Source organism: Wolffia australiana, chromosome 3 (assembly GCF_029677425.1).
Source record: "Wolffia australiana isolate 7733 chromosome 3, ASM2967742v1".
Taxonomy (NCBI): domain Eukaryota; kingdom Viridiplantae; phylum Streptophyta; class Magnoliopsida; order Alismatales; family Araceae; genus Wolffia; species Wolffia australiana.
This window is the reverse complement of record NC_135837.1, coordinates 22,750,194-22,822,282: the sequence shown is the minus strand read 5'-3', so window position 1 is coordinate 22,822,282 and position 72,089 is coordinate 22,750,194. Positions and strand designations below refer to the sequence as shown.

At 41.1% G+C, this 72,089-nt stretch overlaps 2 protein-coding genes across 2 annotated transcripts; one reads left to right on the top strand and one right to left on the bottom strand.

Moving 5' to 3' along the window:
- Window positions 1–26,600: 26,600 nt before the first annotated feature.
- On the bottom strand, window positions 26,601–29,303 carry LOC144701345 (TCP-1/cpn60 chaperonin family protein). The gene is made up of 2 exons (XM_078573138.1): window positions 28,005–29,303; window positions 26,601–27,079 (listed from the first exon to the last, which is right to left on the bottom strand). The coding sequence occupies exons 1-2, from the start codon at window positions 29,237–29,239 to the stop codon at window positions 26,698–26,700; spliced, it is 1,617 nt and encodes a 538-aa protein (XP_078429264.1). The 5' UTR covers window positions 29,240–29,303; the 3' UTR covers window positions 26,601–26,697.
- Window positions 29,304–32,411: 3,108 nt separating this feature from the next.
- On the top strand, window positions 32,412–35,019 carry LOC144701346 (alpha-1,3-arabinosyltransferase XAT3-like). The gene is made up of 4 exons (XM_078573139.1): window positions 32,412–32,671; window positions 32,762–33,010; window positions 33,588–34,438; window positions 34,516–35,019. The coding sequence occupies exons 1-4, from the start codon at window positions 32,539–32,541 to the stop codon at window positions 34,795–34,797; spliced, it is 1,515 nt and encodes a 504-aa protein (XP_078429265.1). The 5' UTR covers window positions 32,412–32,538; the 3' UTR covers window positions 34,798–35,019.
- The last annotated feature ends 37,070 nt before the right edge of the window (window positions 35,020–72,089 follow it).

Sequence of the window (72,089 nt, the reverse complement as noted above, 5' to 3'; positions counted from 1 at the left end):
TGAAACTTAAGCATATTCAAATAATCTATTTAATCACATGAAAAATTCAGTATTTTGATGCTTAAAAATCATATTAAATTCATGGATTTATGGGCTTAGTTATCATGTTATCAACATACAACACTAAGTAATAACTTAATAAAAGGAGACAAATTGCTGACGAAGAAATAACCAAACTATTAAATAGGGTATATGTCATGGAAATAAAATAGGGTAGGACAAACGAGAATTTAGGAGATATAATCGTAATAGAAATATCTCTTCCTTTTAATATCTTTTAAAATCTCATATGTTTCTAAATGTCTCTAAGTTCATGGGAAATTTTCTAAATGTTTCTCTTGGAATATCATAGACACATGTCATTCACATGGAAGATATATTGAATATTTCTTGATTTCTTGGATTCTCCTTGTTGCAAAAAAATGCTTGGTATGGAAATTATATACGCAAATACATTTTTTCTTGAATATGGAGCTTAAAATTTATAATATTATTAATAGGTTCTCAATTTTCTTTGTAACCTATTGTCATCACCCAAATTCAAGTCCGAAACTAAGTTTTTGTTATTATGGAAGTTATATATGTATTTATTTTTTCATTTTAAATTATTATTTTCAGAGAGTTCACAAAATCATAATTTTAATATTTTCTTAAATTTCTTGAAATTTTGGTTTTTTTTATTTCTCTAGATATATCCATCTGGGGAATAATTAAATTATGTTTGTAAATCCAAATTTCTTCATTAATATTCAAATAATATTTCTCCTCTTTATTTTTATATACCGGATCATGACATCATAACTGAATAACTAAATATTTGATCACTGTCCTGTCTTGTGATTCCGTATTCAACATACAAAGATGTCTATTTTTTTCAAGGTGAATAATACCCTAATTTCAGTTGATCACTTTTGGGTTTTGTGGGCGTGATTGAAGATCCAAAAATATTTTTCACTGCAAAAATCAATGTAATCCAATCAAATTAAGCTATGAAACTTAAGGTTAAATTATCCCATTCGGCCGTTCATGTGTCTGGTCTCCATACATATTTATGAAATCACATGAATGGTGGATCCCATCTTGGGTTTCTTTATTCCTCCATGAAGATCTAGTTAATGTTCTCTCTAGAAGTGGGATAAATCTTAGAAGGGAAGAAGTCCAGGAATGCTGTCCATGTCAAGCTGGCATGGGCATCTAAAATGGGCACCCTCTGTCTATACTTAAATTGGAACATTTCACAAGAGCCCTTCTAATTTAAGTATATACACCAACATCCATGGATCTTGTGTGTGGCTTTTGAAGCCCTTATAATTTAACTCTATCAATAACTTTAATGGCCATCGAAATTTATTTGCCAACCTTATTTATAAATACACTAATTACTATATTAATATCATGAAATTTGCATTTTTCATTAAAATGATCATCAAACTTAAAATGGTTAAATCTATTTTTGTGATGATATTCTGATTTTGACTATTTTTTATGGAATATTCTCACATCATATTGATAAAACTATATTTTTATGGAATATTCTCACATCAAAATTAGCTAAGTCCAGAGATATATTATTGGCATTCATTTCCTACAGAATAATTTTTGAAGTCAAAATAAAATTTTCTGACATTAAATTCATGTAGACAAACTTTTCTATGTTAGAATATATATATTTAAAAATATATTATATTATATTCAAATACATACTATTCATGAAGTAAAAATTATTTTCATAACATCTTAAAGAATTGTAATATATTTTATGAAAGAATTTAATGGGTTTTATGAATATTTCTGGGTTTTCAAAAATTTTGTGCCACCTAAGAAATCTGCCACATGACTCACGGAGGAGAGAGAAAATTAGATGGATGAGAAATATTCAACTTCAAATCATGAAATCTGACAATCCAAGAGTTTAGGGTTGAAATTTTGAGTATAGATATATCTCTCTGTCCTGTATCCTTCCATATGGTTGGATCTATAAATAGACCCCGGGACTAATGCAAATATAATCATGAGATTCTTCATACTTGACTAGGCCAAGTGAAAGAAAGTAATTTGGGGATCCATCAAGTGTTCTAGGTGTTCTTCATCGAATGAAGTGAAAAAGTGAAAGAAAAGGGGAGAGTCCCCTTGTTGCAAATCACCTTGATCATACCAGACTAATTTGTGTATTATTTTATATTTAATAATCTATATGTATTATTTTATATGTATTATAAGGATCTGTAGTGAGTTTTTATATTATGTATTATTTTACAGGGAATTTAGCACCCTGCAGGCTAGAACTTTCAAAGTTTGGCAGATACATGCCAAACTTTGAATTTGACATCCTACAGTCCAGATATTTTTAATCTGCCAGATCTAGGACGCGCCCGCTTACGTGGACACCGCCTGCCTGCCAGGTGGAATCCGGAGAGTCAACGTAAGATGGGATTCCACCTGGAAGCCAGGCGGTGTCCACGTCAGATACCCGATTTCTTACGGGGATCGAAGGGAGAAGGGAGAAGGGAAAGGGGAAGGGGAAAGGGGAAAGGGGAAGGGGAAAGGGGAAGGGGAAAGGCCTCCGGCGGGGAAGATTTCTGAGGCTGCCGGAGGCCTTCCCGGAGATGTCCCACACCAGGCCTCCGGAAAGGCCTCCGCGACCTGGGAGGGCCTCCGGCACCAGGCCTCCGGGGGCCCGTCTTGGGTTTAAAAGGCCGCTTGGGTTTAAAAGTTTGCAAGAAGAGGAGAACGACGAAGGCCAGTACGCACTTCTTGACCCCACTTCGTTTTACCCCACTCCTCTTAGCGCCTTTATGGCGGGTATGCACTTCTTCTCTCACCCGAGATCGTAGAAGAACACAGAAGATGAAAGATGAAGACGAGAAGAGAATAGGAAAAAGATTGAGGAGTGGAGATGAGGGAAGAAGATGAGAAGGGGAGAGAAGAAGTAAGAAGAAAAGAGAAGAAGCAAAAGAGGAGAAAAAGTCAGAAGAGAAGAGACGAAGAAATAGGAAGACGGGAAAGAGAATAGGAAGAAAGATTGAGAAATGAAGAGAGGGAAGAAGATTAGAGGAGAGCAGAAATTTAGAAGAAAAGAGAAGAAGACGAAGCGAGAAGAAAAAGAGGAGAAAAATTGAAAACAGAAGAGAAGAAGAAATGGGAAGACGAGAAGAGAATAAGAAGAAAGGTTGAGGATTGGAGAGGAGAGGATTGAGCTTTAACCGTAGGAGGCCACGCAGGCTGCCGACGGCCACCGGAGGCCTCCTTGCATGGCCTCCGGCAGCAGGCCTCCGGAGGCCATCGGAGGCCATGCTGCCGGGAGATCACCCAGAGGTGGTCTCCGGTGGCCGCCGGAGGTCTCCCGGTGTCCTGCGTGGCCTTCGACGGCCCCCCGGACAGCCTACCTCAAAATCTGAAGAAAAAAACCTAAAAATCAAGAAAAAAACCAACCTTCGGCTCCCCATCGACCCCTCTTCCGGTTAAAGCTCTTGAATCCTCGCCCGAAATCTTCGCCCGAATCCGACAGCCTCAGAAATCTTCCCCGCCGGAGGCCTTTCCCCTTCCCCTTTCCCTTCTCCCTTCTCCCTTCTCCCTTCGATCCCCGTAAGAAATCGGGTATCTGACGTGGACACCGCCTGGCTTCCAGGTGGAATCCCGTCTTACGTGGACTCTCCGGATTCCACCTGGCAGGCAGGCGGTGTCCACGTAAGCGGGCGCGTCCTAGATCTGGAAGTTTAAAAATATCTGGACTGTAGGATGTCAAATTCAAAGTTTGGCATGTATCTTCGAAACTTTGAAAGTTCTAGCCTGCAGGGTGCTAAATTCCCTATTTTATATGTAATAATCTATTATTATGCATAATATAAAAAATAACTGAAACATTATGCATTGGCTTATGGCCCTTTATGGAGTAAAACCTTAATGTGTAGCTTTTAAATTTTAGTGGGATGAGATCTTCAGTCCTAATTTTATCTTTCCTTTAGATTCAAATATTTTTCTGAATGGCATATAGAATTTAAATTCATTTATGTATAAAACATACTCTGGTGGATGATGAGAAAGATAAAAAGATCCTTACTGAACTTTGTTGATGCCCCTTTTAAGATTTATGGTGTTGAGACAGAGACATATGAGTAAAACAGGTAGAATTATTTTTATTTCAATACATAGGGTTAATTTTTATTTTAATATTTTTTAATAATTATGCTGTATTTTAATGAGAAGGTTCATGCTTCATACATCATACATTGATATTCAGTTCAACAACCAGAAGAAACTAAAAGAAATATATGAGAAGGAATTATAAATTATAAGACACCATTAGGATTTGCATCGAAGTTATATGGCTCTATTAATTTATTTTGTTTTATTTTATGCTTGGTCTTCAGAAGAATCGTTTTCAGCTTGCAAAACCAAGATAATAAATCAGTATGGAAATAGAGAATAAATGAATTGGGAGAAAGAATACGATACATGATTGAACTGGTTTATTTTGGTCAGAAAATTAGTAGAGCTCCTATAGAGAAACTCCTATAGAGAAAAACAAGTAAATTTATTATTTGAAATGAATCCTTCACCACACTTTTCAAGAAATAATTATTGATTTAATCAGGATCACAACAAAAACTCGTGCTAAAGATAAATATTTGGATGAATTAACACTTCCAAAATTAGATACGTTTTTTATGAGATTATCTCAAGAGGAACTTAGAGAAAATACATATTTTTGATAATATTTGACTTGAGAGAAACAAAATGAAAACAAATATAGTTGTAAAAGGAAAAAATAGAGTTGCTTACATGATTGATATTGACTAATGTGTATAGATTTGAGAAATATGAAGTTAAACTGAGTTACAATTGCGGGAGAACGTGAAATCAGGATCAATTTATATTGAATGATAAATGGTTTTCATTGAGGAATTGTGATAATATCTAATGTTGGAGGGGATTAGGTGAAATATATTGATCTTACTTATGTGTAGTTTTAGAACAATTCATTTAAAATCAGGAGTTGATTTGAGAGGCATAATAAACAGAGTTAGACTTCTATAATAATTTTAGGGAATGGATATAAGGTAGAAACACATCAAGGTAAATGGTACAGGATAAATTCAATTAATAGAGGTAAATATGGAAAAAATATTCTAAATGAATGAGTTGAAATAAAATCCAATTTCATTTGGTTGTCAGAGATATAATTGAGATATTGAAGGTACATGTTTATGTTGATGATATAACTTAAGGCTAAGTAAAATGTTTGGTCGAGATTAAGTGATATTTTATGGAATTACAGTGCATGAAAGCAATCACACTTCAGTTTCTCGTTTAAGTTCATTGAAATAAATTATGTTCATTATAATTCATGTGCAATGACTACAATGGAGTATATGAGTAAGCGCCACGATTACTGAATTACGATGATATCATAATGCAGTGATTTGTTATCCAGATATTTATGCCTAACTCACTCATTGCAGTGATCCGATCTATGAATGAGTGACACCTAGAAGTGATTGTACATCATTAGTTATCATGAAGTATAATCCTTTATTAATTGGCAGTCCATTGATGATTTGGGGTGTGATGAAATGTCAAACCCTAATATATCAACCTAGTTAGGACTAATGCATTAGAAAATCATTCGAGAACTCTTTTTCTTTAGTTTCTACAAGCTATGCTAATGATTTTATTGCATCCTCTTCCTTGAGTCTTCCGCCTCTTATATCGATGGTGAGCAAACCTATCTTGACCACTCAATAGTCTTGATAGACATTGATGCATCTAAGCTAAGATCCTTTATACAATGCTAATAATAGAAAAGCCACCATAAATATATTATTGATTCTAAAAATAATTAATAGAAGGATGAGCATGGGTCATCTCCATAGGGAACCCAGTGATAAGCCTAAAAATGTACGTAAAATATGTCGTTGTTTGGGCTTTTAGACTTATGCAATAAAATTTATAATTTCCCTTAATCACTAAATATAGAATACAGAGCAAGTAAGGGGTCGAACCACAAGGAGGCAACAAATAAGAATTTTTATCCAATTTCAATGAATTAATTCAAAGACGATTTAATTTTGCAATTAATAAATCTTAATTATCCTTAATAATAATCTTTAATTAATCAAAATTAAGTAAAACTTAAATTTGATTTTTAATATTTCGGTCAGAAATTTCAAGATAGGAATATTATAATTTTACGCTCAGATTAATTCAGATTATTAATTTCCCAATTATTATAAATTTTAAAACAATTTTATGAATTAAAATTGGCAATTAAATAATCAAGAAAGGGATTTTTAAATTGGAGTTCAAGATAGAAGAATTTTCGATTCAAATTTTATTTTTAGGTTTTTTATATATTAAATTAAATTCTTAAACAATAAAAATCGAAATCTAGAGAGATAAACTAAACAAATTAACCTTGAGAGAGAAAGTGAAGAAATTGGGGAAAAGATGAAATCCGACCCTAAATCAAAAATCTAATGAAGCAGAAATGTTTTAAATTGATGTAGAATTAAGGATAAAAAACCAGATCTTGAATCAGAATCAAAACAAAGTTGCTAATTTTATTCAAAACAGACTTCTAGGGCGTGTACATTTCGCCTATGCCTCGGCGTTTTAGAATCGTTCAAGAATATGATTGAATTACAAATCATAAACTTACAGTTTTGAGTGCAGAAGAAAGATCAGTCGACTTCAAGAACCCCCTCCTGTGTCCTTCCTGGCCAATTGCTTGGGGGAGAGCATCCAAAAGTGATTTTTTCCCTTTTCCGGACCTTCATTTAAAGATCCAACCGTCTGGATTGTAGAGGGGGAAAAGAAGAACCTACCCTCAAAATTTCAGCCCAATCCGAAATCTAGATCTCAAGATATCAAGGTTTTAGTGAGGATAAATCTGGACCATTGGATCGTTTTATTTTCTAAAAAAAATGATTTTTCCTGATTGGTTGAGCTTATTTCTCGTTTTCCGCCTTATGGGATCACGTGTCGGCCTCCGTTGTCCGCGTAGGCCGCCCACAATGATTGGAGAACAATCATTGTCCACGTCGCCCTGAAATAATAATAAAAAAACAAAAGTCTCTCTGTCTCTCTCTTTTATATATTTTAAATCATAAGCGGCTTATTTTGACTATTCTTCTCTCTCTTCTCTCTTTTATATATTTTAAATCATAAGCGGCTTATTTTGACTATTCTTCTCTCTCTCTTCTCTCTTTTATATGTTTTAAATCATAAGCGGCTTATTTTGACTATTCTTCTCTCTCTCTTCTCTCTTTTATATATTTTACATCATAAGCCGCTTATTTTGACTATTCTTCTCTCTCTCTCTTCTCTCTTTTATATATTTTACATCATAAGCCGCTTATTTTGACTATTCTTCTCTCTCTCTCTTCTCTCTTTTATATTTATATAATAATTATCCACTCATTCGCCCGAATTTCGGGCGAATGACGTGGATGCCCCTTAATATATAAATAAATATATTATAAAATGCTAAATAAATTAAATATATTTTATTTAAATATGTAAAAAATCATTTCTTGGATATATAACGGTCAAAAAAATATGGAAAAATTCCAGAAAAATCATGAGAACACTTACCAACCTTAAACCAAGTATTTAAAGCCCTGAAAAAAATATTTCTTCACTAAAATGAGGTTAAATTCCATGTAAAAAATAATAAAAAATCAGAAATAATAGTAAAATGAGAGTGTAACTGATTTATCTTTATTTTAATATGATAACATGCAAATATAGTCATTAAAATACATAAATATAATGTAAAACTCATTAATTAATCATGTTAATTTGCAAGTTATCACCCAGATTCTTCTTTTTAAATTGTGCTGAAGAGATGAGAATGTATATTTATAAGTTAACACTTTTTTTATAAGTTAACACATATATGTATGAGAAATGGGGAAATTGGTGAGATTTGAAGATGATAAGTTATAGACTTACATTTGTATGAAATGTGGCAGCATAGAAATATATGGATAGAAAAATTTATGGAATGAGAGGGATGAAAATGCAAGTGTAAGAATGATTAAGGGATGATAACGTGAATTAACTATACATTAATATATGCATACAAATATATCTATTAGATTCATGGATTCGAACACCATGGAATAATGATTAATAGTGTGATGTCATTGTTTAGACTGTGAATCATGCGGTTGAATGGTTTGTGATATGATGATAGTGTGATCTAGATTGGAGTATTGAGAAAATGATGATGTAGATGCAAATAACTCTCCTTAGATCCTTATCTCCCACCTGGATTGTGTGATTTACTACGCCAAGTAGTGTTCGCTCGTTCCGATGCTGGTATCGGATACCGGTATCGGGACAGATGCTGAACCGGATACCAGAAATGAAATTCCGGTATCTGTTTTTTCCGATATCCGGATACCGGATATCGGTATAGGATATCGGTTGCTACAGTGCCAATATCCGATACCGGTATCCGTCCGATACTGGCATCCGTCTCCCGTCTCAGGGGGACAGATGACAGTACCGGATATCGATGCGTATATCGGTTTTCGATATCCGCATCGAATTTCTTTAGTCATAAAATCTCCCTCATTTTTTTTTGAAGCTTTGAATTGTAAGGGAGCAGGCAACGGCGGGCAACGGCGAGCGGCCGGCAGAGTAGGCGGACGCCGGGGAGTGGACGGCGGTGTCGGCGGACGGCAGAGTCCGAGGTACGTTTTTGTAATTTTTGTAATTTTGGTCTCCATTTTCCACTCTCCAATTCTCCTTCGCCCCTCTCTTCTATCTTGACCGTAGTCTCCAATTCTTCTCTTCTCTGTCGTCTCAATCATCATGCTCATCTCAATCATCATGTATTCAATTCAATTCATTCTTATGGGTTCCTCGTCTCGATCATCATGCTAGTTGGTCCCATCTTCTACTGTTGTCGTCTGCATCATCAATGGTCATCATCCTCGCATTAGAAACTTTTCTTACCTTGTCGTGGGATGATTTTCAGCATTGTTGAGAATCCCCATCCTCATCCCCAGTCTGTCACTCATCTGTCTTTCTATGGGTGAAGCAGGCCTTATTGCCGTAGAGCTCACACCAGGTGGTCAATTTGGTCACTATCTCTGCTTTGGGAATGATATCAAGCACAGAACCAAAGCTACGTCTGAAAACATATTGTTTCAGTTCCAAGCAGCGACAATTTCCACTCTAATTCTTAAGACATACACTGATGTGGAGGGTTCACTATGCCTTCGATAATCTCCATAAAACCTGGAACAATCACAATCTTTCCATCATGATCGGCTGATTTCAAGAAGAAATTTATAAGGTTCTTGAAAAATTGAGCTTCATCGATTCCAATCACGTCAACCTGAAAAAATTGCAATAATTTTGTGTCTCAGTGAACGAATTATGGTATTTGTTTAACCATTCCGTCAGAAAATATTATAAAATCAGTACTGATCATTGCCTACATACTATCTCACGAAATTCCTGTTGAGCAAGAAATCATTTGAAAATGGCCACAAAAACTGTAAAATCAATTTATTCCAAGAATACTTAGACCAAAGATATCTGTAAGAAACATATATGTCACGTCCAAATAATATCCCCATCCTCATCCCAAGCATTGTTGTGTATGATCGTTGTCCCATTTGATGATATTGTTCCTAGGGGAGATTTATGTTTTTTTTTGTTCATCTTGTTTGCAAATGGTATGCGTTACAAAACATGTTTGCCTTTTCTCTAAAGGAACTTTAAGTTGCTCTCTATTGGAGAAGAGGCCGAGGAAGAAGAGAAAGAGTTGGCATCTGTAAACAAAAGGAACCAGAGCATACGTGACGTATTAAACGATCCCAGGTTCATTAAAGCTGAAGGAGAGGAAACTGAACACGTACTTCATTATTCTCTATCTTCATTAGCCTTAATTGGTCATTTAATCACTTAATTCATCATTTATCCCTGAACTTATGATATTGCCACGTATTTTCAATAAAGTACTGTAAAAACTATCGTGCTCACCCTCCCTCTCTCTTCTCTCCCTCTCATTATCCCTTAATGTATAATGCTCACCCTACCTCTCTCATTTTCACCTAAAATATGTGGCTATCTCTCTCCCTTGCTCCCTTATTCTTCTTCTTCTTTTTCTTCCCTTCTTCTCCATATTCTCCTTCTTCTGTTGTTTTTCTCTAATCATCTTCTTCGTTTTCCTATTCTCCAGTTTAATTCCCTACTTTCTCCTCTCATTCTTTCTTCCCTTCTTTTTTTTTAAGAATTCTTCCTCCTCTACCCATCTTTTCCCCTCTTCTTCTTTAATTTCCTACTCTGCCATTTTATTCTCTCCCTCTTTCTCTTCCTCGTTTTTCTCTTATCTGCTTTTTTACTTCTTTTCTGTTGTTTTCTCTTCGTCTTCTTCTTTAATCTCTTCATCTACCCTTTTCTTCCCTTCTTCTCTATATTCTCCTTCTTCTTTTTTTTCTCTAATCATCTTCTTCATTTTCCTACTCTCCAGTTTAATACCCTACTTTTTCCTCTCATTCTTTCTTCCCTTTTTTGTTTTTCTAGCCTTCTTCCTCTTCTTCCCCTTTTTTTCTCCCTTCCCCTCTTCTTTTCTATTCTACTTTTTTTTTTTCGTCCTTTTTCTCTTCCTCGTTTTTATTCTCTGTTTTTACTTCTTCTCTGTTGTTTTCTCTTCTTCTTCTTCTACTTTAATCTCTTCATCTACCCTTTTCTTCCCTTCTTCTCCATATTCTCCTTCTTCTGTTGTTTTCTCTAATCATCTTCTTCGTTTTCCTATTCTCCAGTTTAATTCCCTACTTTTTCCTCTCATTCTTTCTTCCCTTCTTTTTTTAGAATTCTTCCTCCTCTACCCATCTTTTCCCCTCTTCTTCTTTAATTTCCTACTCTGCCATTTTATTCTCTCCTCTTTCTCTTCCTCGTTTTTCTCTTTTCTTCTTTTTTTCTTCTTTTCTCTTGTTTTCTCTTCGTCTTCTTCTTTACTCTCTTCATCTACCCTTTTCTTCCCTTCTTCTCTATATTCTCCTTCTTCTTTTTTTTCTCTAATCATCTTCTTCATTTTCCTACTCTCCAGTTTAATACCCTACTTTTCCTCTCATTCTTTCTTCCCTTTTTGTTTTTCTAGCCTTCTTCCTCTTCTACCCATTTTTCCCCCTTCTACTTTAATTTCCTATTCTACTGTTTTATTCTCGTCCTTTTTCTCTTCCTCGTTTTTATTCTCTGTTTTTTTACTTCTTCTCTGTTGGTTTCTCTTCTTCTTCTTCTACTTTAATCTCTTCGTCTACCCTTTTCTTCCCTTCTTCTCCATATTTTCCTTCTTCTGTTGTTTTTTTCTAATCATCTTCTTCGTTGTCCTTTTCTCCAGTTTAATTCCTACTTTTCCTCTCATTCTTTCTTCCTTCTTTTTTTAAGAATTCTTCCTCCTCTACCCATCTTTTCCCCTCTTCTTCTTTAATTTCCTACTCTGCCATTTTATTCTCTCCTCTTTCTCTTCCTCGTTTTTTTCTTTTTTGCTTTTTTTCTTCTCTTCTGTTGTTTTCTCTTCGTCTTCTTCTTTAATCTCTTCATCTACCCTTTTCTTCCCTTCTTCTCTATATTCTCCTTCTTCTTTTTTTTTTCTCTTCTTCTTTTTTTTTTTCTTCTTCTCTTGTTTTTTATTCTCCTTTTTTTTCTCTTTCTTTTTTCTCTTTTTTGTTTTTCTAGCCTTCTTCCTCTTCTACCCATTTTTTCCCCCTTCTACTTTAATTTCCTATTCTACTGTTTTATTCGTCCTTTTTCTCTTCCTCGTTTTTTTATTCTCTGTTTTTTTACTTCTTCTCTGTTGTTTTCTCTTCTTCTTCTTCTACTTTAATCTCTTCATCTACCCTTTTCTTCCCTTCTTCTCCATATTCTCCTTCTTCTGTTGTTTTTCTCTAATCATCTTCTTCGTTTTCCTATTCTCCAGTTTAATTCCCTACTTTTTCCTCTCATTCTTTCATCTCTTCTGTTTTTAAAATTCTTCCTCCTCTACCCATCTTTTCCCCTCTTCTTCTTTAATTTCCTACTCTGCCATTTTATTCTCTCCTCTTTCTCTTCCTCGTTTTTCTCTTATCTGCTTTTTTACTTCCCTTCTCTTGTTTTCTCTTCTTCTTCTTCTTTAATCTCTTCATCTACCCTTTTCTTCCCTTCTTCTCTATATTCTCCTTCTTCTTTTTTTTCTCTAATCATCTTCTTCATTTTCCTACTCTCCAGTTTAATACCCTACTTTTTCCTCTCATTCTTTCTTCCCTTTTTTGTTTTTCTAGCCTTTTTCCTCTTCTACCCATTTTTTCCCCCCTTCTTCTTTAATTTCCTATTCTACTGTTTTTTTTTCGTCCTTTTTTTCTTCCTCGTTTTTTTTCTCTGTTTTTACTTCTTCTCTGTTGTTTTCTCTTTTTCTTCTTCTACTTTAATCTCTTCATTTACTCTTTTTTTCCCTTCTTCTCCATATTCTCCTTCTTCTGTTGTTTTCTCTAATCATCTTCTTCGTTTTCCTATTCTCCAGTTTAATTCCCTACTTTTCCTCTCATTCTTTCTTCCCTTCTTTTTTTTTAAGAATTCTTCCTCCTCTACCCATCTTTTCCCCTCTTCTTCTTTAATTTCCTACTCTGCCATTTTATTCTCTCCCTCTTTCTCTTCCTCGTTTTTCTCTTATCTGCTTTTTTACTTCTTTTCTGTTGTTTTCTCTTCGTCTTCTTCTTTAATCTCTTCATCTACCCTTTTCTTCCCTTCTTCTCCATATTCTCCTTCTTCTGTTGTTTCTCTAATCATCTTCTTCATTTTCCTACTCTCAGTTTAATACCCTACTTTTCCTCTCATTCTTTCTTCCCTTTTTGTTTTTCTAGCCTTCTTCCTCTTCTACCCATTTTTTCCCCCTTCTACTTTAATTTCCTATTCTACTGTTTTATTCGTCCTTTTTCTCTTCCTCTTTTTTCTTCTCTGTTTTTTTACTTCTTCTCTGTTGTTTCTCTTCTTCTTCTTCTACTTTAATCTCTTCATCTACCCTTTTCTTCCTTCTTCTCCATATTCTCCTTCTTCTGTTGTTTTTCTCTAATCATCTTCTTCGTTTTCCTATTCTCCAGTTTAATTCCCTACTTTTCCTCTCATTCTTTCTTCCCTTCTTTTTTTTTAAGAATTCTTCCTCCTCTACCCATCTTTTCCCCTCTTCTTCTTTAATTTCCTACTCTGCCATTTTATTCTCTCCCTCTTTCTCTTCCTCGTTTTTCTCTTATCTGCTTTTTTACTTCTTTTCTGTTGTTTTCTCTTCGTCTTCTTCTTTAATCTCTTCATCTACCCTTTTCTTCCCTTCTTCTCTATATTCTCCTTCTTCTTTTTTCTCTAATCATCTTCTTCATTTTCCTACTCTCAGTTTAATACCCTACTTTTCCTCTCATTCTTTCTTCCCTTTTTGTTTTCTAGCCTTCTTCCTCTTCTACCCATTTTTTCCCCCTTCTCCTTTCATTTCCTATTCTACTGTTTTATTCTCTTCCTTTTTCTCTTCCTCGTTTTTCTTCTCTGTTTTTTTACTTCTTCTCTGTTGTTTTCTCTTCTTCTTCTTCTACTTTAATCTCTTCATCTACCCTTTTCTTCCCTTCTTCTCCATATTCTCCTTCTTCTGTTGTTTTTCTCTAATCATCTTCTTCGTTTTCCTATTCTCCAGTTTAATTCCCTACTTTTTCCTCTCATTCTTTCTTCCCTTCTTTTTTTTTAAGAATTCTTCCTCCTCTACCCATCTTTTCCCCTCTTCTTCTTTAATTTCCTACTCTGCCATTTTATTCTCTCCTCTTTCTCTTCCTCGTTTTTCTCTTACCTTCTTTTTTTCTTCTCTTCTGTTTTTTTCTCTTCGTCTTCTTCTTTAATCTCTTCATCTACCCTTTTCTTCCCTTCTTCTCTATATTCTCCTTCTTCTTTTTTTTCTCTAATCATCTTCTTCATTTTCCTACTCTCCAGTTTAATACCCTACTTTTCCTCTCATTCTTTCTTCCCTTTTTGTTTTTCTAGCCTTCTTCCTCTTCTACCCATTTTTTCCCCTTCTACTTTAATTTCCTATTCTACTGTTTTATTCTCGTCCTTTTTCTCTTCCTCGTTTTTATTCTCTGTTTTTTTACTTCTTCTCTGTTGTTTTCTCTTCTTCTTCTTCTACTTTAATCTCTTCATCTACCCTTTTCTTCCCTTCTTCTCCATATTCTCCTTCTTCTGTTGTTTTTCTCTAATCATCTTCTTCGTTTTCCTATTCTCCAGTTTAATTCCCTACTTTTTCCTCTCATTCTTTCTTCCCTTCTTTTTTTTTAAGAATTCTTCCTCCTCTACCCATCTTTTCCCCTCTTCTTCTTTAATTTCCTACTCTGCCATTTTATTCTCTCCCTCTTTCTCTTCCTCGTTTTTCTCTTATCTGCTTTTTTACTTCTTTTCTGTTGTTTTCTCTTCGTCTTCTTCTTTAATCTCTTCATCTACCCTTTTCTTCCCTTCTTCTCTATATTCTCCTTCTTCTTTTTTTTCTCTAATCATCTTCTTCATTTTCCTACTCTCCAGTTTAATACCCTACTTTTTCCTCTCATTCTTTCTTCCCTTTTTTGTTTTTCTAGCCTTCTTCCTCTTCTACCCATTTTTTCCCCCCTTCTACTTTAATTTCCTATTCTACTGTTTTATTCTCGTCCTTTTTCTCTTCCTCGTTTTTTTATTCTCTGTTTTTTTACTTCTTCTCTGTTGTTTTCTCTTCTTCTTCTTCTACTTTAATCTCTTCATCTACCCTTTTCTTCCCTTCTTCTCCATATTCTCCTTCTTCTGTTGTTTTTCTCTAATCATCTTCTTCGTTTTCCTATTCTCCAGTTTAATTCCCTACTTTTTCCTCTCATTCTTTCTTCCCTTCTTTTTTTTTAAGAATTCTTCCTCCTCTACCCATCTTTTCCCCTCTTCTTCTTTAATTTCCTACTCTGCCATTTTATTCTCTCCCTCTTTCTCTTCCTCGTTTTTCTCTTATCTGCTTTTTTACTTCTTTTCTGTTGTTTTCTCTTCGTCTTCTTCTTTAATCTCTTCATCTACCCTTTTCTTCCCTTCTTCTCTATATTCTCCTTCTTCTTTTTTTTCTCTAATCATCTTCTTCATTTTCCTACTCTCCAGTTTAATACCCTACTTTTTCCTCTCATTCTTTCTTCCCTTTTTTGTTTTTCTAGCCTTCTTCCTCTTCTACCCATTTTTTCCCCCCTTCTACTTTAATTTCCTATTCTACTGTTTTATTCTCGTCCTTTCTCTCTTCCTCGTTTTTATTCTCTGTTTTTACTTCTTCTCTGTTGTTTTCTCTTCTTCTTCTTCTACTTTAATCTCTTCATCTACCCTTTTCTTCCCTTCTTCTCCATATTCTCCTTCTTCTGTTGTTTTTCTCTAATCATCTTCTTCGTTTCCTATTCTCCAGTTTAATTCCCTACTTTTTCCTCTCATTCTTTCTTCCCTTCTTTTTTTTCTAGCATTCTTCCTCTTCTACCCATCTTTTCCCCTCTTCTTCTTTAATTTCCTACTCTGCCATTTTATTCTCTCCTCTTTCTCTTCCTCGTTTTCTCTTATCTGCTTTTTACTTCTTTTCTGTTGTTTTCTCTTCGTCTTCTTCTTTAATCTCTTCATCTACCCTTTTCTTCCCTTCTTCTCCATATTCTCCTTCTTCTTTTTTCTCTAATCATCTTCTTCATTTTCCTACTCTCAGTTTAATACCCTACTTTTTCCTCTCATTCTTTCTTCCCTTTTTGTTTTCTAGCCTTCTTCCTCTTCTACCCATTTTCCCCCTTCTACTTTAATTTCCTATTCTACTGTTTTATTCTCGTCCTTTTTCTCTTCCTCGTTTTTATTCTCTGTTTTTACTTCTTCTCTGTTGTTTTCTCTTCTTCTTCTTCTACTTTACTCTCTTCATCTACCCTTTTCTTCCCTTCTTCTCCATATTCTCCTTCTTCTGTTGTTTTTCTCTAATCATCTTCTTCGTTTTCCTATTCTCCAGTTTAATTCCCTACTTTTTCCTCTCATTCTTTCTTCCCTTCTTTTTTTTTAAGAATTCTTCCTCCTCTACCCATCTTTTCCCCTCTTCTTCTTTAATTTCCTACTCTGCCATTTTATTCTCTCCCTCTTTCTCTTCCTCGTTTTTCTCTTATCTGCTTTTTTACTTCTTTTCTGTTGTTTTCTCTTCGTCTTCTTCTTTAATCTCTTCATCTACCCTTTTCTTCCCTTCTTCTCTATATTCTCCTTCTTCTTTTTTTTTTCTCTTCTTCTTTTTCTTTTTCCTCTTCTCCCGTTTTATCCCCTCCTTTTTCCTCTCTTTCTTTTTTCCCTTCTTTTTTTTCTAGCCTTCTTCCTCTTCTACCCATTTTTTCCCCCCTTCTACTTTAATTTCCTATTCTACTGTTTTATTCTCGTCCTTTTTCTCTTCCTCGTTTTTTTATTCTCTGTTTTTTTACTTCTTCTCTGTTGTTTTCTCTTCTTCTTCTTCTACTTTAATCTCTTCATCTACCCTTTTCTTCCCTTCTTCTCCATATTCTCCTTCTTCTGTTGTTTTTCTCTAATCATCTTCTTCGTTTTCCTATTCTCCAGTTTAATTCCCTACTTTTTCCTCTCATTCTTTCTTCCCTTCTTTTTTTTTAAGAATTCTTCCTCCTCTACCCATCTTTTCCCCTCTTCTTCTTTAATTTCCTACTCTGCCATTTTATTCTCTCCCTCTTTCTCTTCCTCGTTTTTCTCTTATCTGCTTTTTTACTTCTTTTCTGTTGTTTTCTCTTCGTCTTCTTCTTTAATCTCTTCATCTACCCTTTTCTTCCCTTCTTCTCTATATTCTCCTTCTTCTTTTTTTTCTCTAATCATCTTCTTCATTTTCCTACTCTCCAGTTTAATACCCTACTTTTCCTCTCATTCTTTCTTCCCTTTTTGTTTTTCTAGCCTTCTTCCTCTTCTACCCATTTTCCCCCTTCTACTTTAATTTCCTATTCTACTGTTTTATTCTCGTCCTTTTCTCTTCCTCGTTTTTATTCTCTGTTTTTACTTCTTCTCTGTTGTTTTCTCTTCTTCTTCTTCTACTTTAATCTCTTCATCTACCCTTTTCTTCCCTTCTTCTCCATATTCTCCTTCTTCTGTTGTTTTCTCTAATCATCTTCTTCGTTTTCCTATTCTCCAGTTTAATTCCCTACTTTTTCCTCTCATTCTTTCTTCCCTTCTTTTTTTTTAAGAATTCTTCCTCCTCTACCCATCTTTTCCCCTCTTCTTCTTTAATTTCCTACTCTGCCATTTTATTCTCTCCCTCTTTCTCTTCCTCGTTTTTCTCTTATCTGCTTTTTTACTTCTTTTCTGTTGTTTTCTCTTCGTCTTCTTCTTTAATCTCTTCATCTACCCTTTTCTTCCCTTCTTCTCTATATTCTCCTTCTTCTTTTTTTTTTCTATTCGTTTTCTTCATTTTCCTTCTCTCCAGTTTAATACCCTACTTTTTCCTCTCATTCTTTCTTCCCTTTTTGTTTTTCTAGCCTTCTTCCTCTTCTACCCATTTTTCCCCCTTCTACTTTAATTTCCTATTCTACTGTTTTATTCTCGTCCTTTTCTCTTCCTCGTTTTTATTCTCTGTTTTTACTTCTTCTCTTCTGTTGTCTTCTCTTCTTCTTCTTCTTTAATCTCTTCATCTACCCTTTTCTTCCCTTCTTCTCCATATTCTCCTTCTTCTGTTGTTTTTCTCTAATCATCTTCTTCGTTTTCCTATTCTCCAGTTTAATTCCCTACTTTTTCCTCTCATTCTTTCTTCCCTTCTTTTTTTAAGAATTCTTCCTCCTCTACCCATCTTTTCCCCTCTTCTTCTTTAATTTCCTACTCTGCCATTTTATTCTCTCCCTCTTTCTCTTCCTCGTTTTCTCTTATCTGCTTTTTACTTCTTTTCTGTTGTTTTCTCTTCGTCTTCTTCTTTAATCTCTTCATCTACCCTTTTCTTCCCTTCTTCTCTATATTCTCCTTCTTCTTTTTTTCTCTAATCATCTTCTTCATTTTCCTACTCTCAGTTTAATACCCTACTTTTTCCTCTCATTCTTTCTTCCCTTTTTGTTTTTCTAGCCTTCTTCCTCTTCTACCCATTTTTCCCCCTTCTACTTTAATTTCCTATTCTACTGTTTTATTCTCGTCCTTTTCTCTTCCTCGTTTTTATTCTCTGTTTTTTTACTTCTTCTCTGTTGTTTTCTCTTCTTCTTCTTCTACTTTAATCTCTTCATCTACCCTTTTCTTTCCTTCTTCTCTATTTTCTCCTTCTTCTTTTTTTTTTCTCTAATCATCTTCTTCGTTTTCCTATTCTCCAGTTTATTTCCCTACTTTTCCTCTCATTCTTTCTTCCTTCTTTTTTTTAAGAATTGTTCCTCCTCTACCCATCTTTTCCCCTCTTCTTCTTTTATTTCCTCCTCTGCCATTTTTTTTTTTCTCTCTTTCTCTTCCTCGTTTTCTCTTATCTGCTTTTTACTTCTTTTCTGTTGTTTTCTCTTCGTCTTCTTCTTTAATCTCTTCATCTACCCTTTTCTTCCCTTCTTCTCTATATTCTCCTTCTTCTTTTTCTCTAATCATCTTCTTCATTTTCCTACTCTCAGTTTAATACCCTACTTTTCCTCTCATTCTTTCTTCCCTTTTTGTTTTTCTAGCCTTCTTCCTCTTCTACCCATTTTTTCCCCCTTCTACTTTAATTTCCTATTCTACTGTTTTATTCTCGTCCTTTTTCTCTTCCTCGTTTTTATTCTCTGTTTTTACTTCTTCTCTGTTGTTTTCTCTTCTTCTTCTTCTACTTTAATCTCTTCATCTACCCTTTTCTTCCCTTCTTCTCCATATTCTCCTTCTTCTGTTGTTTTTCTCTAATCATCTTCTTCGTTTTCCTATTCTCCAGTTTAATTCCTACTTTTCCTCTCATTCTTTCTTCCCTTCTTTTTTTAAGAATTCTTCCTCCTCTACCCATCTTTTCCCTCTTCTTCTTTAATTTCCTACTCTGCCATTTTATTCTCTCCTCTTTCTCTTCCTCGTTTTCTCTTATCTGCTTTTTACTTCTTTTCTGTTGTTTTCTCTTCGTCTTCTTCTTTAATCTCTTCATCTACCCTTTTCTTCCCTTCTTCTCTATATTCTCCTTCTTCTTTTTTTCTCTAATCATCTTCTTCATTTTCCTACTCTCAGTTTAATACCCTACTTTTTCTCTCATTCTTTCTTCCCTTTTTGTTTTCTAGCCTTCTTCCTCTTCTACCCATTTTCCCCCTTCTACTTTAATTTCCTATTCTACTGTTTTATTCGTCCTTTTTCTCTTCCTCGTTTTTTTATTCTCTGTTTTTACTTCTTCTCTGTTGTTTTCTCTTCTTCTTCTTCTACTTTAATCTCTTCATCTACCCTTTTCTTCCCTTCTTCTCCATATTCTCCTTCTTCTGTTGTTTTCTCTAATCATCTTCTTCGTTTTCCTATTCTCCAGTTTAATTCCCTACTTTTCCTCTCATTCTTTCTTCCCTTCTTTTTTTAAGAATTCTTCCTCCTCTACCCATCTTTTCCCTCTTCTTCTTTAATTTCCTACTCTGCCATTTTATTCTCTCCCTCTTTCTCTTCCTCGTTTTTCTCTTATCTGCTTTTTACTTCTTTTCTGTTGTTTTCTCTCGTCTTCTTCTTTAATCTCTTCATCTACCCTTTTCTTCCCTTCTTCTCTATATTCTCCTTCTTCTTTTTTTCTCTAATCATCTTCTTCATTTTCCTACTCTCCAGTTTAATACCCTACTTTTCCTCTCATTCTTTCTTCCCTTTTTGTTTTTCTAGCCTTCTTCCTCTTCTACCCATTTTTTCCCTTCTACTTTAATTTCCTATTCTACTGTTTTATTCTCGTCCTTTTCTCTTCCTCGTTTTTATTCTCTGTTTTTACTTCTTCTCTGTTGTTTTCTCTTCTTCTTCTTCTACTTTAATCTCTTCATCTACCCTTTTCTTCCCTTCTTCTCCATATTCTCCTTCTTCTGTTGTTTTTCTCTAATCATCTTCTTCGTTTTCCTATTCTCCAGTTTAATTCCCTACTTTTTCCTCTCATTCTTTCTTCCCTTCTTTTTTTTTAAGAATTCTTCCTCCTCTACCCATCTTTTCCCCTCTTCTTCTTTAATTTCCTACTCTGCCATTTTATTCTCTCCCTCTTTCTCTTCCTCGTTTTTCTCTTATCTGCTTTTTTACTTCTTTTCTGTTGTTTTCTCTTCGTCTTCTTCTTTAATCTCTTCATCTACCCTTTTCTTCCCTTCTTCTCTATATTCTCCTTCTTCTTTTTTTTCTCTAATCATCTTCTTCTCTTCTCTGTTTTTTTACTTATTTTCTGTTATTACAAGCTCGACGAGGACTTTTAGATAAATCTCTCTCCTTTGCGCTTGTTTCTTTTCGCTTCTCTTTGGAGACCCTTTTTTTATTTTCCTTCTTCAGGTTTTTCTAAATGCTTTACCGGCTTTTCGTCTCCCTTCTTCTACAGTGGAATTGTTGTTATTAGTGCTCGCTTGTACACGAAATAGATGCTTGTAAAGCCGTTTTATTGAACTTGGTCTGCGCAATGAACTTTCATTGGCTGAGTCAATTTTAGTATTATTTTCTATGTTTTTTTTCTGTGTTAATGTTCATGCTCACTTGTGCACAATTAGATGCTTTACACCCATATTCTTAAATTTGTTCTTCTCTATGGACTCCTGCTGTTGGGTGTGTGTTTCTTTATTTTATTAAAATGTCATACTCATTGCATCCGTTACGTGACTCATAGTATATATTGCACTTTGGCATCATGTGATGCCGGTCTGTTGAATTTAGCTCACGAAAATTATGTCATCAGAAACATGAATCCAAACGGAGGCAATAACCCGGCCCAGGAAAGAGCTGGGTCAGGAGCCTTAGGTCTCGAACGTACGGAGGGGGGAACTTCTCGTGCCGTATAGAGTCAACCTCGTTCGAATCGTTCCCTCATCATTGACTACTTCGAGCTGATGGAAGATGGATACTATACATGCTTACTGTGCCGGGAGTTGAACCCGCATAATAGGAGGAGACCCATTAAAAGGCAAGCTGACAAAAGCACAAATGTATTTTGGCGTCACTTCAAATCATGCCACCCAGCTCGCCATGCCGAACTGAAGGGCGAAGTTCCTAAAGAACGTGGTCAGACACGCATCACTGACAGACTGCAGAGCAAACAACACAGAGAACCTAGCCGACGGGGGCCGATTAAAGGGCACACTCAAGATGAGACGAAGAACTTCATTGCACGATTCGTATGCCTGACAGATTCACCCTGGAGCATTGTTGACAATGTCGCCTTCAAGGATATGTGGCGTTACGCGACGCTTATCGACTTGGATCTTCCAAGTGCGAAAGTCATAAAGAGGTGGACCATCCAAATGCACGGCCAAATGAAACTTGGAGTGAGGAAACTTTGGGAGACTGTGGAGCGAGTGTCACTCACCGTAGACGCGTGGACTGCGGAGAACGGGACCGGATTGCTGGGCATCACCGTCCACTGGGTGGACGACACATGGACGTACAGAGAGCGGGTTCTTGCCATCTGGGAAATCATAGGCAAGCACGACGGGGAGAACATGGTGTCGATTGTTCTCCAAGCACTAGATGAGTTCTGTCTGTGGAGGAAGGTCAGAACTCAGAGTCTTGCTCGTTTAATTAGTTGAACTTGTTACTTTACATGTCTAACATAATTATGCAGGTCTACGCCGTTACTACCGACAATGCCACAGCGAATAAGAGGATGTTGGCTTTGATGGTGAGAAAGTTGAAGAGCGTAAACCCGACGTTTACCGCCAGGAGGCACGTCCCATGTGTCGCACACATTCTGAATATTGTCGTGCAAGCGGCGTTAAAAAGCTTCAGTATTCCTTCGGCCCAGGCTATGGAACCCGAAGAAGGTGATGTGACGAGGACCGCAGATCAGTACGACAGCGATAACGATAATGATCTCGATGATGTATACTCAGTGTCTGATGATAGTGACGGACGACGCAAGCCATTATGTCTGGGTGATGCAGTTGCAAAGGTACGCACCCTAGTGCGGAGTATTCGGAGCTCTACTCAACGCAGAGAACTCTACACCCAGGCCTGTGAAGACGACCCCGGAGTTGGGGACTCCAACATGGTTGTCTTAGACTGTCCAACCCGATGGAACAGCACGTACACTATGTTGGCGGCCGCCGTGAAGAAGCATGATGTACTTGACGAAGTCTCGACGGCTTTTGGCCGGAAGGCGACGTCGTCGAAGCTGATGAAGGACGAGTGGGAATTGGTCAAACAATTCTGCCGCATCCTTGGCCGTTTTGCCATAGCGACGAATCATGTTTGCAAGACAGTGACGTCGGCGATCTGCGATGTCCTATATCTCATAAATGGCCTCAAGGTTCACATGGAGAAAAATTCCAAGATTCGGATGATTGTTCTCTTCAAGTATCCAAGTATACACAATACTATCCTTTCATGCAATTATCTATGATCTCACGTAAATTGGCTGACACGTCTGATGGCATACGAGATGTCACGCCAGGTGTGTTAAAGATAATCTAGTTTTCCCACTAGCCTTTGATACCTGCCCATGTCAGTTGGTGGGCTATATGTTCCTAGCCCTAACTTAAGCCCAGGATCCACTAGTATAGATGCAGGTTTACACTTAAGCAACCCCTATCTCAATTAAAATCTAAAGTGTATTTAAGCTGGGATAATACAATCACTCTAGCAAATCGAAGACGGCACATTTTTCACATTTATTCGACGCTTGCACGAAGGAGATCGCTCGAACATGGCACATGCGTTTAGAGCGATGCTTTCCAAGCTTGCATAGTATGCGGAGATATTGTGGGCGAATGAGGCGATTACGGCCGCAGCATTTTAAGGATCCAATCCACAAAGGGGAAATGCTCCGCCCGGGGGTCCGCGAGGCGACCATCGCATACGTGCGATCGTTGTTGCCCGGTGACAAGTCGAGCCGTGTTCCAAGACGGGCCGCTGAGCAGGGGCAGCGAGGAGGTGAGGAGTTGGACGAGTGGCTTAGCACCACTATGCAGCACGTGGAACCGGCACCGGTGACAACGCAGTCGGCCTGGGATGAGTTCAACCAGTTCCTTGCGGAGACTTTGCCAAATGAGGGTTTGTTCACTCCATTATCTTGGTGGGCCACGACGGGGGCGAAGCGTTTCCCCTTGCTTGCAACCGTCGCGAGGGACCTATTATCCATATGTGTGACGAACACCCCTGTCGAGCGCATGTTCTCGGTTGGCAATGCTATTGTCACGTACAAGCGCTCGCGTCTGTCGCCAATAAGCATTGAAACACTAATCACTGTGAAGTGTTGGCTCCGTGCGGACAACAAACGTTGGTACAATGACGTCGAGCTAGATGAAGATGCTGACGACGACGAAGATGGTGTGGTCGCATGTGCTCGAGGTACACATCACATAACTGAACTAAATATTCTTATTTATACGTAATTATCGTTACTTATCACTTATCTTATGCAACACAGGTGACGATCAATTGAGCACAAATCTCTGACAGAGCCGCTAGGACTACGCTTTTTTTACAGGGCCACAGTCATAGCATACATGTAAATTTTGCTAGAAATCTTGAATTAACGACGTGTATGGTTTCTTTTGAATTTATTCAAATTTTGATACATTTGCCAAATATGTAATTGAATATTCCCAGATTACTACGACGATCCCGTTGAATGCATAATATTAAATTTTATTAAATCTACTGTTATTTCTATTCACCATATTTGCAACTTTATTAACTCAAAATGACTATATATTAATTACCTAGTAGCATTAGTTGTTAAGTCATATTAATATTAATAATCTTAGAATCAATCAAAAAAATTAATCCCTGTAATTAAATATACTGCCAAGGAATATACTTACTCTTCTAGTATATTTATTCACTACATTACACATTTCTATTCTCTTAAAATAACAGTATATTAATTTCTTAATAACAACATTTTTTAGTTAAAAATAACAATTCTACAACAATCTAGTTATGATTCTACGTATTTTCTTAATACCACTACTTGTTATGTCAGAATAAATCAATTGTTATTTTTATTCACTAGATTAGCAACTTTATTTACTAAAAAATGACTACATATTAATTACCTAGTAGTATTAGTTGTTAGGACATTTTAACATTATTATTTAATTCACTAACTATAAAACGCAATTTTGTTTTCCTAAAATAACAATATATTTATTCCTTAATACCACTACTTGTTATGTCAGAATAAATCTATCGTTATTTTTATTCACTAGATTAGCGACTTTAGTTCCTCCAAAATGATTATATATTAATTACCTAGTAGCATTAGTTATGAGTCATATTAACATTATTATTTCGTTTACTAACTATAAAATGCAATTTTGTTTTCCTAAAATATCAATATATTTATTCCTTAATACCACTACTTGTTATGTCAGAATAAATCTATTGTTCTTTTTCTTCACTAGATTAGCAACGTTATTTACTCCAAAATGACAACATGCTAATTACCTAGTAGCATTAGTTGTTAGGACATTTTAACATTATTATTTAATTCACTAACTATAAAACGCAATTTTGTTTTCCTAAAATAACAATATATTTATTCCTTAATACCACTACTTGTTATGTCAGAATAAATCTATTGTTATTTCTCTTCACTAGATTAGCAACTTTATTTACTCCAAAATGACTACATATTAATTACCCAGTGGCATTAGTTGTTAGGACATTTTAACATTATTATTTAATTCACTAACTATAAAACGCAATTTTGTTTTCCTAAAATAACAATATATATTAATTACCTAGTAGCATTAGCTATGAGTCATATTAACATTATTATTTCGTTTACTAACTATAAAACGCAATTTTGTTTTCCTAAAATATCAATATATTTATTCCTTAATACCACTACTTGTTATGTCAGAATAAATCTATTGTTCTTTTTATTCACTAGATTGGCAACTTTAGTTCCTCCAAAATGATTATATATTAATTAAGTAGTAGCATTAGTTATAAGTCATATTAACATTATTATTTCGTTTACTAACTATAAAAAGCGATATATTTTCCTCAAATAACATTAAATTTATTGTCATTTTTATTAGCTATATTAGGTAACTATACCCTCGTTATAATGATAATTTAAAATTTTAACTTAAATAATTATGGGCCGCAGGGTGGTGAAGATGAGATTTAACTGAAAAATGGCTGGAGAGAATATATAGTATCGTGGAAATTAGAATTTTCCGATATGGGATTGCAAACAACTGAACAAAAATTGCTGGATATCGGTTTTCGATATCTGGATATCGAAAACCGATATCCAGCATCCGAGATCCGCCTCGTCCCTGCTCCTCCGATATCCAGTACTGATATCCGTCTAACCCCTGATAGACGGATATCACCCGATATCCGATAACCAGAACCGTCCCACTTTTTCCCGGATATCGGATATCGGTTGTCCGATACCGGATATTGGACGGATATCGGGACGGCGAACACTAACTCCAATATCCACTCCACGTCTGTAATCATTTCAGCCTTTGAACAATGTTGAAACATCAAGAAATGACTTCCTTCACTCGGGTTATAATCGTGGCAATAATTACAGGATCGTTCACCCTTGAAGGTAAATTTGTTTCAGTTTTGAGATATCTTTTCTCAATAGATAAGAATAATTCAAGGCGCTGTAATTGTTCAGATTATTAATCAAAACTACCCAAATAATTGTCCAACAAGCTTCTTGCTTTGGTCAGCCAGATCAATGAAATCTCAAACTGACCTAGCCAATCAACAGAAATGCCCATCATTAATTCAGGCTGTTGGGTTAATGCAATCTCCAAACCCAAGCTTGTGCTTTGAAAAACTCTTTTATTCGGCTGCACACTTGTACTGCTCAGTATTTATGGGACCTCATCGACCAAGATGATTGACCAATTGCTTATAAAGATATACGAAGAACATCAGACGATAGAACAGTAAAAAAACATCCCATTCAATGAATTATAGTGCATAAGTGAAGAATAATCTCTTGGTGAGTAATTATACTCACTCATATTTAAGTGCCATAAGTTGAATAAATGAATCTGATTAGTTCATGAAAGATGACACTCTTAAGTGGATCTTCTTCATTACCTTTCAAGGGGTAAAACATAAAAACAAACCGTACAAACAGACTATTATCTTGTTTTTGAAACTTTACTAATAGACCATAATCATTCTCCAACACAACTCGGGGGCTTGACTTTGGGCCTACGTCAGACTCCAAAGGTATCGTTAAGTTGGCAAGGACATCAAAGAGTCAAACCAAAGATTAAACCAGGCTTTGGTCTACAAGCCATCATAACAGTTTATGAGTACGTTGAGAGAGACTAGTAGACATTTCTTTATTGAGAATTATAGAATTATAAAAGAGACTGAGGAAACTTTCTAGAAGTTTGATTTTCATCTGGGAAAGATGCGAGAAAAAAGGCCAACTATCCTACTTCGTATCTGGGGTCTGACTTGGCTGTTGTTCAGGTGAGCATAAAACAAGAGATAAATGAACAAAATAAAGCGTTAAAAAAGAAGAATAGAAGAAAATTCAAGCGTGCCCTATTCCACCCAACTCAAAAAAGAGTTTTTCAAGACCTGATCAATACCACAAAACCAAGGCTCAGAGGCCAACATCTACCTGACAGTGACGATGTCATCGATCTTCAGGATCATTCTGACGCATTCAGAAGCCAGAGTAACAGCGCTTGTACTGACCAGGAGCGGCTGAACAACGTTCTCCTCCAAAATGTTTGTAATCTGCCCCTTCCTCACGTTGATTCCTGCGTTAATCTCTCCCTGTGCGTGCTTGTTCCTTAATTCTGTCACAATTGTCACCGGGTTCAGCCCTGCGTTCTCAGCCAAAGTATAAGGAATAACCTCAAACGCCGCAGCAAATTCCTTCACGCAGTAGCTCTCCATCCCCCTCAACTCCTTCGACCACGCCCCGAGCTGCCTCGACAGCTCAATCTCTGGAGCCCCTCCCCCAGCAATCAGGAACTTCTTGTTCACCAGGCACCTGCAGAACACATAATTAGATACTGGGTTCTCGCCAAAATGCAATATTTAGGGTTTTAATTGCTGAGCTCCAGAAAAACAATAATTGAATAATGGGTTGTCCTCAAATCAAGATGAGCGGTTTAGAGTTTTGTTCGCGGGGTTCTTGGACAACAATAATTAAACAATGCGTTGTCACCAAATCAAAGATGTGGGGTTTAGAGTTTTGTTCGCGGGGTTCTTGGACAACAATAATTAAACAATGCGTTGTCACCAAATCAAAGATGTGGGGTTTAGATTTCAAGGTCTAGGGTTCTGTTTGCTGGGCTATTGGACAGCAATAAATAAACAATGCGTTGACATCAAATCAAAGATGTGGGGTTTAGAGTTCAAGGTTAAGGGTTTTGTTTGCCGGGCTCCTGGACAATAATAATTAAACTATGCGTTGTCTTAAAATAAAAGATGAGGGGTTTAGAGTTCAAGGGTTAGGGTTTTGTTTGCCGGGCTCCTGGACAACAATAATTAAACAATGGGTTGTCATCAAATCAAATATGTGGGGTTTAGAGTTCAAGGTTTAGGGTTTTGTTTGCCGGGCTCCTGGACAACAATAATTAAACAATGCGTTGTCATAAAATAAAAGATGTGGGGTTTAGAATTCAAGGTTTAGGGTTTTATTTGCCAGGCTCCTGGACAACAATAATTAAACAATGGGTTGTCACAAAATCAAAGATGTGGGGTTTAGAGTTCAAGGTTTAGGGTTTTGTTGGCCGGGCTCCTGGACAGCAAAAATTAAACAACGGTTAGTCATCAAATCAAGATGTGGGGTTTAGAGTTCAGGGTTTGGGGTTTTGTTCCCCGGGATCCTGGAGAACGATAAATTAAACCACAGGTCGAGATCAAAATCAAAATCAAAATTGTGGGGTTTAAATTAGGTTCATTTCCCCTACCTGACGACGCAGAGTGCATCATGGAGACTCCTCTCCGCCTCGTCCACCATCAAGTGGTTCGATCCCCTTGCAAGAACAGTAGTCGTTCTCCCCATGTTCTTGATTCCAGTGATCTTCACAATCTTTCCGTCCCCAACAGGCAACTCCTCAACGCAGTCCGCGAATCCCAGTTTTTCCTCTCTGAAGTGTTCGATGTTGGCAATGGGCAAGCAGTTCAAAGTCTTGGTAATAAATTCGATATCGTCGCGTTCCACGTCTTTCACAACCAAGATCTTCGCCTTGGCGAGATAATGCAGAGACAGATCCGTCACGGCGTCCCGCAATATACTCTTCTGAATCAGCAGAACGTTGCATCCGGAGGCCTTGATCTTCTTGATGATCCCAAGAATGTAATTCCGTTCCTCTTTCAAGATCCTATCCATCTGGGTATAATCCGAGACGACGATGCTCTGCTCAATGTCAGTTTTGGGAGGAGAGATCTGGAACTGGATCACAGCGATCTTCGCATTCTCAATTCTAGTCGGCCCGCCAGCCGAATGACTGACTTTCTTATCAAAGACGAGACCTTTAACGAGCTCCGTATCATCCACAGTGCCGCCGAGCTTCTTCACAATCTTGATGTCTCTCAGATCGACAAGATCAGGGCGATCGGGATCCACAACGGAGAGAACGGCATCGACGGCGAGCGGAGCGAGCAAGGAAGAGTACTGGCTGACGACCTTGCTGTTGAGCGAAGTCGCCGCGGATTTCACCAGAGAATCGCGATCGGAGAGCTCGAGAGGAACGGACATGGAGTGGAGGATATCGACCGCCTTGGCGCAGCTCTTGTGGATCGCGTCGGAGACGGTGGTGGGGTGGACGCCGCGAGAGAGGAGAGACTGGCAGGCGCCCAGCAGAGCGCCGGCGAGGACGACGACGGTGGTCGTCCCGTCCCCGGCCGCGGCGTCCTGAGATCTCGAAAGTTCGACTAGCATCTTGGCTGCTGGTTGGAGGACTTCCATCTTGTTGAGGATGGTGGCGCCATCGTTGGTGATGATCACGTCGCCGCTGGCGGAAGCGATCATCTTGTCCATGCCTTTGGGGCCGAGGCTGGTTCGAACGGCGTCGGCCACGGCTCGCGCCGCTTGGATGTTCGCCTGGCGGACGTCGTCGCGGCGCTTGTTGTCTACGTAGCTCTCTGTCTTCGAGGAAGCGCCGCCGGCCCCCGCCGGAGAAGCCGCCGCGATCGCCGCCATGGTCGGAGCTCGAAGGTCGAAGAACGAAACCCTAGCTCAGCCCCCTCTTCTCTATTTCAAAACCCCCCCCTTCTCTATTTCAGACAGAAAATTTTAAATCTCGCGTCTTTTATCAGCCAATTGGAACGCGCCACGTGAACGGCTTAATGGGCCTGGATTCGGCCCAGCTGAAGGAGCCCAGTTGACCGGCCCAGTTGGTTGGAGGAATGGGAGTTCGACACGTGGCGTGGAAAGGTCAATGGTGGGACCCGCGGTGGATTCATTCGCGACAAATAATTGAGGCCCCGTTTTCTATTTCAGACAAAAATTTAAAATCTCAAGTCTTTCCTAAAAAATCAGCTAATAGAAACACGCCACGTGGACAGCGCATTTCGGCGCTGAAGGCCCGTTACGCCACGTGGAGGAATTGGAGGTCAACGCGTGGCGTGGGCGATGAATTAATTGATTAGAGTTAGGTCGATATCTGGATAAATAGTTAATTACAATATTAGACGTGGTGGGAGCTCGAGGACGAAGAACGAAACCGTAGCTAAGCCTCGCCTTCTCTATTTCTACCAAAAATTTAAAATCTCGCGTCGTATATCAACTAATAGGAATAAGCCACGTGGATGGCCTAACGGGCCCTGGACTCGGCCCAGCTGAAGGAACCCGTTGACCGGCCCAGTCGGTTAGAGCAATGGGTAGGCAACACGTGGCGCGGAAAAGGTCAATGGATGTGGGACCCACCTATTTAATTAATTATGAGAAATAATTAATTAAAATATTTGACGTGGTGGGGAGGATGAAAATTTTGGTCCAGAAGGTACGCTTGTAGCTGGATGCTTCGTTAGCCGCCGTTGTTGTGGCGGCTACTGGAAGACAAGCTGTCTTTCACGACTGTGGGTGAAGGAAAAAGTATATAGATAGATAGATAGATAGATATAGACAGATAGATAGATGGATAGATGGTAGAAAGACAAATAAATATATATAGACAGATGGAGAGATGGATAGATATAGATAGAGAGATAGACAAATAGATAGATGGATAGATATAGACAGATAGATGGATGGATATAGATAGAGATATAGACAAATAGATAGAAGGATTGATATAGACATAGAGATATACAGATATAGAAAGAGAGATAGAGATATAAAATATTTAGATAAGGTCATAGAAGGATAGATGGATGGCTAGATAGTGAGATATATTTTATAGAGATAGACAGAGAGATATAAAGATATAGAAAGAGAGATAGAGATATAAAAATATATAGATGTAGACATAGAAGGATAGATGGATAGATAGATAATGAGATATATATTAAGATATAGATAGAGAGATAAAAATATATAGATAGGTTCATAGAGAGATAGATAAATAGATTATGAGATATATAGATAGATATTGACAAAGAGATAAAAATATATAGATAGGGACATAGTGAGATACAGATATATAAATAAATAGGGGAAAAGAAAGATATATGTGGATGTAGACAGGAAGATAAAAAGATATAGACAGGGGCATTGAGAGATAGATGGATAGATAGATAGTTGGAGAGATATATATTATGGCTATAGACAGGGGCATTGAGAGATAGATGCGTAGACAGATAGAGAGATAAAAAGATATAGATAGAGTCCAGATATATATGTATATATCTATCAAGATAGATATAGACAAAGAGATAGAGAGATAAAAATATATAGATAGGGGCATAGAGGGATACAGAAAATATATAGAGAGAGATATATAGAGAGGGGCAAAGAAAGATATATGTGGATCTAGACAGGTAGATAAAAAATATAGACGGGGCATTGAGAGGTAGATAGATAGATAGAGAGATATTTATTATTGATATAGACATAGAGATAAAAAGATATAGGTAGGGGTATAGAGAGATAGATAAATAGATAGAGATAAATAGATAGATATTGACAAATAGATAGCGAGATAAAAATTATATAGATAGGGACATATAGAGATACAGAGATATATAGATAGATATAGATAGTGGCAAAGAAAGATATATGTGGATGTAGACAGGTAGATAAAAAGATATAAACAGGGCATTGAGAGGTAGATGGATATATATATTATAGATATAGATAGAGAGATAAAAAGATATAGGAAGGGGCTAGAGAGATAGATAGATAGATAGATAGCGATATGTATAGATAGATATAGACAAAGAGATAGACAGATAAAATATATAGATAGGGAAATAGAGCGATAGGTAGATAGATAGATAGATAGAGAGAGATATATAGATAGATACAGACAAAGAGATAAAAATATAAAATATATAGATAGGGACATAGAGAGATACAGAGATATGTAGATAGATAGAGAGATAGATAGACGTACAGAGAGGTAGAGAGATAGATAGACATACAAAGATAGATAGAGGGATTGATGGATGGATAGATAGAGACAGAGAGAGAGATAGAGAGACTCCGACTTCCGAATAATTATTTTAAATATTAGGCGAGAGAGAGAGAGAGAGAGAGAGAGAGAGAGAGAGAGAGAGAGAGAGAGAGAGAGAGAGAGAGAGAGAGAGAGAGAGAGAGAGAGAGAGAGAGAGAGAGAGAGAGAGAGAGAGAGAGAGAGAGAGAGAGAGAGAGAGAGAGAGAGAGAGAGAGAGAGAGAGAGAGAGAGAGAGAGAGAGAGAGAGAGAGAGAGAGAGAGAGAGAGAGAGAGAGAGAGAGAGAGAGAGAGAGAGAGAGAGAGAGAGAGGGAGAGAGAGAGAGGGAGAGAGGGAGAGGGGGGAAAAAGAGAGGGAGAGAGAGGGAGAGAGAGAGAGAGAGAGAGAGAGAGAGAGAGAGAGAGAGAGAGAGAGATACGCATTTAAGCTATGACGTACGCTGTTGCCGGTTGCTTCGTTATCGTCCGGTAGGTAGAGAAAGAAAAAGTATTCAGATAAAGACCTGCGGAGAGAGATAGATGGATATGGACAGACAGATAGATGTAGGCAGAGAGATAGAGAGATAGATAGATAGACAGAGAGAGTCCGACTTCGGAACTAGGAACCGCGTAGACCGCAAACGTAAACGTTACGATAGGACAAGAAGTTCGAGTCACAAAGAGAGAAAAACAACAGATGAAGATGAGCGAGAGAACTGGTAACTTTGTAGAGTTAAACACAACGATAGAAGGACAAGAAGATGGGATGGTTTATAAATGAAAAGAACTGACGCATACATAGAGGAGAAGAAAAAGAAAGGAGCAGAGAAAGAGAGAGATAGAGATAGATAGATAGATAGAGAGAGATAGAGAGAGATAGAGAGAGAGAGAAAGAGAGAGAAAGAGAGAGATGAAGGGAAGGAGAGGGTGCCTCGTGAGGATAGAACAGCAAAGGGTGTTGTCGACGGCGCCTGGAGGATTCTTGCTGGTCTCGCTGGTCTTTCTCTTCATCGCTGTTCCCTGTTTCGAGCGCTTCTTCTTCCGTATGTTTATTCTCTCTGCATGAATTCTCTTTCTCTATCTCTTTCTATCTCTTAATCGCGTCTTCTAATTGGGTTTCCGCTTCGGTGCAGCAAATTTGCAGGTATCGCAACCAGAAGCTTCGATTTCAGCTGCCGTTGACTCCGAGAAACAGTCTCAAAGAACAGATCTGGCCCCTCAAACAAGTATTTTCGGTCTACAAGAAGAAGCCGCGCCTGTTCTCAGGCAAGAAGAACGGTCACCGCCGCCTCCGGAGAATAAAACTTTGATAATTTTGCCCAGAAATGAATCTACGACAGCTGTTTCCAATTCTTCCGGCCCTGTCTTTCCGATTCAAGCAGGTTCGTCGCAAATTTCTTTTGATCGTTCTCGCCATGTTCATCTTCCGTTGAGAAGAAAAGTAGTTAAGATCTTCAAGCTTTGGTCCCAGGGATCACGAATTAAAGGCGAACTGAATCCCTCTATAACTGAAGTCTTAATCGACAGGAAGAATAAGCTGAATTCTAGGTTCCCATTGGAAATTGGAAATGCAAACACCTCCGACGGTTGGACCACGCCTTCTATCGATTGGATCCCGCAATAAAGAAAATTTTCTCTCTTTCATCGACTTTGATGGGTCGTTGTTAGATATCCCACCGCCAGTTTTTTCAGCTGAGATCTGTTTTTCTCCACGTCGGAGTAAAAGTAAAAACCATTTTCTCGCGAAGTAGGAGAAACAAAAACGACCGTTTTAATGCGATTTCGATACCACCAACGGCGTAGCTCTGGATTTCCGTTGTCCGTTTCTTTCTACGACGATTCCCGTAGCTGTACCAGTATAAAAAAACGTTGTCCTGATCTGGGAGCGGAAACTTTCGATCTATAAATGTTACTCTTTCAGAGTAAAGAAGATTTAACGTTGGATAATTCATGACCCAGATGAACCAAGGCTGATACTTTGCAACAACTCCAACTACAGAACCAATGTCTGCGAGATCTTCACCGAGGTGAAAATCCAAGGCAGCTCCTTCTCCGTCTTCGCCGCCGGAAACAACAGCTTATGGAAAATCCGGCCATATCCGAGGAAATGGGAGCCCGGGCTGATGGAACAAATCAAAGAATACACAGTTAAGGCAGAGGCGGGGCCGCCGTGCTCGGTTATACACAGCGTCCCCGCAGTCGTCTTCTCCACCGGCGGGCTTCTGGGGAAGAACTTCTTCCACGACTTGTCCGACGTGCTAATCCCCCTCTTCCTCACCGTCAATCGCTTCCATGGCGAGGTCAAGTTCTTCATCACCCAGCGCAACCCCGTCTGGTTCGCCAAGTACGAGCCCGTGCTACGCTTCTTAACTCGCTACGAGCCCATCTACGGCGACAACGACGACAAAATCCACTGCTTTCCGAGCGCTACGGTCGGCCTCTGGAGCCACAGCGAGCTCAGCATCTTCCCGAGCGACTACCCCGCGAACGGCACCTCCATGACAGACTTCAGGCGGATACTTAGAGCAGCTTACAATCTGAAGAGAGAATTTCCTCGCCGGCTCGAGCCAGGGGACAAGCCCAGGCTCTTGTTCCTCTCTAGAAAGCAGTCCCGGTCGCTTCTCAACGAGCGAGCGGTCTTGGCCATGGCTCGGAAGCTGGGGTTTAAGGTCGTGGTGGCGCCGCCCGAGGCCGTCAAGAACATGGCTAAGTTCGCGAAAACGGTGAACTCGTGCGATCTCTTGATGGGTGTTCATGGAGCCGGGCTCACCAACATGGTCTTTCTCCCCACGAACGCCACCATGGTTCAGGTAATTTACTTATCTTGATATCCTACTTATTAACTTAGCTTGTGTTCTAATACTATGTTGAGCTTGAATTTTGATAGGTGATACCGTGGGGAGAGCTGAAGTACGCTTGCAAATACTCTTATGGGGATCCTGCGCTGGGGATGGGGATGAGGTATAGAGAGTATGAAGTGGGGATGGAGGAGACTTCTCTGAAGGACGTTTACGCAAGAGATCATCCCGTTTTCAAGGATCCTTTGTCTATTCACAAACAGGGTTACGCCGTTGCTTGGGATATCTTCATCAGCCATCAGAACGTTACCGTCGATCTCCGCCGGTTCCGGCCGTTTTTGAAAGAGACCCTCGAGTCCTTTCGACATTAGTCATCCCATAGCCTGGTTGCTCTTGTCCATACCCATTTTTCCACATAGAAATCACCCATTTCTTTATAAATATAAATGGAACACTCCATACATCCAAAAATTGATCTGTATTTTAAGAATAGAGAATGGTAGGTGGATTTGAACTCTATCTTCACCTTTAGGTATCTCTTGTCTTTACATACATGTTTGAAAAACCTAATAAAATGCATTTTTTTTATCCTCTAGCACTTTCTTAAAATACAGACCTGATGGGAGCTATTTGGAATATGATTCTTCATTCGTGGACTCATTTTTTATTTTTCTCCATTCTGATTTATCTTTCTTTCATCTCCCTTGTTTCTCTTGCTTTCAGTTGACAATTCGCTCAACCACAACGAGTTTTCATGTCCAGTTACAGTGAGTAATCTTCTGAATTTGACTGATATTAAAAGGGCACTTATAGACTCACATATTGCACAATTTTCTCCTTATGTCCGAGATAAAATGAAGTTCAAATCTAGCGACGCGTAGCCCTCAAACTATATACTCTAGCGTAGTTGTGGAGATGTCTCTGGTTGACCTTAGACACCCATTTGGGTGAAGCTTCATCTAAGGGATGGGTTGGTAGCCGATTGATGAAGTGAATGTTTTTTATTTGGGATGAAATCGTTAGGCGAATCTCGTTTTTTTGACCAAGTTCTCCTCTTTAATTTTTCCATCTCTATTTTTGGGTCATCACTCTCTCTCTCTCTCTCCCTCCCTCCCATTGCCTTCCAATCTTCAAGGGCTTATAAATATTTTGTCTGAAGATTAACTGAATGTGATACTGAGCAGATTACGTAGATCAAATATCGCGCAGAAAGGCGCTATTTAAAAAGAAATATGCGTCAAAAGAGAAGTAGGGTTGTTCTCGCTGCCGTTCTGGCAATCTTCTTCTCCTTTCTTTAGTTTTTCTGCCCTTGAGAGAGAATGTGCTTCACGTATTTTCTGGACAGAACTGTAAGTATAATCATTGCAGTAAAAAACAGGCTAGTAAAACTGGGTCATTGAGAGATAAAGATTTTCCGATTAACGATCAGATTCGTTCTGTATTTTGAATTGATCGTTGAACTAATATTAAATAACGATCTTTTCAAGTGGGGCTGATGTCATCCAGATAATCCCGTTTTCATGCATGGAGAATCAATTAAATATATGACATTCGAGATTGAATAATCAAATAAATAACGATGATTTCCCATATTTTTGTGGAATTTCATGAAATTATGGGGTGGACTATGTTTTATGCTTGTGAAAGCAAATCTAGTTCCCTATATTTCCGTCTCCAAAAATGTTGATGTAATTAAGGCAGTGATGACCAACAGATGTATGCCCGTTCACTCTGCCATTTGACTGGATAATGAATAATTTTTATATTAAAAGTTAATCATTTATGAAAGGTACATATATACTTTCTACTCCTAAAAATTTCATGCCCAAAGCCAAAATACTAGATGTTTGTCCGGGGATCAAAGGTTTACTACCTTAATAAATCATGATAAAGACGTCTGGTATAAAAAAGTGGTTTTTTTGTTGTTCAACCTGTATGTATTTTTGGGATATGTTAGCACATTTTATCATGAGCTTACCAATGCCATATAAAGCTTGATAAATTTTAAATATTCATCAAAACACTCCGGGTATGTTCAAGCCAATGACTTGATCTCGAACGTTCAGCTTAAAATCACACAAGAATGCATATTTTACTTTGATGAGGTGTAGGGTCAAGGAAAATTAAACTACGCATCTTTTACTTACCTGCTCCCTTGCAAATTGGGAATAATAGATGTCATGTGGTAATATGATTTTAACGAGAGTTCCTCTTCTCCTACATTTACCATAGAGTATATTATTTTGCTATGTGGTTATATAACTTAAATGGTGATGATGACACTAATGAATTGATGATGTATTTAAACCCTGTGTTCGGTGATACCCAAAGTTAGGTGTTTTCATTCGGTGATTTGATTCAGACAACCACCGATATTTATAAGATTATTCACCTTGATTACTCTGTATTATTTGTAGGGAAAGAAAGGGGTTGATCCACAGGGATGCTGGAATTTAATTTACTATTTTTCGGGTTTATAAATAAAATAAGAATATAAGAAACCAGAAATGTATTCTTACAATTTTTAATATATTTTTAAATAAATAAATAAATTAGAAAATCTACATTATTCATACTAACATATTTAATATTCATATATATAAAAAAATAGTTAATGTTGCTCAGCGGCACAGCTGAGAGCAGGTGGTATTGAAGGGTGCACAAAATTTGCACGCCAAAGACAGTAAGAGGGGGTTCTACAACTAGTTGGTGCAACATTTGTGGACGAAAGGTGTGGGTGCTGCATGTGATAACATGCAATGGAGGGAAGCAATGTAGGATAATTATGGAAGGGAAAATGAAGATTTCATTTTTTGGTTTTATGACCCAAGTCTATAGATGTTACTTGGGTTCTAGAGAGAGAAAATGGAACAATAAAGAGATACAGTTGTGGGAATGGAAGAACAAAGAGATAAAGTACATGGATGAAGTAGATGAAGATGATGAAGGTGGGTGGAGTATATGTTCATAAGATGTTGATGGTTATGCCTTGAACTTTCAAAGTCTCTACCTCATATCATATCACTATATTCCACTAGGAATATATATTTTTCATGGTAGGGAATGATGGATAATATGTGGCCATCAAGCCAAATCACACCACCATGTTTTTATTTAAGTTCATTCAATAAAATATTAGTTCATTATTCATCAAATTGGCGCTGTTGCCGGGGACTGGAGTCCCTTAGAGTGATTTGATTTTTTGAGTTATTACCTTTTTTCTTTAAAACCTTTAAAGTTACTTGCTTCTCTTTTGAATTACTTGCAACTACTTGGTACTCCTGGATATTAGCATAGATGATACAAGTTGGTTATTGTCTTTATATTTGGCAAGCTAACTTGAATAGGGAGAATTAAAAGCAAGGAAGTAAAATTACGGGAAGTAACTTGATTGATCGTAAGTAAATCACTCACCTATCCTTATTTACTTTGAGTCTTATTTTCCTCCAATTGAGATCATTGTCCTAACTTTTTAGTGCAGAAGTAAAATGAAAGTCAAGTAAGTGAAAGATTGTTATTTTCAGTTTGTTCTGAATTTTGTTACTTTTACTTTCATATCACTAACTATTGCTGCAGACATAAAAATCAGGTACGTTCTTCAGCATTTTATTTCAATTCAGAGTTTATATACTGATTACATAAATTGCATTTTTTGTGGTTGTGATTAAAACAATAAGGAGTTAGACCTCCTTATCAAATCCTTAGCAAAACCTAGGTGTGTTTTCATGAGTAAACATCACTCGATACTTGGTGAAAGGAGATCCACTACTTAGGTGGGTTGGTAGCTTATGAACGGGTGGAGATCATTACACAACCCACTAGTAGAACCATTTGATTTACCTTCGGAGGAAGAGGAGCTTTCATCCCATGACTCAAACTCAATATCATCGGATAGACTCATCATGGCTACAGGCAAGCATGGGAATGAGAGGATGAGGTTGAGGGATCATTCGACCCCTCTTTAGTATAACCCCATCACCATAATGCATGCACCAATTGGTGAAGGGATAAACTTTAGGATAGACGCTCATACCGTAAACCTACAACCTATCTTCTTAGGGAAGACAACAGAAGACCCCTAAAAAATTATAGAAGACCTCTCTATGGTATGTGAGATGAAAAACTACCAACATGCTCCCCACAGATAGTCAAGATGAGATTATTTCCACTTACCTTGAGAGATAGAGAAAAAGAGTGGTTTAGGAATCTAGCCATGAAGCTGAACTCTTTGGAAGAAATAGAGCAAGCCTTCCTGAAGAATTTCTACCCTATTGAAAAAACAAAGATGATCCAAAAGGCTATCAGAGATTTTCACCAAGAAGTGGGAGTGACTGAGGGAGTAGACCAGAACTTGTCCTCACCATGGTGTGGCGGAGCATGACATTGTGCAAATATTCTATGAAGGATTGAACCATCATGACAGGCTGATGCTGGATGCGGCAAGCAGAGGAGCATTTATGATCAAGTATGATGATGAAGCCTTGGAGCTCAGAGAGTTAGTAGCCGGAAATAGTGAACGTCATGATGCACTCACCTACCCTAATAGGGCAGTTACTCCTAGAAGAGGAGGCATCATAGATGCAAAACTTGTCCATACGCACATGATGATAGACACAATAGATAAATTAGTAGAGTCTCAAAAGGCATTGGTAGAAAGATTACTACCACTTAGTATTCCTCAAGGAATGATAGGGCAAAGTAGTGAGAGATACTAGTCTCATGCATGGCCAATGCCAACTTAGAGCGAGAGGAATGCGATGCCCAAGCTAGAAAAAACGTGATGGCAGTTCAAAAAAAAAAGTTTCTACATACACGACAATAGACAAGGTTAACAAACTAGACCATCATACCATAATGGATATAACGGTAATGGTACTTGTTATGCTCCCCAATCCAACACTGGTTACTCACTTGGACAAAAGAGTGACCCAAGCTATTCCAACACCATCCTCCACACACTTATTGTTGAGCACAACCATCATCTCAACCACCTTGAGCCCCAAATGACCTATCAACTCAGGAGATGATGATGAAAATGAAGGTGCAAATGACTCTTCTCACGCAGCAGAATGAGGTGTTGGTGAAAAGAGTTGAAAACTAGAGACCCCAACAACAAGTATAGCTCAATTTCCTTTCCAAACAGTTCCAAATTTGATGTCATCCACTGACATCCAAAAATAATCGAAGAACACTGACACCAAAGAGGGTAGAATTTATCTTGGTACTAGAACAGTGTGTCGTGGCAATGCGAGTAATTCTTGACATGGTGACGAAGAGGGCGGGTTGCGGTGGTCAGGGTCCGAGCAGGGACGACTATGGAATCGGCGGGACAGGGAGTTGGCGGGCCTGCGCGCGGCGGACGTGGGCAGGTTGCAGTGCGTGCAGCGGGCATGGGCAGGCGGCCCTGCGCACGGAGGGTGCTGGCGGGCGGCCTACGCACGGCGGGCGCAGGTGGGCAACCCTACGTGCTGTGGGCGCGGGCAAGCGACCCTGCGCGCAGCGGGCGCAGGCTGGCGGCCCTGCACGTGGTGGGTATGGGCAGGCGTCCTGTGCGCGGCGGGCGTTGTTTGGCAGCCTTGCGCGGGAGGGCGCGGGCGGGTGGCCTACGCGCGGTGGGCGCGGGTGGGTGGCCTTGTGCGCGGTAGGCGCGAGCTGGTGACTGTACGCACGGCGAGAGCGGGCAATCAATAGTGCGTGCGCAGGTGCAGAAGGACTAATGGTCTTCTCTTGACCGTGGCGGCGGAGGCAAGAGGTAGCGGCGGTGGCTCGGGAGGAAAGACGGCTAGGGCAAACTTCCTTTAGAAGAAGAAACTTCAATTCGAAAAGAAATTTGATGGGGGACCATCTCGCCACCAGTACCAAAAGACATCAACAACCTCGTCGGGCAGCACGAGCCGACGCCCGCGACAAGTCGTTCAAGTACTCCGCTTGACAACACATCAGTGATGCCGGACGTCGTCAAGACGTCGTCCGATTGACACCGAGGGTAACGGCTCGGTATCGAATTGAGACCTCGTTCGGACAACGACGATCAACGTCGTCCGACTGATGCTAGTGGACAGGTATGAAAGATGACGTGAATGTATGAGATCCTACGTGTCGTATGTGCGTGCGCCGACGAGCGGTGGGTGCCATTCCAGAGTTTGACGGGATCGCTATGGGTGAGGTCAGATGGACCTCCCGAACCTCGCCCGAGAGGGTTGAGGGCGAGTGCGTCGCCGAACGGGAAACCCCGCTAAAGTGCTCACACGCATCAGGTGAACCCGACTCGTACCGGGCAGGTAAGACTCTCGATAAGTATTTGTCGTTGTCTCAACCTGTCTCGCTCTCACCTATCTAACCCGAGCGCGGAAGAGGCAAATCGAAAGAGCACTGAAGGACGTAAGAGACGTAAAGGGCAGTGGAAGGGGGAATACCTTCATCGCGCTGGCGACAAATATCTGGTATCAATAAGGTCTGGAGAGAAAAGGCGGGGTCGTTGGTGCCGACGAGTGCCTGGTGCGGGGCGAAGGTAGGCACTGGCGCAGGCATCCACTAGTGAGCGGACGAGGACCGCGTGCAGGGCACGGAGCGGGTGTGTTGGGTGGCGTCGTGCGGTGAGGTGTGCAGAGGCGTGAGTGCGCGGAAGGGGTCCGGCGTGTAGCCGACAGTGGCACGCAACCGGCGCGCGCGCAGGCGGCACAACACGCGGGCAGCGCGGCGGTCTAGCTCGCGGCCAGCGCGGCGGTTGAGCTTGCGGCGGGCGAGCACGGCTGGCGGGCGTCGCGGCACGCAGGAAGGTGTCGCAGACAGTCAGCCGGCGCGGACGCTCGCAGAGTGTGGCAGGCACGGGCAAGCACTGGTCGCAGCGCGGCATGACGTGGGCGGGGAGACCCGGCGCGCGCGGTAATGGGGCACGGAGTGGCTGCTGCGTGGCGGGGCGGCGTCGGCAAGCCCAGGGCGGATGACGGGCGTGCGTGGGAGATCCGTCAGCGGCAGGCTGACATGGCGGGTGGGCGTTGCGACACGCTGGATGCCGCCGCGGATCGTCCGTCGGCGCGGGCGCTCGCAGTGCGTGGCGGGCGCGGGCAAGCACGTTTGCAGCGCGGGACGGCGCGGGCAGGAGGGATCCGGCGCGCGGGACTAGAGGAGCTTGGCGAACGGCGGTAAGAGGCGGTCGACAGCAGCAGGACACGGCGAGCAGCGGCGGAGCTCGGCGAGTAGCGGATGGAGGCCGGCGGTGGTGGCAGAACTCGGCGAGCGGCGACAGAGCTCGGCAGTGACAGCGAATCCGACAGGCGGAGACGTGGCCGAGCGGGGGCGGCGGGTCACGGTGGCGGTGCGAGGCAGCGGCGACCCTCTCCTCCTCCCTCTCTCTTCCTTCTTCTCTTCCCCTTCTTCTCCTTCTTCTCTTCCCCTTCTTCTCCTTCTTCTCCTTCTTCTTCTTCTTCTTCTTTCTGCTTATTCCTCTCACGAGCGTGACTCTTCAAATTCTTACGTTATAATTTCATAAAATTCAAGAGTGTCTTTGGGGGGGCGCCCTCCCCTCCTTATATAGGAAGGATGACATGGGCCCCCCCTTAAACAACAAAACAAGAGAAAATAAACTAGGCCTGTTAAGGCCCACTAAGAGTGCTGGGGGGGAAGGAGTCCACATATGGGTTCTTCCCCTCCTTACAAAGGCAAAATGAAAATGAAACAAGCGAAGATAAAAATAAGACATGGATAGGTCGAGTGCTCCGGCGATAGAGGCGGCGCGTCGTCATGCCGAGTATTGAAACCCCGGGTCACGCGTCGATGCAGTGGCTCGTCGTGTCGGCTGGACACATGTCGGTGGTGGGCTCGATGACGGTGCTGGTTCCTCGCATGACGAGTCTGCGGTGTCGGGTAGTGCCGTGCCATCAATCAGCACATGCTTTTGTTTTATCGTTTATTTTTTAATGTAATTTCCTCTCGAATCGTGGACGAGCTTATTGTGTTTTGGGCCTCGTCCTTTTGAACAGTTTTATTTTTTTCGTGTTGAGTGGGCCGCTTGTCAAGAGACGGTTCCCTCTCGTATGGCCGACTGGGCATGCCTTCGACCCTGTATAAAGGCTGTCATGCCCAAGAGGACCCTTTAGGTGAAATTGGATTGAAAAGTTGAAGTTGAATTTTCTTTGTTCTTTCTTTCTGCCAGTAGTTAGAGCATCTAGTAGATCATGGGATCATGGTCTCCTTCCACGTCAAGAGTTATCATGGAACGTCGCCCTCGCCCGCTTGTCATCCTCGGATCATCTACGCCATCAAGAAGTCCAAGTCCTGGTCTATTGTTGATCTAAGAATCGTCCAAGAAGCCTTCTTGGAGTAATCTTGGAGGCTCTTAATTCGACCATTGCCTTCATCGCCTTCGCTTGTCGTCGTTGGTGCCCTGCCGTGCCCGTGCTCCGCCGCGCGCCCGCCCTTGGCCGCGCACGCCCGTGCCCGCTGCGCGCTGACGCTCTGCAGCTGCGCTCCGTCCTCTGCTGCGTGCGCTAGCGCCCACCAATCACTGGAACCTTGTCCTGCCTGGTCTTCTTGATCGTACGCCACCGTCAACTGCGCTTTCGCCAGCTCCTGCCGTGCGCCAACGTCGGCCTCGTCTGCATCTTGGCCACGCACCCACCTGCTGCTGAGCACCCTCCAGCTCCCGCAACCACCGGCGCCCCTTGCTCACGCTGTGTATTGCCATGCGCCTCCCTCAGTTGTGCGCATTCATGCGTGCCCCGCGCCGGCACTCTGCCCCACACCTTCTCCCTTGCCACGCTCTAGCGCTGCCCGCACGCCCATCGCTTGCCTGCACCCGCGCACACCTCCAACCGTGTGCCTGCTCCCATCACATGTCGGCGCCCTGCTTCTCATCCGGCCCCACACACTGCTCGTGCTTGTGCACCGTCCCTTGCTTGGATCTGTTTTACGGTCCTATCGTGTCATCGACTGATATCGCCCATCAGGTTCTATCTGATGGCGAGGATGCCAACATCTCATCGGGAGTCAAGCGGAGTCAGCCGAAGTCAACCCACCACGGTCAACCGGAGTCAACCCTAAAGCCGACACGCCACAACTGCCAACTTGCACGTCTCCACCCGCGCACGCCTCTACGCGCGTCATGACATGATGCCAAAGGCAGATCCACAACTGCCCTTTGGCGTGACACGGCGCACGTCTTTATTTTCTCGTCAATTTCTCTTTCCTCTAAGGCCTATATAAAGGCCATTGTTTTCAAGAAACTCTTAGGCAGTCATTAATTCAAGAATCGAGTTTTGTTAACTCTTCTTGGAGGACTGCCCAACCTCCCCTATCCTTCTTAACCCTAGCTGTCGTTGTCGTCATCGCCGCCGCCGCCACTGCCGCTGCTGCCGCCGCCTCGCGACGTCGGCCTCACATCTCTATTCTCTCTCTCTCTTGCTCTCTCTCTCTTGTCCGCCAGCCTTGGCCGCCCCAGCAGCCCTGCCAGGGCCGCTTAGGCAGCCCCGACCAGGCCGCCCACGCAGCCCCAACCAGGCCACCCAGGCAGCCCCGACCCGGCCGCCTAGGCAGCCCCGCCCAGGTCGCCCAGGCAGCCTCGACCAGGCCGCCCAGGCCGCCCAGGCCGCCCAGGCAGCCTCGACCAGGCCGCCCAGGCAGCCTCGACCAGGCCGCCCAGGCAGCCCCGACCAGGCCGCCCAGCCAGAGCCGCCCAGGCAGCCCCGCCAAAGCCGCCCAAGCAGCCCTGCCAAGACCGCCCAGGTAGCCCCAACCGGGCCGCCCAGCCAAAGCCGCCCAGGAAGCCCCGCCAAGACCGCCCAAGCAGCCCTGACCAGTCCGCCCAGGTAACCCCGAGCCAGAGCCGCCCAGGCAGCCCCGCTAAGGTTGCCCCGGCAGTCCCGACCAGGCCGCCCAGGCAGCCCCGACCAGGTCACCCTAGGCAACCCTCGCTAGGGCTGCCCAAGACTGCCCAAACCGGGCCGCCCGAGGCCGCGCTCAGGAGGCCCCTGTCTGGGCGCCGTTCGCGCTTCGAGCCACGCGCGCTGCGTGCGCTGCTCTGCGCGCTCCGTGCGCTCCGCGCACCCTTCGCACTTCGCCGCACTTCGCCACCTAGGCCGCTGTCTGAGCGCCGTCCGCGCCGCCGCACTCGCGCACCGACGCAGCGTGCCGGCGTTCGCGCCAGCGCGCGTGAAGTGCACGGCGAAGTGCGAGGAGCGCACGCAGCGCGGAACAGCGCTTGACTCTGCACCCACGACAACTGCACTCAACCAGGGCTGTTCAACGCCCGGAATGTCTAGCCTCGTCCTCGTCCAGTGGGCCGCTCAACGCCCGGATTTGCCCAGCTTCGTCACGATCAGAATTTTCCGCGACCTCTTCACGCACTACGGTGCCGAGGTACTCCTAAACTCTTTGGTGATGACGTGTTCTCCATTCAGTGTCTTCTTGAGAAGTTTCCACCGCCGTCAGATTTAGATTTGGTTTGGATCTTCTACTCATCCTCCCTCATTCTTGAGAGTTTCCTCGCAACGCGAATTCGGGTATTGATTTTGGTGCTTAGGCATCGTCGCGGTGGGGGAAGACAGTACTCTCGCCCTCGAAAGGGTCAGAGCTGCACCACCAGATTTTCATCAGTTTTAAATCCGAATCCGGCCGTGAATTTCTGTGGATTGTTTTATCCCTCACACATCCATCCTACCCTTAGTCTGTTTATCTTGTCGTCCTGCCCTTCCTCGCCTACCCGTAGTCGTCCTACGTCACTATCGTTATCTCCTTCGTTCGCAGTTTGATATTTCTTACAGTACTATTGGTTTGTGATCCGAGCCTCCGAGAGTTAGAGTCTGCTATTGTCATCTGAATATTGCCGACCTGTGTGAGAGATAGAATTTCTTTGTGGTACACCCTTAGTCGTTGACGGGTAATCAAATTTACCTCTCATCTTATAATGTCTAGTTGGTCCAAAGGGACATAAGGAAGTCAATTGTGTCCCAATCGAACTTCAGCAATTTCACTGATTGTCAATTTTATTAATCTTTTCCCCATACTTTGTCATTGGATCTCAAACTCGCATCATAATACTATTGCATCATTTACACTCATTGTTTATCCCTGTGTTGTAATACGTTCCACTCGATCCCAGCCGACAACGTAATACATCAAAATTCACCAAGTTTTTCTTACAACATTGGACTATGTATAGGCCTTGGAGGAAAGAGAAAAATAAGATAACAGTTACTTTAAAAATCTAATATTAAACGACGTTGGCAATGTGTCGACGTGTCACGTCAAAGGACAGTTTTGAAGTTGGCATTGGCGACGTGTCATGATGCGGGGCATCTCATGTGAAGGTGGAGGCATGTCCTGTACTGGTGCGTTGTCGTGGTCGCCATTGATTCCCCGAGGTCAAAAGAACTCGACTCTGTCGAGTTGCCGTTAGGAAGCTCTAGTGGGACCAACAGATCTGAGCGAAGGTGAGCCAAGTCCTCTTCTGCGATCCACGCGTCGTCCGTCGAAGGTTTGCCCTACCAATGAACAAGAAACTTCCGCACCTTTCCACCCTTAGTGAAGGTGATTACTTCATCTAGTATAGCCTCGATGTTTTCATGCCATTCAAAAGGTAATGTAGGAGGAGTGGACATGTCAAACTCGCTCACCGGAAAGTCCATGGATAGGGACGGGTCATTTGATGAGAGAGGTGGGGATTTATATTCAACCAAATCCAAAATATTGAAAGTGGCGCTGATCCCCCATGTAGAGTGTATACCAATGATAGAGGCATTTTCCCCAACTCGCTTGAGGATCGGGAACGGTCCGGCACTAAGAGCGGGAAGCTTAGTAGCCCGCTTGGGAGAAAATCTCTCCGGCCTTACCATCACCATCACCATCACCATGTCACCTTCATTAAATTCGTGAAAACGATGGTGCAAATCTGCGGTCTGTTTATATGATACATTATTACTCGTGATGCGACGATGAATGTCCTCATGTAGACTTCTAATATGATTAACAAACGATTAACCATCGTCTGGGACTCTAGCATGCGGCGACATGGGAATTAAATCGGTAGATTTTTGAGGGGATTGACCATGAACAATTTCAAAAGGACTCATGCGAGTGGTGCAATTAATGGATGCATTGTAGGCAAACTCGGCGTGCGGAATGACAGTGTCCCAAGATTTGAGGTTATCCCAACCAATGATCGTAATATATTGCCTAGTTTTCTATTAACCACTTTGGTTTGACCGTGAGTTTGGGGATGAAAAGCAGTAGAAAATTTGAGTTTAGTTCCTAAGAGGTGCCAAAGGGTTTTTCCAAAAATAACTAGTGAACTGGACATCTCTATCCGATACTATACTTTTTGGAAGACCATGTAGGCAGACAACTTCATTAAAATAGATTTGGGCCACATGTGAAGCATCAGTGATGTAACACGAAGGTCGGAGCTGACGCTTCGTGTTACATGCAGAAAGTTGACTCTAAGTGCGATGAGATAACAAGAGTTGATGTATATGATTTGAACAAATTTTAAAGAGAAATACGAAGATCATCGATGACTTGAGACACAGAACAATTGGAGGACACAAGATGGGTTTGGTCACGATCACGCTCCCAATGACCCGCACAATCGACTCTAAGGGTCGACGTGGTGGGGGACGATCTTCGTCCACCGAGATCCACACCGTCGACGTGAATGAGTTGATCCAATACCGCCAAAGGAATTCACTAACACAGATAAGGTGGCTATTCCCAATTTCACGTTTAAATTCACTCAAAGGCGATGAGCAATCTAAAGACAGCACTGAGAGATGTAATCAACATTATACAGATAGAGTAGGGTAGAACCTGTAGGTTCGAGTGCCTTTGAAAATTAAGACACTCTCGTCCGTGTAGAATATCCGACAATAATTGTTGATCAAGAGAGGACCATGGCAAGATGGCGTAGAGGGAAAGCAGCAGATTTGGGCCCGACGGAGGGGAAGGTAGACGCTAGGAAAGGCAGTCTCTCTCGTCCAAGGGACCTGCTAATTAGGAGTGGCGACAGTCTTCAGAAGATTCACATCCGAGACCCACGTTCGTCGTGACAATATAACTGGTCATAACAATCTTCAGATGAACTTTTGAACCTAGATGAGGAACAAAATTCCTTTTAGAAACCGAAGGATGGAGCATTGAAAATCGATTAAGCTCGATCGTTTGTCCAGGGATTCAGGGCAAGTGGGAAGGGGGGGGGGTTGACCGTGCGGGATTGCTAAGATCTTCCCTTAGAAAATGCCCAAATATTCTGGCAACCAGTATGGGTTGAATGAATTATGAAAGGTCTCACGTCGGATTCCAGGAAGACCTCCGAGAAGAACAATACCAGATAAGGAAGTAATATAATCTTCTTGGGGAAGATGGTGGATCTCAGAGCGAATTCCGCCCATGGGCTGTGGGAAGAGTCGATTGATAGACATTTTTTCAGAAAATCCGAATACCAATCCCGGCCAAGGGCCCCATCTTAGTTTTTTTGTTTATGCGATGACCGGTTGATACGAAATCAGGATACCAAACCAGAATACCAAGTGAAATACCCCACGGTGAAGAAGGCGATGACTGTCTGATGGTTGCCGGCCTCCTCGTGATTACCACGTTGACGGTGGAGAATATAGGTAGGTGATCTTCCTTTTCTCAATCCAACGAGAACTTCTTCTGTCAGCAGCAAGGGGATAGTCTTCTACTTTCCTTCTTCAAGACGCAAGTCAGCAAGAACGGCCTGACGATTTCACTTCTTATGTTTGTGACGATTTCACCTCTTCTTGACGAGAACTTCTTCTGGAACACTTTCTCTCTTCTTCCTCAGCAAACAATCACATTGGAACAAGGAAATTAGAACACTTTCTTCTTCAACGAGAATAAAAACAAATAACTGCCAAAACAACAACGAGATCTGGGTTCAACAAGACATGCCCCCTCTCCACGTCCACTCTTCCTATTCTTATAACGGGAAGTGGCAGTTGTGGAAGAGGAGGTGGCCCTAATGGGCCCCCTCTTAAGGGGGAGCCTATTGGGCTTCCCTTAAGAGGACACTTTAGGAGAGGAGAAACCCATTGAGGTTTTTTTCCCCTAAAGAGGACACTTACTCATAATTTAAATAAACAAAAACATTCAGGAGGCCGGTACTCACGCAGGAGGGGCCTCCCAATAGTCCAACACGATGAAAACAGAAAAATAGGAAATTTACACCCAGACATTTGACACGTGGCGAGACGACGATGCCGCTTCTCAAGCCTGATAGCGTAACTGTGGATTCATCACGTCAGCTTTGGGTTCCGCGAGGGGGCTGGCAATAGGTCGGGGCGCAGTCGACTGGATGGTCCTCCAACTACCAATAGAGAAGTTTTGGAACAAGCAATAAAATGGGCCATTTTTGAAAAGCGATCAACAACTACCATGATGGAATCATGACGCTTATGATTGCGGTGAAGCCCTAGGACAAAGTCGATGCTCACCGCATCCCAAGGTTTATGAGGGACCGGAAGGGGAGTATAGAGACCCGTATTCTGTTTTACTTGCTTAAAGAGGGCAGACACACGACATTGTGATACAATATTTGCTACGTCTCAATTTAGGGAAGGCCAAAAGAATTTGTGCTCAATGAATGTGATCGTCTTATTTCAGCCAAAGTGACCACTTAGGCCTCCGGCGTGTATCTCCCAAACAAGAAAATCTCTAAGCGAAGTTTGTGGGATGCATAGCCGACGGTCATAGAAAAGGAATCCATTTTCTAGAATATAGTCCTTGGTTTTCAGATTAGGGCCTTTTCCCAAGGAATGGATGATAGGCGCAAAGTCGGGACAATCTATGTAAAGATCCTTTAATTGCTCAAACCAATCACTTCAGTTTTCATGACATTCAAAAAGTGGATTCGCCTACTTAATGCATATGCTACTCTATTCCTCGACGCCTCTCTTATGTTTTAAGACAAAGGTGTATGACTGGAGATATTCGACCCATCGACCATGCCTTTAAATGCTTCATGGTCAGACTAAAGAATAAATTCTTTCGAAAGCAAGTAGTGTTGCCAATGATGAAGCAATTGAACAATGGCGTAGAACTCTTTATCCTACGTGGAGTACTTGAGTTTGACATCATTTAATTTTTCACTAAAGAAGGCAACGGGTTGGGTATATTGACTCAAGACTCCTCCAATCCCTAGACCGAATGCGTCACATGCGACCTCAAACACCTTATTAAAGTCAGGTAAACAAAGTATGGGTGCCTTTGTCATCTTAATTTTTATATCCTCAAAGGAACTTTGGGCTGATGGAGTCCACTCAAAATGATTAACCTTAAGGCACTCGGTCATTGGTGCCATCATGGTACTAAAGTTTAGAATCAAACGACGATAAAAAGTAGCTAAACAATGGACACTACGTATATGATGGACACTTCTAGGGGTAGGCCATTGGGTTATGGCGTCGATTTTAGCTGGATCCACAGAGACACCTTGAGCAGATAGAATAAACCCAAAGAATGAGACTTGATCAACGAGGAATGAACATTTCTTAGGGTGTGCATATAGTTGTTTGGCCTTTAAAACTTCGCACACTTGGCGTAGGTGTTGCATATGGTTAATTCTAGATTTACTATATATGATTATATCATCAAGTAAACCACCACAAAATCCCCAATAAAATGTCTAAGGATATGATTCATCAGTTGCTGGAATGTGCTGGGGGCATTAGATAATCCAAAAGACATGACTTTCCATTCGTATAACCAATCCTTAATTTTGAAAGCAGTTTTCCATTCATCACCAGGGCGGTTTCATACCTGATGATAACTGCTTTTTAGATCAATTTTTGAAAAGATGACTGAACAAGCCATCATATCAAACATGCCATCGATGCGAGGGTTTGGAAAGCAGTATTTAACAATGATTTTATTGATAGCCCTACTATCAATACACATGCGCCAACTCCTGTCTTTTTTTGGCGCTAATAGTGCGGGGACTGCACATAGACTGAGACTTTCTTGAATGAATTCTTTGTCCAACAAATCTTGGACTTGTCGATGGAGTTCCTTATATTGTGTGGGGTCCATGCGATAGTGGGGAAGATTAGGCAAAGAAGAACCGGGAGTGAAATATATGGCATGTTGGATGTCGCGCATAGGCAGAAGGGAGATAGGTAAATCCTTCGGGAATACACTCTCAAATTCCGTCAGTAATTTCGAGATTTCAATGGGGGGAGGAGTGGAGCTTTCTTTGGAATGATCTGGAATCATAGCAAGACAGACAGCTCGTTATCCAATTCTTGTTGGAATTGACGTCTATTGAGAAGACACAAACCTAATGATGTCAATTTCTGTATAAGAGTTTTAGGAGTTAGGGTGTACGGGTGCCACATAATCTTCTTGCCCTTGTATATTAAGGAACAAGTGTTGCTCCTAGCGTAAAGTTGCACATCATTATCATAAAGCCAAGGATGACCGAAGATAATGCTCCCAACTTTCATGGCTAATACATCACATAAAACCTTGTCTTCATATGATTGTACCTTGAGAGGAAGGAGACATTGGTTGGTCACAGGGATCGAGGTGGCATCGATCCATGATACATAATAGGGGTGGGGATGATCAATCAATGGAAACCTTAATCGCGAAGTCATGACATTGGATACCGCGTTGATACAACTGCCACTATCTATGGTTGTCTTGCACATCTTATCTCCGATTCTAACATAGGTGTAAAATGTGGAGGTTCTCAAAGCAGAGTCTTCGGTGGATGGTTGGGTAAGGGTGCAATGAACAATACCCTTAATTGAGGTAGAAGGGTCGTATGGAGGAAGGTATGGTGGGCAGTCAGTGATCTCGATGAAGCTCACCAAACCATTATCGTGCACGAATTCATATACTACATAGTTCTCTACCCTATAGTCTTCCGCGTTGATAGGTTGTTCTTCCAAGGTAGGTTCAATATCAATGGACTCATGTCCTCTATGGCCTCGTCCTTGACACTTAAAGCATGTCATGCCAGATAGACTGATTTGTTCTGGGTTAGGTTGAGTTGGGGCCCTTGCGGTAGAGTGGAGGGAGGAAGAGGTACGCCTATTGGAGGGTAATGGAGTGGAGGATTGTGGTGTGGGAGCATGAGCGCAGTGTTCAGTGGGAGTACGATTCGGATTGGGTATGGGTGCTGGGAGAGCTCGAGGAGGGTTGTGAGGAGTTGACCTATTGGTGTAGGAAGGATAGGCGCGATCACTAAGAGCGGGGTGGCCACTAATGACAGGGCTACTATAGAGAGTCTGGGAGAGTTCGAGATCCTCTACAATCTGATAGGCCTGCTCAAGCATGGCAGCCTTTTGAACAAGTAACTCCCTCTCCAGATAAGGATTAAGTCCAGTTCTAAAGCGGGATATGACCACTCGAGGATTCTCCTCAACTCAACACCTCATATAAAATTCATTGAATGGGATGATGTATTCCGACACGAGGTGCCTACCCTGTTGTAACTTATGCCATCGATCCAAGAGATTATCTAAATAAGCAACAGGTACATATTTCTCATGCAACTTATCTTTCATTTGGGGCCACGTGTCTACTGGCGCTTCTCGTCGGTAATAGACTGAAAACTCAAGGTTCTTCCAAAAACTTTTGGCCTGAGCCCCTAATTTCATTTCGCCATATTGAACTTTCTGCCAATCAAGCATATCATACCATTTGAAGTAACTATTTAGCTTGGATTCCCAATCAAAATATTCCTTAGGGTCTCTAGATCCCTCATAATATGGAACATCGACTTTGACACTCCTCTAAATCTGTTGCCAATGATTGTCGTGATCTGGACGATGGTGAACACAAGGTTGTTTCTGACCCTTGGGAGGGTAGGGATCATCCTGTTCAGGACAATTCCCATTCTATCCTCGGCATCTATCTTCAAGCGGATAGGGATCATTCCGTGGTGGTTGACTCCTATCACGACATGGGAGCCTATTCTTAGGTGGATAGTAATCATCACGGGGAGGACGATTTCTATCTTGCCCTGGGTTTCTATCCTCAAGCGAATAGGGATCATTCCACGGTTGATGATTCCTATCACATCCCAAGGTTCTTTCTTAGGCTGATAGGGATCATCTTGATGATTCCTATCACGACCTGGGGTTCTACCCTCGGGAAGATTCAGATCGTCATGCTCAGGACGATTCTGATTATGACCTTTGGATCTATTCTTGGGTCGATATGGATCATCATTTTTTAGATGATTTCTATCGTACTCTCAAGGTCTAGGCTCAGGTGGGTATGGTCATCGCAATCACGACAATTCCTATCACAACCGTGAGTTTCTAAATGGTTAGTTCGCTTACTAACCACATCAATAGAATTGGTTAGACAGTTGTCCATGTTGGTTAGACGTGTTTTTACGTCACGAAAACCATTTTGGACAATGTCTAACATGCGGTTGACATCCCCACGTGATGAGGATGGTGAAGCATGTAGAGAAGAGTCTTGGATAGGGATAGAGGCCTCACAGTAATCTAGGGAAGGATCAGTCATTGTGGCGACGACAAATTTGCCTGAACATAGATGCATGCAAATGAAATGAAGATGGATAACTTCTATTAATGCGGAGTGGGTAGGCTCACACAGGTTCGGCTCTGATACTAATTTGATGCAGGATGATAGGACTGACCGGGTAGGGCAAGCTAACTTGGCTAGGGTAGGATAAACCAGACCGCAATTCACACGATCAAATTTGAAGATTTCAGTCCAGTGTAAATACTGATGGTGCAGCCCCTTTCCTCGATCGAGGGCGAGAATACTGTCTTTCAACCACAGTGGTTAAAACAAAGCGACAATGTCAATAAATCGAATGGTCGATCACGAGAAGATTCAAAGACCTAATGAACTGCTCATGAGAATATTCAAAAACCTATTCAACTAATCCGACGGTGGTGGAAAAACAATCAAAGAACACTAGAGGAAGAACACCGACACCAAAGAGGGTAGAATTTACCTCAGCACTAGAGCAGTGCGCCGTGGTGATGTGGATAATTCTGGACGTGGCGACAACAAGCAGGGACGGGTGTAGAATTGGTGGAGCAGGAAGAGAGCGGGTTGCGGTGGTCACACGGTCCGAGTAGGGACGGCTATGAAGTTGGCAAGACAGGGAGTTGGCGGGCCTGCGCACGATAGGCGCGGGCAGGTGGCTGTAGGCACGGCAGGCGTGCGTAATCGGTAGTGCGCGCGGCGGGCAGGAGGGGCTAATGGTCTTCTCTCGGCGACGGCGGCGGCAGCAAGAGGCAGCGGCGGCGGCTCGATAGGAAAGACGGCTAAGGCAAACTTCTGTTTAGAAGAAGAAACTTCAATCCCAAAAGAAATTCACCAAGTTTTTCTTACAACATTGGACTATGTATAGGCCTTGGAGGAGAGAGAAAAATAAGATAGCAGTTAATTTTAAAATCTAATATTAAAGGACGTTGGCAATGTGTCGACATGTCATGTCAAAGGATGGTTCTAAAGTTGGCGTTGGAGACGTGTCATGATGCAGGACGTCTTATGTGAAAGTGGGGGCACGTCCTGTACTGGTGTGTTGTCGTGGTCGCCATCAATCTAGAGGTGACATTCATGATGCAAGAATCAACATTTAGGGTTGTAATTTCACTGAGAAGTTCATCATCTTAGAAGTTGATGATTTTGAGGATGCACCCATACTTTTGAATTGAAAATGTCTAAAGATGGCCCGTGCAATCATTGATATGAACAGCGAAGTGGTTATCCTACATGACAAGAAGGAAAGATCTCCGTTAAAATATTTGGACATTCCATAGTGCACAAGGGTGTCAATGAATGCTTCACCATTAATGTGGAGTAGTACCCCAAGGAACCTATGAAAACAATAGAGGATACACCTCCAGAATCTATGAATAATAATGTTGAGATATCCACATTTTTAGGGAACCCAGTCATACATTTCTTCTACAAGACTCCTAGCCTACTTCCCAGCTAGCCATACATGCTTTAAAGAGTGAATCATATTTTGAAGGATGATGTAGAAGCATTGTACAAAGAACAAAGGGAGATGAGAGCTCACACTGAGAAACTACAACAAGAGCATGACTCAAGAATTTTGGTAGAACAATCTATATCTACATCTCTGAACCAGAAAAGTAAGGGAGCGCCACCACAAGAAGCTAAACAAGGGATAGTGATTATGTGCATAGAGATGCAAGGGGTTTCTCAACCGTACAGGACCACCACACAATAAACCAATAGCACACAGTCATGGGAAACTAGTGTGGATACTAATTCATATTCTGCAATGGCACATGGTGTAATCTTAAAATAAGATATGGATCCAAAAATTTATGATTGAGGAATTCACATGATCTGAATTGAGCATGCATAGGTCTGACTGAAGACATAAAAGACAGCGGCTGCTAGGAGAGATAACCTAGCTGACTATCTTAAGTGGTTCCTAAATAAATTTCATTTTATTTTTAGAATTTCCTTTCTTCTAATAAATGCTGAGGAGATGCATTTGTAGGGACACATCAGAGCCGTCAATGAAGCAATCAAGGAAGAAGTCAACCCCACCTTCAAATTTTAACCTTGGGTTCTTTCTATCCCCCACAAGTTGTTTTCATGACATCTTGTATAAGCATAATTGACTTATGGTGGTAGTGAATCTAGATAGACTCATAGCACTTACATTGCTATCATGACATATGTTGCAACCCAAGCACACTCATATGCATGTACACCTTTTCATACTAGACCTTCAAGCCAAGGATTTCTTTGATGCAGAGTGACTAAGGGATTGAAGATCTCCTGAATAGTGTGGTGAAATACTTTAGGATGAAGATGGGTGAAACTAGGAATCTATCACCACTATCATGATCAAAAGTCCTTGGTGTCTCATTCAAGAGTAGATGGTGAGTCAGTGTGTGAATCTCTGTAGTAAATAGTGAATGAACATGACCAATCTGAACTTCTGAGCCTATTCTTCAGTCATTGATTCTCACCCAATAGCCTTGAGACATGTTGTAAATCTCTTGTCCCAAGCCTAAGCTCCTACATGTATATCTTTATCCTGCAAGTGATGAAAGCTCAAACACCTACAATAATGATGAAAGCTATGAAAAAGAACAAGAAGTAAGATATGGAGCAAGGGCTAGAGAAATGTGTGATCTATATGCCTCTTATTTTAAACCCCACAAGGCAAAAGCCAAAGTGAATTATGATGGGGAAATTAGTTAAAAAAAATGTTGAAAGGCATCAAATAGAGTGAACGACAGTATGCATGCTCAGCCAGATGGTGGGTTCAATGGGTCTTGGATATGACTGAAAAAAAGAGCAGGATTGGAATTTTTCTTAGTGTATAAAGAAGTTCGTAGAGGACTTGGCTCTTGAGTACCCCAAGTGATTGAGAGACTGATATGTGGTGAGAAACTCCTCGAGCCTAACCCTTCATCTTCAAAGGGAGATCACCCACTTGAAGAAGAGATAGACTCTAAAGTCAACATGCATCATGAGAAGATCTTTTGGCTTGGTTATGCATCATTGCTAAGGGAATAGTAATTACATGCAAACTATTGTAGAAATATCTGCATCTAAATGTCCATATTTGCATGTTATCATGCTTTAAACGGATTACAATTGCCTTTAGTGTGATTTTTCAAGATTTTTTGGAATTTATACTGATTCATGAAGAAGTTAATTTTAGAAGGCAAAGACTACGTATTTATAATTACTAATGGTGTTTCCTAACTTTTCTTTATTTTTTCCACATTTTCTCATATTTCCAACACCAGATTTGCAAAGAGATTCCGTCCTTCATGTGGAAGGCAAGATGAGCTGACGACATCTGGAGGAGAGAGAAAATGAAGAATTCGAAAGCCATGAATCAAGAAAATTGAAACATTGATATCTCAAGATCCGACTGTCAGATCAGCCTGAAATTTTCAGGGTAGTTTTGTCTTTTCCTGATCTTTCGTAAAATAATATCGGGAAGGGGGAGAAAACCACTTCGAACTTGCCCCAATCCTAGTTGGTCAGGAAGGACACAACAAGCTTTTGGACTCAAATTTTTCTGCAGTTCATGAATTAATCTGGTGAGTTTCTTCTTCAGCTCTTGTTCTTCTTCTTGTTTGTTGCCATAATGCCAAGCATGGGCGGAACATTCAAGGAGTTATTGAGGGGGGAGCATCAACTTAGTTCAAGAGTGCAATGTAAATAAAAAACAAATTAGATAGGTCACCTTCCATTTCTAGGATCTCATTTAGATCAAATCTCTTAGTAACTACATCTTGTTAGCACCTATATTCAATTTCCCTTCAAGATCTTGATTCCCTCAAGGGAGAATCAATATCAAGAAGGGGTAGGATTTCTTTCCATCCATTTCTTCACTTTGGTATTGATCCTTTCAAGATGATCAACCCCTAAGCACTACAATCATTCTCATCATTCATTCAGGTGATCTGAATCTTCAGGAGACGGTTCAAATTGCTTTATCCCCTTCTCTCATTTGGCATAATCTCTCTATTTATAAGGCATTCCATTAGTTCATACAATTTCTATCTCCTAGAACCATAAAATATATTCAGATTTTAGGGACAGTTGCCTTCCGGTGGATCGACCCCTTTCTCATTCTGTAATTTCTATATTTTGAAAAAGAGAAGTTTATAAATTTATTGGATAAGCTTAAATCCAAACGACACCATTAAGCTTGCATTTAATCACACCATTAAGCTTTCATATTTTACAAGCCTAAGTAGTTCTTGGTAATTGTTTTAAAACATTCTCAATTATAATGAGATTAATTCTCTATTTGGTGTTATCTATGCTGTTGCAGGGGTCAAATCAAGGTTGAAGAAGAAACAAAAAGATCGAAGGAGAGAAAGGAAGAATATATATATATGTATTATAATATAAATGAAAAAGTTTGTTTATTGTGGCCAGCTAGGCGCCGTGCTAGGTGCAGCAGTGCCCAAGCCATAAGTGGGCCAATACAGGGCGCTCAAGCCCAGCCACCGCTGGAAAGGGGTGGCACCCCACACAAGCCCAACAACCACCAAGGAGACCATTATAGAGGCCCAACAGAAGGTCCATAAAGGCTAGGGAGAAGTCTGAACAATGGAGAGGGAAGTCTTTTTATTTTGATATAAGATATCTGTTCAGATGTTTATAGCATTTCCATTTTCAAATACTTCCGATATGGGAAGTCTTTTTAATTTCAATTTTCAGATGTTTGTAGAATTTATACCATTCTTTGTTTCAGCTCCGTGTCGGGTTGGGCTGTCTAATAACAAGATCGATCGTGGCCCAACGTGCCACAATCTTATCAAATTTAAAAGGAGACCATGGCGGGGCTTCGAGCCAACCCGGCCTTAAGCCCATATCAATTAGGGCTTATTTTAAATAGGCGGATATGATCTCATCCATCCAATCTTCTTAAGGAAGATCAGATGGTGAGATCTGTCTCGTCTTATTTATTTGGTGTTTAATTTATTTTTCAGGAATTCCTATTGACTGTCAAGGCTGACACGGCGAGGGGCAACCAAATGGACGAATCATGAAGGACATAACTGACGGGGAGCTGACGGGGCATGCTGACATGGTCTAGAGGGGTACACTGATTTTAAAATGGTCGATGGCTGCAATTTAATCACAGCTGTAGAACCATTTCAAGTGGGGACGATCCAATGGTCGGGGGGCAATACTGTCCTCTTCGCCCTCCACCCATCATTCTCGTCAGCCGACCGGCCGAGGCAGCCAATGAGGGGACTACTGGCTGATCCAACTGCCCTCTAGGAGCCGTTGGATCAAACCTCACCCCTTGAGGGGTCAAGAGATCCCCTCTCGACCTCTTAAAGGGAGAAGAGGATCTCCAATTCATCTTATCTCTCATTATAGGAAGAAGAGATGCCGGTGAAGGTCCCTCTCAAAATTTGAAGCTCGTGGCTGTGTAGTGACAGCTCTGGTAGTTGTGGAAGACTTACAGAGGCTTTAGGAAGAGCTAGGGGAGCTCAGATCTGCGCTAGGATGGATAAGAAGAGGGAGGGAATCCGCATACCGAAGCTAAGCGGCGGCTATTGACATGGCCACTCTCTCTCCTTGAATCAGGGCAGATCAGTGAGTAATCTAGTTCATTCTTGTTGCAATTGAGTAGAAGATTAACACACATTTGAATCAAGCTATTTTAATCATCAATTTAGTTCAGTTTGATCACAATCACTACTGCAATTTTGATTTGACATTCCATCAAACACCTTGCGTGTTCGAGAAATGTTTTTATCGATTTATATAAGTTTTTTCTTTTATCAACCTTATAAAAATCTGAATGTATACATATATATATCCATTTACTCTTACCCTGACCTCTCTCGGGCAGTTTGTCGAACACCTCTCGGGTGTTCGACAGAAGCACCCCCTTCACTCCAAGTTTCTAGTATAAAAATATAAAAATATACATAATTAATATATTAACTCTATAAATCATATTATACTACTAGAGGCGAGTTTACAAATATATATTTTCCCTCATTACCTTTCGTTGCCCTCTTCATTCTCTCTTAAACACTCTCTCTATCTAGTTCATTAAACCTCTATAAAACTATATAAAATCTCTCTATACCTATCTATCTACTATATTATAATTAGATAATAACCTATTCTCTCCCGAGCTATCTTAATCTTAAATTCTTAATATATATAAATACTTCTCTATATTATTTATATACACCTAATATAATAATGTGTCCCTATCTATCCAACTTCTACTTCCATCCTTCTTCTTCTTTACTCTAATTAAAATAATTACTATTATTTACTCTTCTTCTTGTTCACATCTTATTTCCTTAGATCCTTATTCTTCACTACCTGTATTACTATCATCCTTAACTATACTATCTGGTATCTCACCTCTTTATTGATCTAGTATCCATATATATATATATATATTTATATATAATATCTGATATTCTCTCCTATCTAGTTCTCTTATTAACTTAATATTCCCTCTACTTTCTAACTACTTATTTCTTCTTATACTTACTATCCTTATGTACGGTAACCGATGATGGACGAGGTTCTATAAGAGAGTTCAAAGACAACTCTATATCTTCTAGAGCACGAGACTATATGTTGGACATTAAAGTTAGCACCCCACTAGTGGTAACTTAACCTATCGATTGGGTTAAACTATATGTCGATATAATTAATTAATAAGGTTCGCCAATAAATGCCATATTGGACATTAAAGTTATTAACAAGAATGATAAATGGGCCTAGAGGGCCACACACATAAGACAAAAAGCTATTTTGAGGGTTTTTGTGAAAAAGCCTTAATGAGTATAAATAAGGAGGGGCACCCATTTTAGGTGCCCAATCAAGATAGATCTGACCCCCCTTTCTAATTTCTCTAACTTCTTGATGGGAACCATCTAGCACCAAAGATCATTCTCAACCAGCTCAAGGAGCAAGGCTGAAGTGAAAGACCCCACCTTCAAGCATTTAGTCTAATCAACAAGCCCTCAGAAGTTGATGTTATCTTCGTCGTATTTTTGGAACTTCTGTTTTGTTTGTGGGCCTTCTATATGGGCCAAGATGTGGGGGTGCGTTTTGGCCAATGTATGGCCCTATGTATGGGCGTCTTTCCCCTTTTCCTAGAGGGAGGCCTCTATTACCCCATGTGTAATGGGGGGCTGCTCTCTCGTTGAAAGAGAAAGAAGAAAGTAAAAGAAGCAGAATTATTTTATTTTACTTTGACACATATTTTAGATTTCCCATTTTTCCTTCCCATTGAAAAAAAAAATCCTAACGCCACCGTACTGCTGCTAGCGCTACCGCTGTTGAAGCTGCATGCCACCACCGTTGCGGGCAACCATTGCTGCATTCCACCACTGCTGTACATTGCCACCGACGCTCTCATTATCACCCGCTTGGCCCCCGATGCCTTAGCCAGTGTTGTGGACCGCTTACCCGTCTTCCTACACTATCCCCTGTGATCAGTTGCTGTTCATTTTTTCTCATGTTGCTGGAGAAGCCTGCATCGCGGGCCAGCTACTGCCGCCGTGTCAAGTGTCCTCCAATGTCGCACACTGTCAGAGAATTACTGCCACCAACCCTTCTTCGCCGATGGAATTTACTGTCACTGCTGTCAGTTAGAAACCGATCTTCACGCCACCCCAGCCAACCTGTACACTACTGGAACTGATAGTGTACGCCATCATGACTCGCAGAAGGCATCATCCGCGCCGCCGGCATTGTCGCCGACTATCGGGTGAATTATGCTCATCTATCCGCCATTGTCGCCGACCCGATCATTTGACACTGGCCAAATCGGAGCCCATCTAATTATACCCGTCGACGCCATTGCCAATCAGCCCTATGCCATCCAGTCACCATTGCCCAATTCGACACCAATTGAGTCGACGCTGGTCAACCGACGTTGGTTAGACTAATGCCAATCAACCGACACCGCTCAACCGCGTGCTAACAGCCAGGCCGAGTCCTCGCCCCACCAAACTGTCAAGCCTCACACGTCACCGCTGACAGTCATCACAGCCCACGATCCGCCGCCGAGACATCCATCACCCATGTTTGTTATTGAATCCCCGCCGGCACCGGCCCCTTTAGGGCGTGCCCGCGGGACTCAACCCCCCCTTGAGCTGAAGCTACTTCTCACGCTGCTCCTCCTTGGACCCCTCTTCACCCCCCCGCCGACTCTCTCCGGCACGTCACTCTCCACCCTACGTTGCCTGCCACTGCACCTGCCACCATTGATGAAGACTACATGCAATCCACACGTCACTGAGGTACACCGTCCCCTCCGACGAGGTCCGAGAGGCCACCGTCGCTGCCAGCCGGCGATCCCTTTGGAGCACTGAGCTCAACATCTCCCTCGAGTCGGAGCCTGCAAGTACAACATTTAGGATGCATTCATCTCGCATCGTAGTTACATATACCTGTTAGGGTTTTATCTATCCGTCAGACGACGACCCGTCGACGTCCGACACCCCTATCTTGGTACACGAGCTTTGTCCTCGGTACCGACTAGACGACATCCTAGATGCTGTCCGACATCAAATTGGTATCAAAGCCCGGTTGTGGTCGCTCACAGCACGTCTCCAATGCCTCATAGCCATCATTCTGCGTCGCTTCATTTTTGAAAACCCATCTAGGTACCCCGAGGGTTAGGATGGCCATAGAGATGCGATCGAGCAGGAAGGCTCAGCACAGAGGTTCTACCTCCGCGCGACGAACTGAACCGTCGCCCGACGAGAGAGGCAACCATATGGCCTCTCCAAACCCCGTCCTCCGACACCCTAAGGTGGCCCATCACCACCTCCTTCAGAGCCCGCACGAACCACACCTGCCGCTGTAGGTGCCACTGCACCGCCCGGTCCATGTGGGCACACCCGCGCCTGTCGTGGACCCTCGCGATCCCCTCATAGTTCCCCCCGGTCACTAGGTGTCTCGTCACCTAGTGACAACAAGGAGAGGGTGATGACGAGTCGTCGTCCACACGTGAAAGCTCCCGTTGATGAGGCCACACCCCGGGCCGCCACTGCACATGGCCGAGGAGCAAGACGTGGCCGACGAAGATCGCGCCAACTGCACCAACCCTGAGATGAACCTTTCGAAGAGCAAGGGGCGTATCTCCACATCATGATGACCATTGCCGAGTGCGTGGAGGACTTGCTCGAAGCCTTATACCTCCAGTACCCGCCGTCGCACCAGCGCTTGTGGCTCTAGAGTGAGCCTGCTACCCGCCTCAGGTCACACGACACTCAGAACATCCAAGGAGCCCCTATGACGAGGACGATAATGTGGAGCACGACCGCAGGCCAGATGAGGAGCTTCGAGACCAATGCCCGCTTGATACCCCGCACGCGACCCACAGGACGTCCGTGCATGGGATAGACGATACCTAGAGGACGATTATGATTGTGGGTACGAGTCAGACTTAATGGTCAGCTGAGATGATCACGACTAGAAACAGGACGGAAGATACGAGGCCGACCACCGGCCCTCTGAGGTGACTATGTTCAGCACGACGACCGTGGTTATGCGACTGACCTATCAGCCCACCGAAATGAACACGTCTGGTGCCACGATCAAGGATACGTGGCCGACCGACCGGCCCGTCGAGATAATCATGTCTGGCACTACAATTGTGAGTATGACACTGACCTACCAGCCCGCCATAATGTCCATGTCCGGTCCCATGATCATGGGCATGAAGCCGACCCATCGGCCCACTGAGACGACCACATCTGGCCCCATCACCGCCGGTACAAGGAACCTGATGAGGTTCACCGATACTTTCCACGCGCGATGCTCGACATCCGCGCACCATGCGACGGTCATCCTTGACACTGGGGTGACCATGACCGCAGCCCGACCCCACCTCGACAATGCACTGACCCACGTCAAGGGAGCACTAAGAAGGAGTATGGCCGGTCTCGTAGCCATTAGTATGGAGACACTAAGGATAGATAGTGGGTGCTCTTTAGTGGAAAGAGTTTACTGAATTGATCCGTATGAAACCCTGAATGGTATTATATGGAACTGTCAAACATGTTGCGGTTGTGTAAGTTGTCCTTAGACCTGAGACACCAAAGACGTCTTGTGGACGGACGGTTGTACTTTGGCTCTGGCCAACGAGTCTCTAATCATGGGATTCTAAATAGTCTTAGTTCGGGTACATCAAGAAGTTCACAAAGACGATTGACTGGTCAAGATGGGATCGTCCACAATCAGTAGAAACGGTGAAAGCTCAAGGAAGGCGATGCGATGAAGTCCTTGGCCAAGGGAGTGAAATATCGGAGAAGAGTTCTCCGATGATTTTTGAATGCATCAATACTAACTCAGATGACCGATTAGGGTTTGACAGTTGACCATACCCTAAGTCATCTAAGGAGCATCAAGTGGTTGGGGGACTATATGTACATGGTAACCGATGATGAACAGGTTCCAAGAGTGAGTCGATACACACTCCTATGTATCTGCTAGAGCGCAAGGTGTAGCTTGGCATCCCACATGTTGGAGACTCAACCAATCGATTGGGTTAAATCAATCCGACATTAATTAAACTATATGATGATATAGTTAATTAATTTGGAAGGCTAATAAAGGTTATTGGGCCATTAGAGTCGTTAAATTGACGGATACATGTGCCTAGAGGGTCGCACGAAAATGGTCTTTGGGACATTGGAAGATATAATTAAGTTTTGGGGGTTTTTATGAAAAATACCCACTTAATATAAATATGGGAAGGCCTTGAACGAAATTGACCCAGGCCAGAATTGTTAAGGGGCCTTACCCTTCTTCTCCCCTCTTCCCACGCCCTCTCTCTATGGGCGATGTGATCAGGATGGCGTAACAACAATGATGGAGGTAGAATGGGGCTTGTCAATGATAAGGAAGAGATCCAACGTGTCGAGGACCACATGGATACGTCTAGAGGCTGCACATTTGAGTATCTCAACTCTGCTCGCTCCGGGACCCAAGAAATCATGGATGTGATCCGTGTAAAGGTATTTCGTTTAATGATTTTATCGATGCCGTTTGATTCCATTCAAGTCTTACGCTGCATAATATTTTGATTTATTCATGCTTGTCAAGGCCTCTAGAACCCAACAATCCTTAATTTTTATTTGGAATTTTAGGGAAAGGTTGAGAAGATTCTTTTCTTGATCTCTCACTTTGTAGAGTTATAAGAGTTAGTTGATAAAGTCAAATAAGGGTAGTCATTTGCATGCATTCTTCATCTTAACTACCCTGAAATTCAGTTCAACACTACCAAAAACTATTATTTTACATAATAATGAGATCATGCCTTCCACTTTTTCCAATAATTAAAAAGATAAATTTTTTACTCAATTGAGGTTTCCATCAATGCTATGACATGTATTTTACCAAGTTACATAGTTTTGGATTTATGTTTAAGAAGATTTCAGGGATATTTCTAAACCCCACTAGACTCAATGAGTCAAGTGGGATATGAATATAACAATTTCCCTAGTATGTTGACTTTTCAGGTCAAAGACTGACTTTTGGTGGTCATAAAATTACAAAATTTTATGAGGAAGTCAAGACATGTGTCTTGAGGCTTGGGACGGAATTTCAAATCAAAAGGAGCCATGAATAAAAAAATGCATGCTAATCAATGGAGTTGACTCAACCAATAGACTTGTTGTGAAGGAGCTTGAAGAAAACCTTCTGGAAGGTCCTTGGAGGCTTTGAGGATGATCAAGACACCTGAAGAGGACTCCAGCTGGCAGTTATTTTTTGGAGGAGAGCCCATGGTCGGGATCCAGTCTAGGATTCATGAGGTGGAACCCATCCATCCATCCATTCAAGCTCAAATCCAAGGGCTAGGGATGATTTGTAACTAACTCTAACCAACTTATTCTTTTCCCTACAAATTTGACCTGGAGGGAAAGAATCTGGTTGGTTGGGGTCTGATCACCTGGATTGAGTCCTCAAGAACTCAATCCTGGATGTTTATCTATGATCCAACCACCAAGCATGTCTGAAACAAACACATGTACCCTTATAAAAGGGCCCCCCTCACCCTCCTTGAGGGTATCCAAGAATTGGCTAATGCTCTGTTCCTTTTTATTCCTTGTTGAGCTTGTTCTTAGGTCCACCTTCATCTGCAAGGTGCAAGAGTCTTCTGGGGGCGTCATGGATCTTGAAGCCAGTTGGTAGGGAGCTGAAGAGCTCACCTTGGGCCCCTTGGGTGTGACAAAAAGGTTCCTTTATTATTCTCATTATACCTCCTCCCAGTCCTTACCTAAGATTTTGACTATCCATTAAGCATATAGCCAACATCCTAAGCTTTCCAACGCCTACTCGCACATGTCATAACGATATCAGGAACTCCAGATATCATCATTTTGGTCCACCGCACGTGAGAGCACCTCTGCTGGCGCAACTAGTGGCGAAGCGCTGAAGCCCCACGCACAAGTGGCACTTTCGTCCGCACATTCAGCGGCGGAGCGCCCACGACTTCACGATCTCTCGCTCTCTCTTCACTCAAACTGTCAGGAATCATTCTCAAACTGAGTTAACTCAGTTTGGTAGCGATTCGGACAGCTCTCTCTCATCGGGTTCAACGACTTTGAACCGGATAAGGGAATTACAACCAAATTAACTTCAGAATATTTTATCTCTCCCTAGAGATGATAAAAAATTCTGAAAAACATCTCAAAAATCATATTCTGTCCAGGCTTTGCACAGAAAATTTTCCACACCTAGTAAAAATAGTATTTATCTTTTTTTGTTGAAAATAAATCATCTAACAACTAAAAACATTATGAAAGAAACTTAGAAAATCTGAAACTTAAAATTCTTATTGAAATTCATCCTAAATAGCTACCTAGATCTCTGAGGGATTGATCCTTACTAAGTACTACTAGTAAGGTAATAAATTTGTTGATTGGTTCCTTACTAACCTTACAAACGACCTAGTTAGAGCTATATTCATCATCAACTTGAACCTAGTTTGGTCCAAACATTAGTGAGGGCCAAGTGGAAGGTGAGCTGACAAGGACTAGGTGGGAGAGAGAAGTCCTTATCTCTCTACTCCCTCTCCCAAGGGTTCCCTCCTCTATCTCTCTATACATTGGAGCTGCCTAAGGATCTAAGAAGTGAGAAGCATCCAAGGCTTGTGGAGGTGGAAGGAGAGGCCTACCACCATGTAAGCCAATTCTTTCTTTCTCTAGCCTTCTCCTTTTTGACTAATCTTGATTTCTTGTGGTAGAAATCAACATGAGTGGTTCTTTCTCTCTCTAGACCACCTATCCTATGGGAATTGGGTATTCTTGGCCCAAGAACACACCTAATTCTATTCACAAACCTTGGCAGATCCCACAAGTGTCGGGTGAAACAGAATCTTGCAAATCTTGATCGAAATCATTTTCGACAAAGATTTGTTCAAGAAGAATAATTCAAAATTAATTTTGTTCTGAATTTCTTCACGATTTAATTTTGACAAATTAAATTGGGTAACAAATATGAAAAATACCTAAAAATCACTAAAATATATTCTGAACTTACTTGAATTTGTTTACATTCATTAAAGAGCATTTAAATAGAGAAAGACATAATTCACCTTCATTTAAACTCCATTTAGTTAAAATAAAATTGAATATAATTCCTAAAATTCTTACACACCTGCCTTTAGCTTAAATCCACTCAGATTTGGTTTATATTTCTCTTTGTGGTTCAACCCTTACTCCCCTATCAGTGAGAAATATAAATTTATTTCTTAATCAAGAGAACTTCTCAACCGACCTAGGTTAGTGATACTTAGTATCAATAACCCAGACCCCGAGTTCCCAGATTACCAATTGGCACTGTTGCCAGGAAGCACGTTGACCATCTAGGTGGTTTTTTTTATACATTTTAATTATTTACTTACTCTTGGTTAAGGGAGCTCACTCTTTTAACCAAGCTACTAATTTTGTGTGTTGAGATTTAATGCTAGCAACCAGGTTACAAAAGAAATCACTGACTACACATTCCAGCAAGGGCTTAAGCATCGAAGGCATTATTTTTGTAGAAGAACAAGAAAATTGTGAAAGATCTACTTCAAGTCAAGAAATGGAGATGGGAGAACAAGGTGTGATGAGGAATGCTCAAGATTAAGCTCAAAGAGCTGTGAACACTCTTATAGATGAATTCAACCCTATGACAGAAAGGAGGACTACTTCTATCCACCTAAATTGTGTGGATAAGGAAAATTTAAAATTGACAACACCTTACTGAAATCTCTGCCAACTTTAATGGAAAGTCACATGAGAATCCATATGACTTTATGGATTCATTCAACTTACTTTTAGACTCTCAAAATTTAATTGGAACCTACTCAAACCACTAACCATTCTCATTCTTTTTCAAACACTTTTAGTAAAGAGAATTCCCTAACACACTTTGATGTTTCACAGATTGTTGAAAGTAAGATGGATGAAAAGATGGGACACTTAGAGGAAAGGATGAACAATTTGGGCTCCAAGCTTGAACATGGATTGGACAACCTCAAAAGCGTAATGGAGCAGACCATGAAGACTAATATGGAACATATTGCTGAAAATCTAAAAAAATATGGAAAAATACCTAAAAATCTCTAAAACATATTCTGAACTTACATGAATTTTTTTTCACTCATTAAAAATCATTTAGAAGGAGAAAGCCATAATTCACTATCGATTCCACTCCATGTACTCAATAAAATGGAACATAATTCCTAAAATTCTTACACATGTTTTTTGCTTAAATCCACTCAGATTTGGTCTACTGCTCTCTGTATTTCAACCCTCACTCCCCTATTAGTAAGGAATATAAATTTATTGCTTAATCAAGGGAACTCCTCACTTTACCTAGGTTGGTGAGACTTAGTATCAATAACCTAGATCCCTAATTCTCAGATTATCAGCCGCCCACACCGGCCGTATCTGTACCCTGACTGCATGTCACTTTGCTGCCGATTGTGATGTCGAATGCTTCAGATCGCACCACCACCGAGTCCTCGCCTTGCCACCACCCGCTGACATTAACAGTCTTACACGGCCATCGCATCTCGGACAACGAAACCAACAGGACGTGGCCCAAACTCTCGTCACCACCGTCATGGTTAGCCAGACGTGAGCCTACAGGTACAGTGTCTGCCGCTCCATTAAACATTTTCTTACTACCTTTAGTACCTCCGGAGCGCGTCTCCACCACTGGGGTTAGGATAGAAGTAGATAGGGATAATGCTCTGGGAGATGGGTTTTTGTCGGTACGGCCTTGGTTGGACACATTCGAGTGTGCACACACTACCAGCAGTAGACGTACTCACACTATCAGCCTTCAACCCGATATCCGGAACATTGGTGAGAAGAATCATGAGTTCTTCAAGGAGTGTTTTAAAAGGAGAAGAGATCTAGAAATATTTTAGCTGTGTGGATACCAATGGAAGCAGAGCAATTGATTGGCTTGAAGAAACTCTCCCAAGAAGCAAGTAAAGGGTGGAAAAAGTTCCCCATAAGGTACTCAATGCATTAGATGCTTTATAAATGATCTAATGCTTCTCACACTGAAAATAAATTTTCATGTATCACAACTATAACCGCTACAACCCAAATATGAAACGGGGAAGAAAGCGTAATAAGTTCAAGCACTTACAAACATCAACCCAGATATGAAAGCGGGAGCATGTCCATAATGTGGAATAAGAGAGGACAAGTGAATATTTATTCATCAAGCATAATTAATCTATTCATAAACATTTATACATAATTATGACACATAATATTTTATTTATATCTCTTCTTGCCATTTCCCCCTCAGTTCTGATTGAATGATGATGAACCAGAATTTGAGATAAAAATGATCATTGAATTGTTTTTATTTAGGCAATCATATTTATAAAAATCTCTTAGCACATGCTAAGTAACATTCGAGCCATAGGGACCAAGTAATGAGATATCATATTTCGGTTAGTATACATATTTGGAAATGCTTCTTACATTATAGTATTTTTATTTAACTGATTTTAATAAAACTAGTAAAAACAAGACTAAAAATGATAAAGGAGTTCTAAAAGAGTCATGATTAATGCAACCATATTTGTAAATATCCCTTAGTACATGCTAAGAAAGGTTTAATCCATAGGGACCAGGTAATGAGATAGCAAATCTTGGTTGACATATATAAATAATTTTGTAAACCTTTTTATATTTTATTATTCTTATTTAAATGAGTCTAATAAAAATAGTTAAAAAATAAAAAAAATCAAAATATGGTCCTTAAAGGGTTTTGATTAAAGCAACCATATTTATAAATATCCCTTAGTACACCCCAAGCAAGTTTCGATCAAGAGGGAGCAGGTAATAAGATCGAAAATCTTGGCTAATATATGTATATGTATCTTTAAATATTTTTGTAATCGTTTATATTTTATTATTTTTATTTAACTTAATCCACTAAAACTAGTGAAAAAAGACACAAAAATCATATATACATATAACTATTATATGATTTTTTTGGATTTTCAATAATGTTCAAATGTGGCCAATCACCACCTAGTGGCGATACTCATCAATCTACGGATAGTTCATTTGTTCAAGTAGTTTGGTCATTGACCAGTTGGCTTTAGACAACAGAGTTAAATTAGAGTCTGGATTTATTGAGCTAGTTGAATTGATCAATGGTGGCAATTGCGGGTGGCTGGAATGGTTAGTAGCATCATCTACAGGTGGTTGTGCTGACCACGACATATTTTGTGGCAAAGTGGCTTGCTAATTACAGTGTGCTAATGGTGGTGGCGTGGTTTGCATTTAAAAAGGAATTAAAGGGGGCTGGAGATGGAGTTTTAATGCATGGTATTTTTTTGGATTCCTATGGGTTTGGTTACCTAGTACATCCAAGGTGGGAAGTTAAATCAACCTGTTTTTGAATCTCATTCCTAGGGAGAGTGGTGTGATAACATGCATATAAGAGCTAATAAAATGTTAAATTCATCATATGTTTGGGCTTTTAATGTTAAAAAACATCAAATTTTAATCCATTTTATCATGATTTTAGGTTAAAATAATAAATTCCTTGAATTTCAAGTTAAATAATACTTTTAATCAATATTTAGGTCAATTTTTACACTTTAAATGATTTTAAAATGAAACATTTAAAGTGTAAAAATTTAAAATGAATTTGAAATGAAATTAAATGATTAATTGATCTATTTCTATAAATAATAAGAAAATAAAATAAAACAAACTCTAGAAAATAATAAAAACATTTTTTAGGTATTAATAAATATTTGAAGGATTTATTTTAGGTGTTTTTCCATTTAATAACATTTTTTTATTGAAACTGGCCCTTATTGGGCCAGTTTAAGCACTAAAGTGTGTTTAGTGTGCAGGGAAAGACACCGAAGAGAGCGGCGGCCAATCAGAACCAGCACTGGGGCTTTGGTGCATGACACGCACGCACGCACGGTCGTGCGTGTCATGCATCATGTGTGGCGTGAAGCGCACTGCATGCATCACGACGAGGACCAATGAGTGAGCAGATTGGTGCTTTCAGTGCGCGACACGCACATGCGCAACGCCGTGCGTGTTGGGCAACACACACACCTGTGCGACGACCAACCGCGTGCAGCTTAACTCGTTGCGTGTGATGCAGCGAGTTAAGCACATGCATAGCACTGGGCGGGTCTTCCACCGTGAGAAGCACGCGTACGCGGTGCAGTGCGCACGGAGGAAGACCCGTACACGGCACCGCGTTAGCCAATAAGAACGCGTTGTACGCTCTGCGTACAATGCACATAAGAGACAAAATATAACAGAATCGGAAGAGCTGTTCTTCCGATTCTGCGGCGATAAAAAGGGCAAATCAAAAAATTAAGCTCCCATTCTTGATTTTTAAGCTCGAGGATCGATCACCTAGCCTCCTCGAAAACTCAAGATTCAACAGGAAGGATTTGGAGCTCGATTTGGGGAAGAAATTCGTAGATCTGTCGCCGCAATTTCCAGCAAATTCAAGCTAAAATCTGTGCAAAATGGGGCGTTCGTTGCGTGGAATCAACCTGGATTGATCTCCGAGTAACCCTGGTACTTCTAGGATCTTTTTCTTGGATTTTACCCCTTTATTTCACACATAATTGTAGCAATTTGAGGATTCCGTTTATGCTTGCCGTTGTTTTTTTTGAATTTTTGATTTCAATCGTTTTAATTCTAAAATTTTACTTTGTTTTTAGTGCAATTAGCATCCCTTGAGTTTAGATTAACTAATTCAAATGATATATGACATTTAATTCACTCATATTGGCCCATTATTTCTCCAATTGCTAATTGTGGACATTTCTACAATTTCAAATCAATTCCGTGAGAATCGAATAAAAATTGAATAAAAAACCTTCCTATTATCCCAAATCAGTGAGAATTGGAGTGGGATTTTACTAAACAATTTCCATGAATAATTTTTTATGTCCTAAAATTCCCTAAACTAAATCATGCCAATTCAACAATCAATTTCAATTGGGATTTAGAAATTATTTCTGAACTTATTTAGAAATTCTAAAATAAAATTGTTAACTAATCACACATCAGAAGCATATTGATAATATAATTCAGAAAATTAATCTTGGTTAATCTTGCATACATCCTTAAGCATAATTTTCATTGTGGCTGAAAAAGTAGCATCTTCACCAAAATTGGAATCTAAACCCTACGTTGATAAAGACTGAATTTTTCCCGATCGCCTCCCTAGGATTCGACCCCTTACTCAAGCATTAAGGGATATATAAATTTTAGTGATTAAGTTAGAAAAACCCCCTAAATAACGACATATAAACAGACCTCTACAAGGAAAAAATCCATGATAAAATTAGAAATGAGCGATAGTATGTTGAATATATGTGCTTCATTTCCCCTAGCCCTTGGATTTTATCCATCGACACTAAAGGCCATTATTACTTGTTTTGCTACCCCAGATCTACGTTCGGTGATGTTCCAGGTATGGAAAACTGTTGGGCTCTGTTGCCTTGGTTCAACCATGAAAAACAGGTTTTCCCATGGATGCACAAGCGATTAATCCATTCATAATTGATCTTTAAAATCATCACATCATATGTACCTTTTGGGGTACTTGTTCCACCCTTGACTTGCTGGCTCTGAGATCATTTTGAAGTGGTTCACGTGTTCAGCCTCTAGAAGTATCCATGCGATCACATAGC

Coding starts and splice junctions, on each gene's coding strand:
- LOC144701345 (XM_078573138.1), bottom strand. CDS start 29,239: ATGGCGGCGATCGCGGCGGCTTCTCCGGCGGGGGCCGGCGGCGCTTCC. Junction 27,080..28,004: donor GATGCACTCTGCGTCGTCAG/GTAGGGGAAATG, acceptor TGTGTTCTGCAG/GTGCCTGGTGAACAAGAAGT.
- LOC144701346 (XM_078573139.1), top strand. CDS start 32,539: ATGAAGGGAAGGAGAGGGTGCCTCGTGAGGATAGAACAGCAAAGGGTG. Junction 32,672..32,761: donor TTTCGAGCGCTTCTTCTTCC/GTATGTTTATTC, acceptor GCTTCGGTGCAG/CAAATTTGCAGGTATCGCAA. Junction 33,011..33,587: donor TGTCTTTCCGATTCAAGCAG/GTTCGTCGCAAA, acceptor TTCATGACCCAG/ATGAACCAAGGCTGATACTT.